The 60,948-nt window shown below is 40.5% G+C and overlaps 1 protein-coding gene and 1 long non-coding RNA gene across 2 annotated transcripts; both read left to right on the top strand.

Moving 5' to 3' along the window:
- Window positions 1-35,834: 35,834 nt before the first annotated feature.
- SALL4 (spalt like transcription factor 4) lies at window positions 35,835-55,502 on the top strand. Its single transcript, XM_067554222.1, is given in 5 exon segments — window positions 35,835-35,995; window positions 48,197-48,502; window positions 48,505-50,715; window positions 51,397-51,704; window positions 53,401-55,502. Coding segments are annotated over 5 exon segments (3,330 nt in total). The 5' UTR covers window positions 35,835-35,913; the 3' UTR covers window positions 53,824-55,502.
- A 2,591-nt stretch (window positions 55,503-58,093) lies between these two features.
- Window positions 58,094-60,197, top strand: LOC137157361 (uncharacterized). The gene is made up of 3 exons (XR_010921090.1): window positions 58,094-58,174; window positions 59,111-59,184; window positions 60,089-60,197. It is a non-coding gene; the product is annotated as an uncharacterized lncRNA (long non-coding RNA).
- The last annotated feature ends 751 nt before the right edge of the window (window positions 60,198-60,948 follow it).

A 60,948-nucleotide genomic window follows, 5' to 3' on the forward strand; every position in this document is an offset into this window, starting at 1 on the left:
GGGTTTCGGGAGTGTGGGTTAAGTGTATTACATTTCTAGCTAGCTAACTAGCTCATGCTCATTACCATGGTATTTGAGCATAACTTAGATATACTCCTTTCTCCTTGTATTTGGGAGCAAAGTGTGGAAGGGAACTCGGAGGCTGGAAAAAAAGATATTTAAATATTTAATAAGTTCTTCATGGCAAAACTTGATCTACTGACTAGCAATAAAACACAAGGTACTTCCATATAGGAATGAGGTATGATAATAAACATATCTCTGCTCTGATGGTGCAGCAATTCCGAGGTATTTCTATACCATCTTATAGACACGTCCTTTTTTTAAAAAAAATCAGCTTAAAGCTACTCACAGATGACTTGGGGCCTGATCCAAGGCCCAGAGAACTCAATGAAAAGACCCTCATTAACTCCAAAGCCCACTGACTCAGAACGTGATTGTGCTCTTGTGGGCACAATTGCATATTGGAAGTGATGGGAAGTTTCATCGCTCCAACAGGGTGCAGTATAGTACCCCCTGTATGGTTGTCCAGCTGTGCTAATTCATGCACGGATGGGTGAAGTCAAGGCCCCAGCTCCTCCCTGTTCCCTTTGAGGGGATGTAAACCCCCAAGGGAGTAAGGAAGCAGCTCACGAAAGGATAGTGACTGGAATACTGTCTGGCCTTCATGTGCACCGGCAAAAGGGCCAACCAGAGCTTTGCCCCCAGTCTTCACAGTCTATTATTATACGTTTTGCTTTTGATCTATCTTTACCAATCCATGGCATACCCTTCAATTTATTTTCATTTACATTACAAAATGTATTTTTGATAAAAGGATGCAGTTATTTTCAGTGTAACGTGATTCTATTTCTTTTACCAGCGCAAATAGAGTAGGACATAGGTTATTATTCACAGAATGAAGTACCACTTGACATTATAAAAGGTACAAGAATGAGCCACTACACTTTATTTGTGTCCTAACATGAAACATGATAACGGGCCAGGCCCTGCAGTGATTGGTCATACTAAATTCCCGTTGATTTTAACCCATGCTAGATCCTATTTTTTCAAGCACCATCATATTTTTCAAGGTTTTGATCATTTGCTTTGATATTCTGAAACCGCCTGAAATATCTGGGCCTGATTTTGATTGATTGGTGTAAATAGTTGAAGTCAGTGCAGGGACATTGGTGCAAAACTGGTCAGAGCAGGCTCTCTGCCTTGAATAACTGTAGAGCCCAAAGGGAATGTGAAGCAAAACGTGTGGCTTGTCAAAGTTAAGGTAACATTGCTTCTCTGAATTCAGTAGCACAGGTGAGGATCTAGAGTCAGGCCCATAAGCTGAATTAGTGTATTTGTTGTTTTTGTTTGAAAGTTTTTTTTAAAAATGGATGCAGAAAATGTCCTTCCCACACCCAGTTTAATGCATTCCACAGGCCAAACTCTGCTCAGGCCTTTCTTGGCTCTTAGTCAGGCAAAATTCCCATTGGAATCATGTTGTCTGTAGGTAAAGTCAAGGTAAATGTTCTTCATAAGCATTTAGGGGTGGAGAGGCAGGTGAGGAGAAGAAAGATTATCTCCATTCCAGGCCATGGAGGCTCAGTGGCCATAACTGAAGACCTAGTTCCTGTGCTCCCCCTCTCCCTCTGGCCATTTGGTTGCTAGATCTGTGAAGCTATTGAGCCACCCAGATCACCACTTTCCCTATACTGTGGGGCCTCCCCACCTCCCAGAGAGCACAATGGGTTGTGGACATCCCCTACATGGGCTCTCCACAACTTATCCTCCCTTCCTGCAACCATTTCTGCTGCGCTTCAGGACCTGTATGACTGAGCTGAGAAGCAGGATTGGATTTTTTGGCTGTGATGAAGTTTAGCCTGCATAAAAACAACAGGACCAAAGATCATATACTGATTATTTATTGTCTTGAGGGTGGTGGTGTGAAAATTGCACATATTTTTAAATGGTCCATATGGTTCCCATTTAAGGCAATGGTAAAACTCCCTCTGACTTGCACTGGGGTAAGATTGGGCCCCAAATCAGGCAAACATTGCTGTGTTGTTTTGTTAATACCTGGACTGATTGATTGAAGTGTATCTGTAACCTATTACTCATAATGTACAGCATTTTGTCTCAGCTACATACTTCTCACAACACAGCCCAACAGAGTAAATAGATCAGTGTCCCTGGGCCAGATCTTTGCTGTTGTAAACTGGTGTTACTGGGTCAGTGGAGCTATGTTGACTTACACTAGCTGAAGACCTGGCTCCTTGTTTTGATATTTTCTGACTACCAAAGGATAGTCCTGCTTTGACTGTATTTCTGTGAAGACAGAAGAAAAACTCTCTGAATACTCACCCATGTATTGTATATAGAAATGAAACATCTGATCGCTAGTTATCAAACAATTTGATATTTTCTCAAATCACATTTCTCATTTCCTTTCCTATTCTGAAATCTCCTAGAGCTGCCAAACATCAAAGGGCCATACAGTGCAGCTGGGATGTGAAGTAAAATGTTTAATTCGTAAAATGTTAAGGGAAAGGATTATTCTATTAACTTGTGAAACAAAGCTTTCCCAGTAAATGTTGTATTCTGCTATGCATTGAGTTCTTTTGTCGACTTTACAGCACAAATCACACTGTTCCTGAGTGCTCATCCACAGCAGTATTCTTTAATGCTTAACTCGGTGACCTCACAAAAATAATTGGTGTGAAGCAAATTTACTTAGCCTTCTGCCTTTATTTGCTGACTGAATGGCTGAGAGAATTGTGCATATTGTTTATGGAAATGAAGAGGGAGAAAAGAAAACAGAATGCTAGTCTATAGATAAAGATGGACCCATGTGTAGATGAAAGAAACTACTGTGGTGACTTAGGTTTGCATCTCTCCTTATGTTTCTGGAAAAATAGAGGAAATAACCTTATAAATATAGATATACTAGTACAGCTGCAAAACAACTTATTGATTGTGTCTTTCAAGATCTGGGAAATATGTTCTCATTGCAGTGGTTTAAAATAGTTAACTAGTTAATACTTAACTTTTTACGAGATCATTTTTAAGTTTAAAAAAAAAGGGGGGCTTAAAATGAGGGTTTTTTTCAAATACAGGGAGCCCTTTCCCTAACAGTTTCCCACATACACAAAGATTGTACTTTATTTATGAGGAGAATTCGTAAAATTACACCAAATTCTGATCTCATTTACAATAGTGTAAATCAGGAACAACTCCATTGTAGTCACATTTTAATACATTTAAATTTATACTAGTAAAACTGAACACAGAATCCAGACCATTGTTTCTGTGCCAACACTTTTCCCATGCTGATAAATTTAGTAACAATGCATTTGGCAAATATGGATTTGTCCATTTATTTTGAGATTCTTTAGATGAGACTAGCTTAAAGGAAAACCAAAGAAACCAAAACACCATAGTTATTAGCCTGATTTTTTTTAATCTTTAGATTAAAACCACAACTACGTCATACTGTGATGGATTCACTGAATCATTTTGCTTGGTGTGCATGTGATATGTTGTATAATACAACATAAGAGGACAAAACAGCTTCAAGAGATCAGCTAATGAGAACTAAACTATGCGTTTCAGAAGGTGTTGTTAGCATATTTTTCATCAATACTATACTTAACAGCGACTACCTAGCAGGAAGTGGTATTTAACCTCTTGTTTCAATGTAACGAGATTACTTTGTGTGCTTATGTTACATTCCATTCATAAAGGCCCACCTGTGTCCAGTTAATTAGATTCACTGTTTGGTTGCTTCATCTTAAAGGAAGTTTAGCAAAATGCATTTGTGACATTTGTATTCATTAAGGAATTTTTGTTTGGTTGGTTTGGGTTTTTTCTCAATTAAAGGCCATATTTACAGCACTGTAAAACTTTGATTTGAGGATTGTAGGGGGTTTTTATCTGACTTTGACCCATGTGGTTTTCCACCACTGAAATACCCTTGGAGATTCAAATAAACCTAACATTTCAACCTGAAGGTCAGCTGAAATAAATTAGCTTTACCTGATTTTGAGTCAAAGCCATGTAAAACTGTATTTTCACTTTATTTTGCTGCGAAGCCTTAGGTCACCCTGGATTCTTTTGCAATGTGGGTTATATTTTCTCAGAACTAATCCCAAATTGAATCAAAAAGGCCCAGGAATTTTGACAAATTACTTTTTGAAGAACCTGGTCTGAATTTTGAATAAAACCTGAAATCAGGTGAGGTCTGTGTGTGAGATATGTTTTGTGCCCAACATTTTGTATGGCCCAACTTAAGTGATGTTTCTATTGCACATAGAGCAGTATTTCCTCCTCCCCCACATATAAAAATAATCTTTTCTAAAATTACATTATAAGCACTAGGCCATGTCTTTAATTAGTTCTGTGAAGTGGCCATCATGCTTTTGGTCACTGGTATAAAGAAGAAACAATAGTTAGGAAAGTTAAAATAAAAGAAAGAAAAAGTAAACCTCATGAACAGCTGCACACTGATTGGCAGAAAATATTAAGGTGTGTGTTCCAAGAACAGTGTAACAGCATCTGATTCTACCTCCAACATGCTTCCACAAGAGCCTTAAAACATAGAGGTGTATATTTTTTTGTTATTTTATCAGTAAAAAAGTTGGTTTTGCTTTTCTAGAACAGCAAAACAACAAATAAAGTTGTGCACCACTCAGCTAAGAAGTGCCTGATTTAGTAATTCAGTTGTAACGACACAGTTCTGCTGCTTTGACAGTACAATGAGCACAGTATACCCATAGCAATATCAACACAGCAGCACAAAAGACATGCCAAATCTCTCTCTTTCACCACCCACCTTCCTTTAACCTCCTTCAGTATAATCCTTAACCTTTGTTTTCTGGTGTACAAAAAGTGCTAACTTGTAGTAAGAGTGAGCTTTGAAAACATGTTTTTCAAACCAAGATTGCAAACAGGAAATAAGGAAAACAAATAAGGAAAAAAAGTGTAATTAAAAACACTTGTTTTCTTTATACCAACTGGAGAACTGGCTCTAAAATGCATTGGACTGTCTGTTTCTTTAAGAAGAAGTATTGTCTCTATTCTGAAGGAATATTGGTTTCATGTAATACAGCTGATGCCATGTTAATTGTCCCTGCTTAGTGAATAAAGTGGCCTAAACTCCTATCAGAAGGCCATAGTATGAGTATGTGACTTAACTCGTAACATAGTATCTAGCAGTGATTTCAGTCCAACTATCAATTGCTATTCACAGGTAGCTCTCAGGTAATGAGGTATAAAACACATTGTGGGGTGTGATTTCAGTCAGGCTTCTACCAGGCATCTACTTGTGCTTGAACTTTGTGGGTGCAAACAGCCTTCAATTATTCTGAGTGTATGTCTACACTACAAAATTAAGTTGACATGACTTATGTTGGCATGCAGCCACCACAGTGACTATATCGCTTGTGCACGTCTACACTTTGCTCCCTGTGTCAGTGGTGCACATCCTCGCCAGGAGCACATGCACCAATTGAGCCGTCAGTGTGGGGCATTGTGGGATGTTCTTCCAAAAGCCAACAACAGTCTATGTAAGCAACGCAGCGTCTACACTGATATTGTCTCAACCTACCTCCATCAACATGGACTCTATGCCACTTGTGGAGGTGGAGTTATTAAGTCGGTGTAGCAGGCAAGTTACATTGGCGGGAGCAAAATTTTAGTGTAGACACTTACAGAGTTACAGACATAAACAATCTTGCGTCGACCTAGTGTAGACCAGAGCTAACACCCAAATGAATGTTATGTCAGGATTCAGATTTGGGTTTATATGGGCCAGAGCTATCGCTTGTGTGCGTGCAGCCATTAAGCGATTTAAAGGGTACATGGAAAAATGTGTAACAGAAGTTTGCACCAGCCTTAAATGCAGGTATACGTTTGTGCATGTGCAAAGCTGTATGCTCACAAGTGCAGGGTGAAGGCTGTACATCTCAGTCTCACTCCCTTATTTTATCTGCGTCTAGTGTTGTCTACAGTCCCTGGGTTCCTCCTTCTGTGCAGTGTAGGGAGAGGTAAAAGCATGACAAAGCCCCAAGGGATGTGTGTCAAGGAAGGAGATGAATAATGCATCTAATCCGCAGGTGCTCCCCACTTTGCAGTCTAAACAAGAAAAAGCAATGGATTCATTCAGGTTACTCAAACCAGCTCCATGAACTAATCCCTCTGCAGCCTCTGCCCTTGTCTTCACTGCTAAAAAAAAAAGCTGTATCTTTTGCCTAAGGATAACCAACATGTGCGAGCTAACCCAAGGTAAAAACAATGAAGACGAAGCAGTTTATTTTTACCGCAAGGTAAATTCACTGAGGTCAATCCCTGGAGGAGGTATATAACTCACAGTAAAACTAAAGTGTCTGGTCTTCACTGTGTTGTTTGGCCTGGGATAGTTCATGCACATTAGTTACCCCAAGATAAAAAATGCACATTTTTAGCAGTGAAGACATGCTAGCAGTGAAGACTGACTTCCATGGTAGAGATTACAGAGCACGGTGGAGGCCCAGAAGCCAGTAACTGAATGTTTGGTCTACTCTGCACCATGCTGTAATTAATAGAAAAGGGATCACGGGGCAGGCTGGATGGATTATGCGGGAAGGTGCCCTCCGTGTACCTGGCCAGGGCTTCATGGGGATGGAGGTGGTGGGGGTAGAGTTGTGGATCTTCTGCCTCTAATTAGGCTATGACTATTGCATCTAACACACTTCCACAATCCCTGAAGTGTAAGGAGAGCATGTAGCTCAATGGCCACACATTTAAACCCACATGAATTTCTCCCTGCTTTTTTCCCGTCCACATATACTTGTATTTGAGAGGGGAACAATGGGACCTAAGTTACTTAATGGTTATAAGGCTGGGTGCTCCACACTGAAAGTCGTTGACCAGGATTGTGACCCGTTTGTAGTAACAGCAGAACAACCCAGACAGGTAATTAACACCCAAGTAACAGGATTATTCACTTCACATTGATATTTGCATCTCAGATTTGCAACATTCATAGAGCAAAATGTTCCTGTTAGGAAACCTAAAATGGAATATCACTTTCTCCCTCTATCATAGTTGAGTTATATCAGCCTCGTAAGTTGAACAGTGAAAGAACCTGAAGCAATTATGTGACATCTTATTTGATACAGTTCTCTTTTCTCAACAACAAGAAAAAAGACCCTGGATCTCTTGGGAGAAGCTGCTAGCTGGATGTCACACAGAAAAAATAAACCCAAAAACAGTAAATTAGTAGTGACTTCCCTAAAGTGATCCAAACATCATGTTCTGAGCTGAGGTTAGTGTATTGGTTTTCCTGTCTGGCATAATCAACACAACATAATTGACCATTTCAAATGAGATTGAAATTCAGAAGAGCAAAGAAACAAATTCTCTAATCTGTGCTGGCAATGGGTGAGTTTAAAGAGATGTGTGAGGAAGATGAACATGTTGCAGATTATTTTTATCAACCATTGAAGGAGGAGACACAGCAAACACTTATGGACACAGATGTCACAGCTACAAATCTCTACAAGCAAACACTAACTATTTAGATCTCTACGGGTATGAAAGATTTCCCCCTCCGTAGAACCATGGCCCAAACTTATTCCTGTCTCTTGAGGACCAGGGGAATGATTTTGAAAAACTAATCATATATGTCCAAATATTCCTTAGGGAATGTCCTGGATGGCCATCCAACACAATGTGAGGAAATGTGACATGTAAGATCAAGAAAAGGTACCAGGTAAGTAGGTATATTTTCAGTGAAAGCTTCTCTGTACTCCACATGAAAAACAATCACAATGATCCTTTATGCCGCACCCAATGAAAGAAGACTGATACAAATAGCCCTAAGATTCTGCATTTGCAGTCAAATACTCCCAACTTTTTATGTTCTTGTCTAAGGCCCACAGCCAGCAGCCCAGTAAATGAAAGTTCTGTCTGATTTCTTTAAGAGATATATATAAATACATTTTTTAAAATGTTCTTTTTGGTTGTTCCTAACTACAAAGTTAATTTAAAAGGACACTGTCAAGATTATTAGGCCCAAAATTTGATTTGACCAATCATATGTGTTTTCTTATATTTGTTTACAAAGTCTGTGCGATTCTTTACATATTTTTTTCTTTGAAATAATACAAAGATATTTCTCTAGGAAAAAAAATCAATGCCATCAACAGCCTGAGAAGCCCTGCAAAAACTACCCCAGTGTTCATACACAAAGCAGGGGAAACAAATCAGGAAGAGAACAGATTTCTTTCTCAAGCTTCCAAAAGGGATGATCTTAATAAAACAACTGAATAAACAGGAAGATTTTTAAATGATGTAAAACACTTTGACTATAAGCCTTTGACATAAACATTAACAAAGCATTTGTCAGCAAATTATGGCACGGTGACTGATGTTTACAGAAGTTTCCACCCTTCTGATCTCCTGCTCACACATATACATACTACTTCCATATCTGCTCCACCCCTTCTGGATATAACAATCAAGCCCTGACATCCAGACATGTCCAGTATAATTAGCATGTGTTGAATCTATGAGTTATTCAGTCAATAACTTGTAAGATGTGTATATATGAAGACTGTGTCTGGATGAGCTTTTTGTTGGGTTGTGTTTTTTTTGTTTTTTGGGGGTTTTTTGTTTTTTTTGGCCATAAACAACTTCAGTCTTGGCTGTGTAGCTATGCAGAAATTAATTGCTATTGCATAATGAAAAGCAAACAGTGCAGTTTTCAAGTTCTTAATAGATATTGCCTTACAGAACCGAATCAGACAAACACTATTATGTATTTATCATTTCTGTTCTAGGAAATGACAAAGATTACTGCTGATGGACAGTAAAAGAAATATATATGGTCTAAATATTTGACTAAAAGAGAGGTTCTACTATCCTTACATTGCATATCAACTAAATAGCCCCACTGATATCATTAGGACTGATTGCTGAGTAGGGCAATAGTGAGTGTGAGCAATAGTACCTCTAAATAAGAAAAAAAACGATCTCTGCCTAGAGTGGGAAGTACTACAAACTCAACTGTGAATTTACTTATATGCTTGTAAATGCTAATTTTTTTTTAAAAATGCAAAAAGAAAAAAGATTTTAACAAGACAAAAACGGGATGCAACTAAAACAATTAGATTGTTTTACAGACAGATCAAAGAGAATCCTATAAAAGCATCTCATCACATCTCTAGTGCCTTCATCAAGGTGTGTCTCTGGGTGTAGTTTCACGGCACAGTTCAAGTGATGCAGGGTCTTATCTGGGTTTTAGCCCAACTCAGCCACACACCTTCATCCACACGGAAAACACTCTGACCTGGGTTCGGAGGTGCTTTAAATGCAGGCTAGTTTAGACAGCTGGGGGTAGAAGCTAGCACTCAGGCTCCAGTTTAACTTGGTCTGGAACACCCAAGCTTTGCACTGGAGATGCAGACAAAATCACTTGAGTGTGATAGTCCTATAGTGCTCTTCCCACAATTTCCCCCTAAGGACAGACAAATTCTCCCACAATAGACCAAGAAAGAATCCTAGAGCATCTCAGAACAAAGAACCATGGCATATGCCCCCAGACACACATGGGTGAGTACAGAAACACTGAGGAACAGTAACACAGGTAGGGTTTTGCTGTGGGGACATTTGCACTTGAGCTAAATTAACATGGGTGCTCACACCCAAGTGCCAATCACCTAGGTTAACTGTGCAGTGCATTTTAAATGTGCCTTTCAGTGCCAGGTACCACTGGAGCAGGTTGAAAGTTTTTATTTTGTTTTTTGTTTTTCTTTGTTTGCATTTTCATTTACATTTTGACAAACCTGTCCCCAAACATGGACTCTCCTTTTTTTTTTTTCTTTTTTCTTTTCCAGGTTTTGAACCAGCAGGAGCTGGTAGAATTTTTTCCATTTTTGAAAAATTTCATCAACAGTCTGAAATTTTGAACAAAACAGTAAAAATGTTGAAAATTTTTCATGATGATTTTACTGGGCTTTTTCGTTTTTGTTTGTTTTTTAGTTGTTTGTTTTCCAGCTATCTAGTATCTAGGTGTCAGCACAATATTAGGATTCATAAAGGGTTTGTGTGTCCATTTTGCATATGCAATTGTGCATCTTGCTTGTATACTCAGATACTTACATTATGTAGGTAAATCAGTTATTTCTGCATACAGAACTGGTGCTGCAAACACTTGCACATGGCTTCAGTGGAGCCATGACACTTTACATTGCTGAAGCTCTGCCCCTGTGAGTAGTCCCACTGAAATTAATGGAACTACTCACAGTATGTATGGATATTTGCTTAAGAATTTGCAGGATTGAAGCCATAGTGAACAATAAGATGTATATCTGCACATAACTCAGATGCATAAATTGAAAATCAGGACCTTAAAGTGTCACAGCAAAATCAAATGAATTAAAATTTGTCATTTAGCATTATATGGACAATGTTTTTATATCACTAAACATTTATGTAAGATGCTGTTATCTATAAAATCATTCATAAATATAAAAATATTAAATGCCGTGCAGTAGGTTACATAAGTAACACACTTCTCCTTAAACTAACATTCCAAAAGATCATTATATTTTCAGATATAAATGTACAAGAGGATTTTCCCTAAAATACACATAAGAACATACCATTGGATCTCCAAAGTGCCAGGGGCTAAACAGTTTGCACTCAACACCTGGGAAGCTTGAGCCCAGAGTCCTTATCCTCCTTAGAAGTAAACAATTGTATAATTTTGTTCTGGCTTTGAAAACCTCAGGTCTGGACAGTTGGGGCTGAGATGGGTTTAAAAAATTTGAACAAAACTTCAAATAAAAAAAAACCCAGTTTTTTTTTTTAAACTGTCAAAAGTGATTTTATTTTATTAAAATTTTCATTGTTTTTAAATGAAAACCAAAAAGATTTGTTTGGGGTTTTTTTTTAATCTCTTTTATCCCTCTTTTTTTCCCCTTTGTCAGTCTCAAAATAGAAAGAAAAAAAAGAAAAAGAAAAGGGGGAAAAAAACCAAAACCATTTTTAAACACCAACATTTTGGTTAAAAAAACCACTCACATGCACACAAATAACCCCCAAAATCTGTTATTTTAAAAAACTTCAACATGTGGAGGGGGGGGGGGGGCAGTTAGAAAATTTTGTGATGTTTTGTTTGTTAGTTTTATTTCGTTTTACAACCGGGCCATTCTGGAGTCTTTCTGCAAATTAAAGAAAGATGTTAGCCCAGCATACTCATTTAGCAATTCCTGTATAGCTCCCTATTTGTCTATGTATCTAAGCAATCATCATTGCAAAGTTCCCACTGACTTCAATGGAAGCAGGATCAAGCCCACAGCTGGAGCATGCCTGGATAGGGATTTAATTTCACCACAGCAAAACTTAAATATTCTTTTCATGCATTTAAATGTGTGTCATGCTTCCCAGCCCAAAGCTATAAGCTGGTCATCTGCAACAAATCTCAGGTCAATTTCATGCAGAATGAAAAAAGGAGAAACTGGGGAGCTGCTGCTGTTGCAATGTGGTTCAAAAGCTTGTCTCTTCCACCAACAGAAGTTGGTCCAGTAAAAAATATTGCCTCACCGCTGTTGTCTCTCTAAACTGGGGAGCTGTCCAGCAAGAAGATAAAACAAAATAAAATAAAAGGGCCAGATTTTCAGAAATTCCAGATTTTGGACACCTGGGACTAAATCCACAGCTGGTATAAATTGGCATAGTTCCAATGAAGTCAATCAAGGGGTACTGTACTCACTGACCCCAGCTGAGGAGCTAGACCTATTTGTATCCAGGACCAGTAAATATTACATTTTGCCAAGTTGTCAGCAATAAGAAGCTATTCAAGGGAAACCTCTACTTCTTTTTCTGGATGATGAGACTCTTTCCTGCTTTTATGTGTGTGTGTGTGTGTGTGTGTGTGTGTGTGTGTGTTTATATATACACATACACACACCCAATATTTGCTGTGAACAAATATATTATATAAATGACTGCATTCCATGATCGCTGAGACACTGGATATTATCATTAACTTCAGATGAGCGTATGGGCACTTTGCACCCTTGAAAATCAACATGGCTCAACTTGACAATCCAGGAAGGGCAGCATTCAGCCCAAATGTCTGCACCGCAGGTTTACAGCCAAGCAGCCCCAGCCAAAGTCAGCTGACGCTGGCCAGTGGTGGGTGTGTAATGGCAGAGTAGACACACTCAAAATTAGGAATTACTTTCAAAAATATAGTCCTTGACTTTTTGTGTCTCAGTTTCTCTGTTTGTAAAATAAGGATAACAGTACTTTAAAAGGGGCATGAGAGGATTCACTGAGGATATTGGCTATGTCATGCACTTAAAATGAGGGCACTGGAAACGATTAAATAACAGTGTCAACGGTGCCTTCACAAGCATCAAAGCTTTTTCCAAAATAACAAATCATTTGATTCACCCGACTAATACATAGTTAAGGGTCAGAGGGCAACATGGTAGCCACTATAGCTGTGCTGTAGAAGAAACAAACTAAGAGAGAGATAGAACTGACTGATCAGTATTTTTGGATGTAGACCGCTAGGTAGGTACTTGAGTAAATGCCTACCTTTAAACATGAGTTGTCCCAGTGAGTTGTCCTTACTCACCCATGCTTAAAGTTAGGTACATGCTCAAGTACGTTGCTGAATCAGGGCCTAAATCCCCATATTATTTCTCTCTATGTGTTCTACTTTATTTCTAGAGCATAGCTGTAAAATAAATCATAATCATATATACTTAACAACTAATTTAAAACAATATTATCAGTATTTTTCCTATAGCAGGGCACTTAAGGAGGTATGTTGTACAATTACAGAGAATGACTAACCATGCTCCTCACTCAACCTGATAATTAATAGGAATAGAAGAGAAAGCCCTGTATTCTGAGTGCTGATCAGGCAGCAATGGCACTCCAAACATCTGAAGGAAAAACAGTTTGTTAATTGCTGTCTAGACAGTTTATTGCTGCAATAAGATCAAAACACAGAATACTGAGGATTGTGGTATGAATCATGCAGACTAAACAATTGTTTTATTGCATTTACAGAGTACATGATTTATAACACAGTCAGATTGGTAATAAAATTCCTCCATCGTTTATACTGAATAATTTCACCTCTTTTTGCATTTCCCTGTTATAATCCCATCTCTCTGTCTTTTAAAATGTGTTTTCTCTGTCATGTATAAACAGTTTCTTATCTTACACCTCCTTTATGCCATCACTAAACATATAATGCTCAACCAAGCCTTAATCAGCTGTTGGTAGTGTATATTATGCACCAGAGAATAGGCTTATTGGAATCAACTCTGTAAGGAGTACATGTAGAGGAAAGGCAAGACAGTGCCCCATGGTAAATATCTTCCGGTGCATTCCACACTACAATTTAAAGGGATCATATATGCCATTGAGTTATTTTCTTACCTTATTGCTATGCAGATCTTTTATTGAGGAGTTTGACTCATCCTTCATCTTCTTTGGATGTCTCCAGAAAGCAAAGGTTAAGGGGAGTTTTTTTGTGGACTCATTGATTTCTAGAATATTTAAAATTTCTCCTGACTTTTCTGAACTCAGGCCAGTTGAACTCATTTGGATGAAATGGGAACTAACCTGAAATCTGCTCCAAAATACTAGCTTCTTTGAGGAGCAAGAAAATCTGGTTGACTTTTTATTTTTTAAATAAACTTCTTTGGATTTCTGTTCAATTCTTGGTTTCAGCCAGCACTCGAAACACCAAAACACATGGATTTAGAAAAAGGAATAATGGGCCAAAACAAAATGCTGGATTAGAACACCCTCCAGTTTTGGAGGATTTCTGATCAAGGGTCCAAACTTTATGGCTGACCATTCATTCTGTTATGGCCAAACCAAAACCCCAAAGCAGAAGAATTCCAGATCTGGAAGATTTTGGAACCAGATCCAACTTCTCAATGTGGAATATGAAATTCTGCCCCCATGGAAATCATTAGGAGTTTTTCTGTTGACTTCAATGAAGTCAGGATTTCACTCAGGAAATTTATTGAAAATATGTTCCCATAGTAAATCTGACCCAGGCAGAAAAAAAATAGTACTGGATTTGTCATTTTAAAAAAGCTTGTTCCATAAAACGTCCAGCCAGAACTCTAGCCCAAAAAAAAGTTTGGATAAGTTCACGTAAGCATCGAAACTGAATTGGTTAATCTTTTCCAGGTCAACCATTATCCCCTTAACATCAGGAAAATTAATCATTGCACATATTAAGGCCCTGATCCAGCAAAGCATTTAATCACATACATTATTTAAAATTCATGTATAATCCCATTGCAGTATTTGACTTCAGTGACACTATTCATGTATAAAGTTATTGTATACATGCTTCAGTGTCTGCATTGAGGCCTAACTTTCCTTCAGTATAACACAGTTGTGTGGCTCACTTCATTATGAAGTTAAGAAGAATCCATCTTGCATTCCTCCCAATGTTACTACACACATTTGTGCAATATTTGACTTATTTGTGCGAAATAATAGATTAAACACATCCCACTAGCACCAGTATCAATAGTGACCCTAAAGCAAATGGATACTTGATTTGATATGCAACCTTTGAAGCCTTAAAGGCTTTTAAAATGAGAAAATATTTACTTTTTTTAAGCCAAGCTTTGCTTGATAATAAATTGGTGGTGGTTGCAAACATGCCCATTTCCTTGGGAGCCAGACTTCAGCATTCATCCTTTAGGCAAAATAATAATAATGAATCATATGTCCATATCAACTTTCAGCCTTTAGGATCCCAAACCACTTTGCAAACTACTTCTATACATCACCACTAAAATGCAGGGCCCTCTGAGGCAGATAGCAGAACACAGCTACTATTCAGGGAACCCCTAATCTTACGCAGCCCTCAAACTCTTAAAAGTGCCATAAAATAGACAAACACTGCACAGGGCATCAAATCCAATGGCTAATAATCCCAGAGAGAGAGGGCATGAAGTTTCCCTCTTACTCAAATATGTAAGACCCTGTATTATTAGTATCTTTCATGTATTCATTGACCCATGATACTGTGAACATTTTAAAGATGTCGAGGCAGGTGCTTAGCAGTTTGCGCCAATAGAGCTACACCAATTCACACTAGTTGAGCATCTGGTCCTTCATTTCTGTCCTGATGTCTAACTTTGGGCTGTGTGATCCTCTCATGTTATTTTAAAACCATAGAATGTTGGGGGTTGTTTACGGACTTGCTCATCTCTTAGACTGTTCCATTGTATGTTAAATTATATTGGACTCACTCCTGATCCCTTTTACAAAAGGCCATTGTTTGAGTATTTATCTACATATAGCTAGCCTACACTACACTGAAATGGCATTGCCTTTCAGGAGGATGCCATGTGAAATTACACTTGTACTATGTAAAGGGTGGAGTGTTTAACAGTGAGAATTATTTTCCAGAGTTTCCATTTGGGATGAATTTTTAGTGACACTGATCCAGACACAAAGGTGGAACAGGAGTTGTTTCAGAATTCAGCTAGAACTGAAAGTTAGAATCTTAGGAGTGATTTCAGAATTGTTGCTGGATTCATTCACTGTTAATCATTATTGTTTATTAAGGGCCTGATCCAATGCTAATTGACATAAAAAAAAAGACTCTTGTTTACTTCAGTGATAACTGGACCAGGCCTTATGGGATACTCCTGCAAGGTGCTAAACATTCGGGCCATCCTACTTACGCATGCAATTAACTTGAAGTATGTGAGTAGTCCCATCATGACTTCATTGTGAATTCTCCATGTGCTTAAAGATAAAACATGGTTAAGTGCTAAGTCCTAAGTGCCCACAGTGTGCTGGTCACAGAACAAGATACAATACCTGCTCTTTGGAGTCTAAATCTAAAAGTTATACCGAGGCATCTAAGTGGATGAGGAGTTTCTCCATAACAGGACAGTGTCCAGCAACATTATGGAAGGAGCTGGTACAGTGTCTCCTTCAGTGCTAAGGAGCATTTTGTTTATGCCTAGAAATGAGACATTCTGGGACTGAGCCATACAAATTTGTACTTTCCTATTAGATCTCAAGGTTTATGGATATTTCATTCTTTCTTGATGTAAGGGGGGAAAAAAGCTGTAATTTTATCTGATTGGTATTGGTTATTAGCAAACTATTACATTTAAATTGAAATGCTAAAGGACACATATTGGATCTGATTCTGAACTAACTTGAATCCATGCAAATCAGAAGTGACTTGAAAAATACATGGCATTAAACCAGTGCAAGTGGGATAAGAATCAGGCTCCTTGTCGTAGTTTCGGTCACATAAACACCAAACTGTTATAAATAACTAATTTCCAAACTGTTTATTATCCAGGGGAAGTAGCAAATCAGTTATATCATCCAACACACCCTAAGAATGGCTTCTCATTTTAAGAGCAAATAAAACGAAATAGCACTGACTTGTTAGTGATGCAGTTTGTGGAACCGAGCAGAAACACAAAAAGAAGAACTTAATCAGTCTGGGGCCTCAGAACAAACAGGGGAAAGGGTGGAAAAAAGACTGGACAACAGTAAAGCTACCACATCTCACACAGATATTTCTGTTTACGATTAACATGGAAAGGGTCTCTGCTCATTAGGTGGCAAAGCATTACTTTGCTTTCACTGGAGATGCCACTGCAGTGTTATTAGATTGAGAATGGTTTCCACAGCTGTTGCTGTACCCGCCCTCCGTCAACATTCCCACAGGAATAATTTACCACCTATCCAAAGACAGAAAACACAGCACAGCACCAATTTAGAAAACAACATCTGAGTTAACTACTGTGAAACAAACTCTTTTAAAAATAAATAAATAAATAAAAAGAGCCATATTCCAATCAATATGTTTATGCCATTTGTTGCCCTGAAGACTTGACTGGTGTGGTAATGACATGAATTAAGATCTGAAGATGATGCTGAGTAGTATGGGGAAGGAATAAGGGCTGTATTTATCTGTGGTGTAACTTAATTGAAATGAATGGCCTACATTTTCAAAAGGGACTATGGTTTTGGATGCTCATCTCAAAATTTAGGACAGTGAAGTTACAAGTATGAGCATAATTCTGAGACTTTAAACCCATTTCACCTAAATGTATTTGATGGAATTCAAATGGAAGGTTTGGCTAGTTTGAATAATGAAGTAATCTACACTACAGACTTCTGCTGGAATAGCTATATTTGTCAGGGGTGTGAAGCAATATGATCCCTGACTGACATGGCTGTGCCATCAGAAATCCCTAGTGTAAATTAAGCTACACCAACAAAGCTGTGCTTTTACAGAGAGAGCTTATTTTACTATATCAATGCAAAGCATAGTTTTGCTGGTATAGCACATGCTTAACTTTAACCCCATGAGTAGACCGATTGTAATGGCCTACCTCCTCACTATTTTTAATTGTTCTTCCCAGGGACTCTGTATATATTTAGATATTTTAGGTGCTGGAAAATCTGCTTAGGAAGGGGTTGGGATAGTAGAAAACTTGTCCACTTTATATTTATTTGAAGCTAGTCCAGTCAAAGAGATTGATCTCTTGCATTATGTTGTGTTCTAATCAAAGACCAGTGTGCCAGTATGGCTGCATTTTCACAGGATGTACTATCTAAACGGCAGGCTATTTATTTTCCTATTATAGACCATTTCTGTGTTTATACTATCTTGTTTAGCTTACTCTTAATGCACATCCTAAGACATACCCATCCTCAGAAATGTTTATGAAAATTCTTTATAAGCAAAATATTTTACTTCCATTGAGTATGTTCAGATACAGAACAGTCTCTTTTCTGTAGGCTAGTTTAAATGCACTCTGGCTTTCCCCCATTATGCATTTTTTTTTTTAAATTCAGCCCACCCACATTCCCACAGTGTGACCAACAATTAAAAACCTATTGATTCTCCACCAATCTATTTTCTTATTGCTGACATAGTTGCAAGCAGTAATAATCCCCCAAAAAGTTAAATACTTGTTCGGACTCCAGGAGGTAAATTATTAGTCCCAAATTTTTGTTTGTGTTTTTTGTTTTTGATTTCCTGAATTCATTAGGGAGCGATCCTATAGCCCATACTCACACAATTGGTCCCATAGGCCTGATCCTCCACTGCCCTGCTCGTTGTGTAGTCATTTGTGTAAAGTGGATGCAAAGTGCTATCCAAGCAGAAGAATAGCATTTTACTCTCACTCTGTACTCAATTTGCAGAGGTATAAATGGCTGCACAGGATGCTGGACAGTGGGGAATCAGGCCCATTGACTTCAATGGACTGTTCAAGTGAGTAAGGGTTAGAAAATTAGTGTCTGAATCTTAAAAGGTGCTGAGCATTTACTGCTCTCATTGACTCAGCACTTCTGAAAATCAGGTTGCAGGTTCTTTATGCCGCAATCTGACTCTAGTGGGAAATAAAATAGTTTACATTTGAAGGGGGATGAATAAGGGCTTCTTTAATGAGGAAATAGCCCAGAATAGCTGTTGTGGAATAGCTATTCCATACTAGTTCTTTGTGTGGATGAACTTATTCTGCACTGAGTGCCTTTGTGTCGCTAGTTTAATTCACTTTGGAAAGCACTTTTAATGCAGATTGTGGCCTGGTCTACACCACAGGGTTAGGTAAATGTACACTGCCTTGCATCTATCTAGCAGTGGAATACTCTTCACTTAAATTTGAATCCTGCCAACATAAATGCCTCTCTATGCCGATTTAGTAATACCACCTCCCCAAGCAGCATAGAGTCATAGTTGATGTAATTAAGTCAACACAATGTCAGTGTAGACACGGTGTTGCTTATGTGGATCTTTACTTGCTTTCAGGAACCATCCCACAGTGCCCCATACTGACAATACAATCGACATAAGTGTTCCTGGTGAAACATTCAGCACCAACACAAGAAGCCAACTGTGCACATGCACAAGGGATTTAATAACCACAATGACTATAAGCCGATGTAAGTTAGGTCGACACATTTTGTAGTGTAGACATACCCTAAGAGTGTCCACAGTGGAAGCTATTGTGGAATAATTATAGCCCTTTACATTTATACCCTAGTTTATTTTGCAAAACGTTTTACTGTGTAGAAAACGCCTAGAATGGGACATGGTAAAAGTATGTAAAAGGGTGAATGATGCAAAAAAGGTAGTTCAGGTGCTTCAGTTTTTCCTGTCTTGTAATACTGAAATGACGGGACATTTTTCATATAGTGCATAACTAGACTGTGGAACTCATTGTTACATGAAGTTGTCACAGTCAAGAACTTTGCAAGTTTCAGAAAGGGATTGGATATTTATATGGATAACAAGAATATCTAGTTATAATTGTTATTGGTAACAAAAATGTTGGAAGGAATATTAAACCTAATGCTTGAGGGTTTTAAGCCAATTTCTAATTATTAGAGGTCAGGATCTGACTTAATGGGCTTGTTATCCCAGAGCTGCCTGTTTCAAGGTTCTCACACCTTCTTATACTTTCCACCCACCTTCTTATACCTTCTGCCCACCATCTAACAACATCAGAGACAGATTAGATTAGATGGACCTCTGGTATGATCCTGGATGACAATTTCTATGTTCCTAGAATCAGAGAAGATAGTAAGGTTGGGTGCTCAGATATCGCCGTGATTAATACAGTATATTTTTGTTCTGTGTTTGTAAAGCATCTCACAGGAATGGATCCTGGTCCATTCCCTAGAGCATGTGACTTTTCCCAACAGGGGTACCTCCATAATGTGCAAGGGAGCAGATCCTTAATGTTGTGTTAATCAGAATTCTAGTGGGTGTGGCGTGGGCCGTTGTGCAGCTGCTGCACTGGTGACTTCACGCTTCTCCTACGTTATTTATATTTACCGTGTTCTGCAAAATCTGTGTAAAAATATTTTACATTCTTTTTAAACTCATAAATATAATGAATCTAAGGCAATCTGGCAAATCAGTTTGATGGCAGGAGGCCCAACATGGATCTGCATACTTAGTTAAAATCAGCTTGGTTGAGGCATCTATCTACCAGCAAAGAATCTGTCACTTTGAGCCAATAGATCATGGTGACATGCCATTCTCTTAGGGGATTAGAATGTCTTTTTTAATTATTATTATTCAGTCATTATTTCACTTCCTGCCATCATGTCCCTTGAGATTTTCTTTCCCCCTTTTTAAAATTTCTCCTGCAAATTGTACCAATGAAAATTGATGTGCATCTGTGTGCTATGCGCTTTATTTACCAGCTGTGACTGTCAGATTTAACCAAAACTTGTGGAGACTTTGAAATTCAAATTATTAGTCAGGCTGAAGCTGAACTCTGATTTTTCTGTAGCCCTTTTTTACATACCCCATTGATTGTGCCTGTAAAACTGGATATGCACTTGGCTTGTGTATGCAAATCCCACGTTTAGGTGAGCAGTATTACCAACCCCAAATGTTCAAAAATTATGAGTCAGCTCCCCCCCTTACAATCACAAAATTGGCCTAAAATCATGCAATTTTACAATCAATCAATTTTGGATTCTTTTTATGTTTACTTGTGGGATTTTGAGTGTTTACTCACATCACATTTTCAAGCTTTTCTTTGCAACCAGAAGTGCTAGAAGTTTCCAAAAAAAAAAAAAAAATGAAAAAAAAAAGGCTGAGATTCTCATTTGTCTCCAGAGGCCGGGCCTTTAAATGAAATGTCAAATATCATGAGACTCGTAACAAAATAGCAGGTGTTGGCAACACTCACCATTCAGTGTAAAGAGCTGCTCAGTATGTAGTACATGCACGTGAAGTGGCTGTGTGCGCCAAATGGGTGCTCATCCACTCTGCAGATTCAATCAGCTGCCTGTGCAGAAGTGGGCTTCTAAAATCGGAACACGCTGTTGAATATTTGGCCCAAATTGCTAAGAAATTAAGATGATTTTTTTTCAGGCTCTTATATTCATTTGCTCATACTGTTTTGATTGTAAGTGCCTTGAGGCAGGGACCTTGTCTTTTTCTGTGGTGATACAGCACTGAGTGCACTGGCTGGCCAAATAAACAGCCAAAAAATAATGAGGATGACCATGTGAAAGCTGATTATTGTAGATGGCACCATGCCGCCTGCCATTCAAAATCCAAGTCATTCAATCCTGATTTCACCATTACTCAGATTCAGCCCAGACAAATGCTTACTTGTAAAGCATGTCTAGAAGAATGAGCATTAAGTATTTTGTATACATTTAGCAGGTGGATGTGCCATTTCTGCATTTGATTTTTTCTTTCATTATGTAATTTTGAGATAACATCCTGTAAAATGATGACACATGATTAAATCTTGCAGCCCTCAGGCAATAACCATACTTCCTCTGTGACATGGCTCAATATTTTTTTTTTAAAGTTAACTTTAGAAAGAAACTTTAGAAAGTCTCAAAAGCCAAGTTCTTTCTAATCTTTTACCCTGCTCAAAATCAAAGATGATTTCTCAGCTTTTAAAATCTGCACGAAGACCTGTGGCTCGGACTCAAATTACAGCTTGAAAAGGTTTGCTAGGAACAAAGTCCTCAAATATATTTAGTATATGAAAAATGATTTTCTAAAAAACATACAAGATGTTCCATTTCACCTAATTCTCTGTATTGATTCCTGTATCATCATCATCTTCTTCCTTTTTTTCTTCTTTTAATGCATTTCTATTTCTTACACACACACACAAAGCTGTTTCTTTTACAAAACAGACACAAAGAAGTTTTCCTTCCCAATCAGTAATTTCGTTTTCTTTTGTAATTGTAAAAAGAAACCTCTGAAAAATCAATATATCATTGCCAAGTCATACACAAACAGGGAATGGAGCAAGCTTAGTAAATAAAGGAAATTGCAATTTTTTCCCCCTCTTTGGTCAGTCTTTAGTATACGCAAGGTGACTACCAATCTCTTCCACTCTTCTGGTTTTTCAAGCTAAATAAATTTTTGAACTCAGACATGGGGAAAGAAAGTTAGAGAAGTAAATTTTAGAACTCAAAATCCCTGCTGTCCTAAATTACAACCTAAACAACCCCCACCTCCAAAGTGATTGGCTCCTCATAGTAATCTGATCTCTCTTAATTAACTACTCAAGAGATAAAGGTTGCTCATGCTAAAGTCATCACAGCAAACCAGGTTTGAGAAAAAGAAAGTTAACTTTTCAGCTACAGATTGATTGTTCCTTACATTTTGCTCTTATGATATGCAAATTTGAGAGATTTTGTGCTTCTAAACCTAACAAGTTGGAGCCTTTTGGTAGCATCTGGAGTCCATTGAATAATCACTTTAATTAAAATGAGTAAGAGGTCACTGAAGGGGTGAGCTTTCAGAAGGGCTGGGACCCATCTTCTCTTTTTACAGGCACAAGTGTCATCTGCAAAATTTGCATGGAGGTTTTTGAACCTGCAAAAATGAACTCTGGGTACAAAATGACATCTGGGGGTTTCTAACTACCTGATTTGCACTCACAGTTAGGAAAAGGTACAACTGCTGGCATTTGCACCAGCAAATGCATTGCAAGCACAACTGGCTGCAAATGGCATTTTTTTAAAAAGCCACCCTTTGATAATTGGGCCCTAAATATCTGGTATTTTCTTATATACAGTATTCAAGAGCTAATAAGTTCCCCATGTGGAGTGGAGTCTCTGCCTTATGTCTGTAGGTACATGCACAAGGAGGAGGGCTATCTCCAGTGCATGCTTTTCCTACCTAAGAGTACCTCTTTGTCGGCTCCCAACTCTATGGATTTAAATGGAATAGGAGAGATAAAGGAGGGGAAGTCGCTGGGGCCAGCCAACTTCCAGTCCCTGCAAACCCAAAGCCCAAACCAGAATAAGTTACTGCATATTGTAACTCTCCCTCATGTGAAGGCTTCTGTGTACAAATGGTATTTGAGAGATTTCTTGGTAATGCACCTCCTGCTAGTGCCATGCTATCTGGGGACCATTGGGGCAGCACAGAGGCAAAGGGTCTGCATGTGGATGGCTCTTTCCTCCAGAAAATCTTCTGAGAAGTACAGATTTTGGTAGAGCCCCTGTTTTCTTCCATGGCAGGGCAACTTCCTCCCCCTGGCTCCTCCTCACTGGGGAAATTAATCATTTTTCTTGTAATGATTTGTTGCATCCAATGATGCCCCATCTATCATGTTTGTTTTATTTAAACTATAAGTTCTTCGGGGCAGGCACCTTGGGCAGAATCTTTGCTCTACTGAAGACAAAGGTAAAAGTCCCATTCATTGAAATGGGACCAGAATTTCATCCCTTGTCTCCTTATTTGCATGCAAAGAATCTCATATACTTCAGGCAGAATATGTATATCAAAATAACAATGGGCCTAATCCAAATCCCTTACTCCAGTTGAATTCAGTGAGCATCTGTCTGGATAAAACAGAGTATATGCCAAGTAAGGAATTTAAGATTTGGTCCATGAATAATAATAGTCTTGGAACAAAATGACTATCTAACCTACTACTATTTTATTGTCACATACTATTATGGCAAACATATATTTGATTGTTTAATTTCATTTAATTAGATTTCTAATTGCTCCTATATCACAAGGACAACTTGATGCATTGGGTGATTTATTCATGTTGTCATTCCTGGAAACTACATAAACATTATGGTTTAGAAAAAATAAATAAATCAAGAGCCGGTTATTTCTTGAGGGTTTGATTTTCCTCCCATTGGTTCAGGCTCCTTTCCCCAGCAGACCTGAGAGGCTGCCTCAGCCCAGCAGAGATGGAAGGTCCTGCCAAGGCAATGAAAAAGTATATTATATATTTGTCCAGGGAAAGAAAAATAAAAGAATCTCCTCTTTTACATTCTGAATCACAGCAAGATCACAATTGGATACTTGCATCTACTTGGTGTATGCCTTTATTTCATCTTTCCACATTCCCATGTTCAGAAGCAGCTGCGTCCCAAGTTACCCGTCCATAGAGACTATGGCAAGTATTTCATATTTATTAGGAAAAAATTGAGAAATGTTTGGGTCTGGTTAGCTATGGGTTCAGGGCCATCGCTACTTTAGGCAGTGGCAGGTCTGGAGGATGTTCATGTGCTAGAGATCACAGATTGGAAGAGGGAACAATTTTTCTAGGTCTCTGGTAGAAAACCTTCTATGCCAAGGAGATATTTTATCGCCTGGTAACTAGTCAGCAAACCTACGCCTGGAGAGGGCTAGTAAGCTACAGGGACAGGCATCTGAAATTTGCCCTGTCTAGGAATCTCACTGACCCTGTTGAGTCTCTCCTGTATGAAAAATTCGCATAAATCAGAAAGTATGTTACTCAGCCCAATTCTCTCATTTTCTTCTTCCCGGAGAGCCTTTAACCCTTGCAGAACCGCTTCCCTTACATCAGCTTGTCTACACTAGGAAGCTTTTGAAGTTACACTAATTTATACTGGAGAGCCAAGAACACAGAAAGCACAAAAGTGACTTAAGCCCACTTTTGTATCCCCTTGTTTCCTCCACCTGACAGAATGGAGAATCTGAGCCATCATTTGGATAATACTGAGATATTTCTGTAAAATAGCATTAAAATAGGAATAAATATTTCTGAAGGCTTTTTGTTTGTGTGTGTGTGTGTGTGTGTGTGTGTGTGTGTGTGTTGGACAATTGGTCACTTAAGGGAACCATGGATTTGTTTTTCAGACCATTCTATATATTTTTCCTTCTCACATTACGCAACATGCTATTCTTCTGATAAGCCTGTTTATGGTGTGACCTACTTAGCAAGATCACTGGTGGCTCCAGCCTCACAGCATTCTAAAGACTAAAGGCCACAAACAGGAAAAGATATTATATGAAAAAATGTTTTTCAAGCTTTCGTCCTTTACATGCTGAAAGGTGTCAAGAACTGAACCGATTCTTTACGCCACCCAGTATTGAGAGTATTGTTCAACCAACTGCCCTTTTCAAATGTAAATGGATACAAAAGCTATGTCAGCAAAAGGAATTCTTGGCTTAAACAGCTCTCAGCTTATGTCACACAATAAAACATGAGACCTATTAGTCCATGCTAAAGACTTGTAACCACATTTAAAACTCTTTTTCAAACACAGTTACTGCCTAATATGGCTGTACTCTGGTTTCAGCTCACACCCAGCCTGGTTAAAACCATGTTACAATGGTATTAAGAAACCCTGCTATTCATTTGCGAAGGAGGGAATCTATAGTGTATATTCTGCTAGTGGAATGGTCTAAAATCATCCCTGTCTGCATGAGACTATAACCAAGGCTAGCTGCAACCATGTTGGGAAACAGGGTCAAGATTTTCAAAAAGGGCTAGTCCTCTGAAAATCTGTATCCTTCAAGGAGTCTGAAGTTGGGAACCCAAAAAGAACTAGGGCCTTTCTATAATGTGAATGTAAATTGGCCAGGGAGCCTGGTGACAACTCAGTTGTCCCTTAATCTAGTTATAAACATTGTTCCAATTTGTGGTGTGGGCTGGACCTTAACTGTACATAACCAAGCTAAAGTTCAAGGTGTTGAACTATGTTTGTAACCTGGGACAACTGAGGCACAACAAGATGCTTTGAAACTTTTTGACTAGCTCCCATTCCAATTAGGTTCCCTGACAGGGTTCTACTTATACTCTAAGTAAGGTCCTAATGTATTTCTGTCAGTACCATACTTAACAATTAATTTAGAACATGGTTGTAGCTCGCATGGCTCTGAATCCATTGGCTTTATATACACTAATCTTCTTTTTCCCTATTTCCCCTCCCCCCCTAAAATTTTCCACCAGTGTAAGCACTAGCATAGACCAGGTGCCATCAGCCAACAATACTTTTGCAAGTATGTCATCTAGATTTGCTTTGAGTGAGTGGCTAAAATAGCTGCAGCTGCCAGAATCAATATTTATTTGTATTGTGGTATCTCCCACAGGCTCCAATCAGGGATCAAATTCCCACTGTCCTGGACACTGTACATACATAGAGAGAAAACAAAATTTTCTGCCCCAAAGAGCTTACAATCTAAGTAGTTAATGAGACAATAAATGGATACAGCAGACAGACAAGGGAGCAGACGACAGTGAAACTATTACAGTCAGTGCAATAAGCAGCAGTCATAGCACACTGGCTGCCCAGCCATTGTTAAGTATTTTGTAAGCATAATGGCAGAAAGAGATTTGAAGAGAGAGTCAAAAAGAGGGTACTGTGGCAGCTTTTCAGATAGAGCTGGTACTAGCCCCTATGGAGCTGCACCAGTAGAAATGTAGAAAATAGACGACTGCAAACACAGTCATTGTTGGATGCTAAGAACCTTAACCCTTTTTGACACGAGCTAGCCAACCATCTTTTAAACGTGGCTGTGGCCCAGTGAGATTCTAACACAGTGTGGTTGGCCAATGTGGATTGTGCTAGGTTTGAAAAACCAAGTTTTAGGCATGGTAAAGCACAGGCTCTGAAATCTGTTCTAATGGTATTTGGCTCCATCAGCAATAGCTGGTCAAACAGCAGCAGGGCCCTGTTTGACCAAAACTGCATATAAACCATGTCTGAAAACCTGATTTTAATTTCAAGTGTTAGGTTCTTTTAGACCTGGCCTATAGTATCAACTTAGCTACAAATTCCACTACGTCCCAGTTCCAACACGTTTGTCCACCACCCCATGGTTCAGTTTTACAGTATAGATGGGCCATAGCCTTGCTTTTAAAATTGTGCAGAAGTCAGAGTTTAGCTAGCACTGAACTGTCTATGTATCACATTGGGAGACATCCATGTTTTAACCAGGCCCCCAAACATGAATTGAGACTTTAGATAGCTTAATGACAAGTAGTTTGAAATTTCTTTGTAGAGGAAAATTAACAGAATATTTTTACTGAAAATATATTAAACTCTGGAGAATGTACATTGATGTCAGCAGAAACATTTTCCAAAGCATCTTTTTGCTAGCCATCTGGAAAACACCAGTGTTCTAGGGATAAAAACACTCTGCTTCTTGCTAACCAGAAGCAATTCTTCTATTACTCATGTTAGACTCCTCTCTTTCCCATTACTTTTTACTCAGATAACTCACATGCCACATAATGTTACTATAAATCAGCAGAAATACTGATCAGTCACATAGAGCATTCATCCATCCCAGCAAGTAAGAATTAGCCAGACCTGAATCATACAGGCTTTTCAAGCTCTTCCAAGTCATATTACACCTTACAAGTAATTTTCATTCTTTAGGCTAAACTGCTGAGCCTTGTCTACACTGTCCAAAATGGGCTCATCATTCACTGCTATTGCAGCTCTTCCAGTGGTAGTAACAGGGCAAGCTGTACTGCAGACAATGCTCAGATGGGCTCAGGTTGAACCATCTTAGCACTAAAATATCTGACTTGGGACTTGTCTTTATGGAGAAATTTACTAAGAGAGCTATACTAGAATAATTATACTGCTCTAGTTATAAAAATAAGAGTGCCCACTTGGGGAGTTTTAGCAGAAAAGGGGACCAGCTTTGTCTTACTCTCCATTGACTGCTAATTTGGATTCAGCATCATGTTATCCAACACACAGTTCACAATCATGCTCAAACATGGCACGGCTTAGTAGTGTAGACAAGGTCTTTCCATCAAAGCCCCTTAGGATGTGTCTACACTGCAATTAAAAACTCGCACCTGGCCTGGGCCAGCTTATTTGGGCTAAGGGGCTGTTTAGCTGCAGTGTAGATGTTCAGGTTTGGGCTAGAAGCCGGACTCTAGGACCCTGTGAGGTGGGAGGGTCCCAGAGCAGGGCTGCAGGCTGAGTCCTAGTGTCTACACCTCAATTAAACAGCCCCTTAGCCTGAGCCCTACAACTCTGAGTCAGGCTGCAGGTGTCTAATTGCAGTACAGACATACCCCTAGTTTTATCCCTCCTTCTTTCACAGACTTACTCTAAGAATCTGGATGATTCCTATCACTTTTTGTCCCTGCATTTCCTCACCTATAAAATGGGGATAACAGTTACCTCACAGGGCATTGTGAGGCTTAGTTAATTACAGCCCAATCCTGTAAAGTGCAATGTACATCATCTCGTGGGAGCAGGCTTCCTCACAAAGTCCCCATAACTTCCGGCCAGGTTCCAGTTGGCCCTGAAATGCTTTAAAGCCAGCCTTACTCATGGCATGTTCACATTTTTCCTCCAATCTCACCAGTAACTTGGAAAATAAGAGGTGCTTGAGAATGAAAAATAATGGAGAGTGGGGGGAAAGATGTTAACCAGATTTTTTTTTTTAAACAAACTCACATAAAGGTTTGGTTGGAGTTGGGTCTTAACTCCCTCCAAATCACATCACCCATCTGATACAAGATACTTCACTAGGTGACTTTTCATGCTCTGAGAAATAGAGCTGATAATGTTTACTCTTGCCTAGATGAAACAGTTGGGCATTTTAACAAACATCCACAGATTTGTTTGTTTACCTGCCTAGCCCACATGCTTGTCATTCCTCTTGGCTGTGGAGCCAGTTGGAGTGTCTTTCAAAATATTACAATTCCTATGCTGCTCTTCGTTTACTTTAAATGGAAACTCTGGATCACCTAATTTACTCTTTCCCTGCCTTAGACGTCCTGGGTCAAATTCATCCTTGGCGTAACTGCACAGACATGACCCAGAATAAACATGGTCTGCTAGTGGCAGTCATAAAAATAATATTTTATTATCTGAGAAATTGTTTGCTTTGAATACAGGAAAGAGTGGTAAGAAAAAAAGCTAAGAAGATAACTAGGAATTTTAGCCAACGACATAACTTACATGTATATCATCCTTCTATAGTAGCTCTCCCCAGTTTCTCATGTTTGGCTCCAAGTCCCTAATGGAGTTCTGAAGATCACCCCATTTTATACCCCTTCCTTGCCTCTGAGGTGGAGGAGCCATGTCAACCCCCTCCTAAGTCATAATTGCAGAATGATGTGATCCTTCCGCAGACACCCCAGTTTATAGACCAGGAGTGGACGTGAAACCTAGGGCTCTTGCGTGACAGTGCGGAGTCCTGATTACTAAGCAACTGAGCCATCTCTTATCAAAAAAGCTTTAACAATGTAATCAGCTCCTCACATTTAACAACAACTAGTTATTAATTGATAGTGCTTACAGCAGCGGCAGTCAAAAAAGCTAACAGAATGTTAGAAACCATTAGGAAAAGGATAGATAATAAGACAGAAAATATAATGCCTCTATATAAATCCATGGTACACCCTCACCTAGAATACTGTGTGTAGTGCTGGTCATCCCATCCCAGAAAAGACATATTAGAAATAGAAAAGACACAGAGAAGTGCAACAAATATGATTAGGGCTATGGAATTGCTTCTGTCTGAGAAGAGATTAAAAAGATTGGGACTATTCTGCTTAGAAAAGAGACGACTAAAGGGGGTATGATAGAAGACTATAAAATCATGAATGGTGGGGAGAAAGTGTTATTTACCCCTTCACATAACACAGGGATCAGGGGTCACCCAATTAAATTAATAGACAGCAGGTTTATAAAAAACGTAAGGAAGTATTCTTCATGCAATGCACAGTCAACCTGTGGAACTCATTGCCTGGGGATGTTGTGAAGGCCAAAACTATAACTGGATTCAAATAAGAAATAGATAAATTCATGGACACTAAGTCCATCAACGGCTATTACCCAAGATGGTCAGGGACACAACCCCGTGCTCTTGGTGTCCCTAAACCTCTGACTGTCAAAAGCTGAGACTGGATAACGAGGGATGGATCACTCAATAAATTGTGCTGTTGTGTTCATTCCCTCTGAAGCATCTGGCACCAGTCACTGTCAGAGACAGGATACTGGGCTAGATGGACAATTGCTCTGACTCAGAGTCAGTATGGCCATTCTTACAATCTTATGTACTTGAGTGATTAGGTTACATCAGCTGTGTTACATTTATTAGGTGACATGGCAAGAATATGGAGGATAGTTACCAATAAATATTTAGCAGCTCTTTACTACTTCACTTGTTAAATATTTCACCTCTTAAATATTTGAGGCTGGGATTTTGAAAAGTGCCTAAGGGAGTTAGGTGCCCAGATACCATTGATTTAGGCTCCTTTTGAAGATCCCAGCCTGAACCTTTTAGAGACAGGGTGTAGAAACTTTAAGGGACAAATTCAGGGGGGAGTCTTAAGCCATATCTGCATTGAGTGTGCTTTACTAGAAAAACCAGAATACTATACCAGCAAAGTGCTATTGGTGTGGAGACAGCTATACTTTGTGCTGGTTAATAAAACACACCTCCCCCAGGAATGACACAAGCTATATTGGTAAAAACGCAATTTTCCCAGGATAGCTGCATCTGCCACTTTGCCAACACAACTTTGCTGGTTTAACTGAGGCCTTATTTAGCCACAACAGTTGCACCATTTTAACTACCTTGGTCTAGTTCTGGGGTTCTCAAACGATGGGTTGGGACCCCTCAAAGGGTCGTGAAGTTATTATGGGGGGGTTGCGAGTTGTCAGCCCCCACACATGCCATGGCTGCGACTGTCAGCCCTGTGCATGGCTGACAGCCCGAGCCCTTCAGAGCTGGGTGGCCGGAGAGCCGTAGTTGCTTGCTGGATGCTCTGAAGGCAACGCCGCCCCCAGCAGTAGCACAGCAGTAAGGGTGGTATGGCATGGGGGAAGGAGGAGTCATCACAGCCTGAAATATTTTCAAAGGGGGTCCCAGGAAAAAAAGTTTGAGAACCCCTGGTCTAGTTGAAGCAGTACCAACCTCTTAGTGTGAACACAGTTACATTGTATAAAGATACAGTTAGTTCCATAGGGAAGGGGAATAAGCTACACTGTTATAAGCACCTTTATACCAATATAACTGCATCTACACTAGGGATTAAACTGGAATCAGAGAAAAAATCACACCCCCTAATCTACACAGTTTTACTGGTACAAAACCGGATGTATATGCCTTCTTCGAATGTCCTCCTTATGTAAATTACATCAAGCTGGACTTTCATACATTCCTTAGGGCTTGTTTACATGGAAAAGTTGTACAGGTATAAGCTCAGGAATGAATTTAAACTGGTATGGTTATAACCCCCTTGTGAAGACTCTTATTCTGGCCTTTTTTGGTTTAGTTTATGTCACTAAAGAAGAGGTTTGATCTAAACCAAAAAAAAAAAAAAAAGCCATTCCAAAATAAGAGTGTTCACATGGAGGTTTATACCGGTATAACTATGTTGGGTTAACTACGCTGGTACAATTATACCTGTATAACTGGTAAAACATTCCTGTGTAGACAAGCCATTGGACTCAGGTAGATTTCGATTCCTTTAGCACTACATGCATTACCCATATGCAATTTACTCTACTCACTAACCGCTTCTGAATTTGAACTTTCTGATGGTATGCCTACACTGTACAGTTATCCTGGACTAATGCCAGGGTTTTAGCCTTAACCACCCTATTGTCCACACAGAAAAACCTCTGACCAGATGTTGGAGGTGCATTAAGTCCAGGCTAGTTTACTCAGCTGGGATTGGGGGTTAGAACCTACATTCCACTTTAACTCGGACTGGATCCCACCCATTTTTCAGTGAGGGGCAGGGTAAATCTCGGTGCAACTCGCTCAGTGCTGAACACAACTTATCCTTGTTTACACTGACTACAAAGTCACGGGTAGCATCATGTCAGCTATGTTGAGTCTTCCCAGCCATGTTCAAAAAAGGGTAAAATTGTGTAGTGGAGATAAGCCCAGAGAGTCTGGACTGGGGTAATTTATCTAACAAGTAAGTTGAAGTAATGTATAAGTTGTGGTTCTAGGGAGAGGCATATAGCAGGAAAAGTAATGGGGAGATGTAAGTAAGTGTGAACAATTTTACTCCCCAGGGCCCTCAATATGCAGATTGTAGATTACTCCTTTATGCAGTGCTTAATTTGTAATGAAAGAGGTGCCTGGGCTCAAGCAATCTTTTTACATTCATAACTGATGCAGTAAGACCAGCGGTGCCGGGGCTCTGCCCTGGCAAGTCCTGGCACAAATTAAGCACTGCCTTTATGGAATGTCAACATCAGGAAAAATGTGCATTAACACAGTGAAACTCATATGGCTCCATTGGTGCAAACCCCTAATGTGTCTTGCTGCACTGACATATAATGGAGCTAACACTAGTGTAATTTACTCCAATATATTTTTTCATGAAAATGTTTCCTTTCTATTATTTGTATTTGTATTTGTAATTTGTATTAATTGTTATTATTGGCATTAAAGATTTCAACAAAAATGATTTTTAAACCATTTTCTACTGAGCAATGAGCAGAGCTTTTCATAGTAGAACAGCACAGAATACAGGAAAATATTTGTTTATAGTGGTGGAAATATGTTTTTTCCCATGAGAGTCATCATCCCACCCACTTATCAAGTTTGCCAGTGTCCTGATCAATTTCATTTTTGGTGGCCTTTTAGGACTGTAATAATTTCCTGCTGAGACCAGACCTGTGAATCATCTAGTTCAGTATCCTATCTCTGACAATGTTAACTTGTGGCAATGAGTTCCACATGCTCATAATGCATTGTGTAAAAAAGTGTTCCTTTTATCAGTTCTCAATGATTAGGCTGGCATCTTGCAAGTGCACCAATCAGGAATAGCTCTTCAGCATTGCTGGTGATAGAGCACTGATTACCTCTGACATTTTCTGAAAAATAAATGTCCAGTCAAAAAAAGAAGTCTGTTAGTTTTCAAATGCAGAAACTATAACTGTGCTAATCCAGATAATAGTGCAAATTCCAAAAAATATGCCTTTTACATCTGATGGAATCACTCCATTTATCCTGTTTAAAATTATAACTAACTGGGAGCCCATTGAAGGAAAGGCATAATCAGAGCAGCTTTCACTAATAACACCTCCTGTCCTGTAGTCCTACTTTCCCTCAGCCTGTTGTGGTCCTGCTCCCAATCTTGCTCTTTTCCCCTGAATTTAAATTTCCAATAGACCATGGAGCCAGGCCTCTCATTTTCTTTTTTTTCTTCTTTTTTTCTTTTTCAATATAAATTGATATTTCATCACATGCTTGCCTTCCTTTCAGCAAAGTTCGGTTATATTGCGTGTAATTCTGCCCTCACTGAAATCAGTGGCAAAAACACCTAATTGACTTCAATGGTCTAAGGATTTCACCCATTATTTTTTTAAAAGCTCATAACAAATCCTTTCATATAAATTGCCTATCTTAAAGATGTAGATTGACTGCAAAGGGCTGCCTCTCCTTCCCAGTTTGGGGACATAAAACAGTGTATTTAATAGATTGTCACTTAGCTCAGTACAGTTATATGTAATGTCACCTCCTATGTGCTGAACAAAAAAAGTCAGTTAGACTGAAAATATATCAAATATATAGGGAGAAGAAAATTCACCAGTATCTATCTATGTCATTTAACAATCTATTTTCTCTGTACACACTTTGCAAACTAAAAGCATTTCAAACTGTTAGTTAAACAAATACATAGTATTAGCTGAAACTAAAGCTTCTGTTTATACAACTACACAGAGCTGGAATAAATGTTCCACAAAGATGCTTTCTGATCAGAATAACTTTAACTCTCAATTAATCGCTTTTGTTATATATTAGTATATATGGTGTTTCTGATATGTGATTTTATACGTAAGTTATACAGAGAACCTGAGAGAAAGTGTTTGTTGTGTCGGGATCAGAATGAAGTACAGCAATTATTTATTTGTCAGGGAGACATGTCACAAAATACTCCTGCTCATCCTACAAAAACAAAATCTGTCCCCTGACTATATGTTCAATAACTCCCCACAGGGAAAGAGAATGGTGGAATGGAGTGATGCAAAACTCTTTGTAGTGTGTAGTAAGTTCAGCCTTCAGAAGTTACCATGTGTGCAATACCCCAGTTCTCTTGTTTGCATTATCATTTGTTAAATGCTAAACAAGACCCCAGTAAGAGACATTGTAAGAAAAACCTAAGATAATAAATAGATAATTAGATCGTGATGCACTGTGTACTTTGGTCTGCTGACTCAAGATCTTTGTATGATTGTCCCATAAACACTCTACTTTCTAGAAATGTTGCAAAGAGTTCACTGATGTACAATAGGTCAGATTCTTGGTGACTAAATTCTGAATAATAAACCTTTGAATATAATAAATGCTATATTGTATAACCAAAAGAGGTTTTGAAATAAACAATTTGCTGGTGTTATGATAAAGAAACTATTAAAATGAGATGTTGTGCAATGGTCTATAATAATTTTCTCATATCTTTATATACCATTGTTTCTTATATATAGCGCCTCTCCTATCTGTTAATTGTATGACATTCATCACCATAGTATCTGAGACCCAGATTCTCAAAGGTATTTAGGTACCTTAATTCCTATGAGAATGTGGGCCTAAGCCCCCCACAGTCATTAATGGATTTTTTTATCCTCACAACATTCCTGCAAGGTTTTACATTTAGGAAACCAAGGCACAGAATAGATTAAGGTCACTCTCACCCAGAGAGTCTATAGCAAAGCCAGAAACTGAAATCAGATCGTGTGGGTACTAGTCCAGGGCCCTCCCTACCCACTAGGTCATCCTTCATCCCTCCTTATTTCTTCTCCTCACCTCTCATTTTATCAAATAAAATACTTTGAGCAATCACAATATTGATATTCATCATGTCTATGGGACTCAAAGGGTGCTTAATGCTCTGCAGCACAAACGAAAAGACAGGGCCCCTGCCCCAAAGAGTTTGCAATCTAAGCTTTTAGTCATGCAAGGAGTTCTACATCAGAAGTCCCTGTGCAGTGCCCTGCTGCCAAAGTGGGGTTCTGGGTAGGCACAGCCAACCTCCACTCACGAGAACACTTTGCAGGATCAGTACCTAAGGTTCCAATTTACTTCTATGGGGATCCATCTTGGGGTCCAATCCCCTGATCAGATCTACACACATGAACACTGGCCCCAATGGGACTCTGGTTCCAGCAGATCTGCTGGTCTGGATCTGTTTGCCAGACCAATGCCTCTCTTTAGATGTGATGTAGTAAGTGGTAGAAACAAACAGCAGAGAGATTATGTATGGGTAAGCAAATGTCCTTCGAAAAAGGGTTTTGTTGGTTGTTTGTAGTTTTTCAAATTCCAGATTTTTGGTTTTGTTACCTGCTCTACTTTTTGCCATCTTTTATTTATTTCATCATTATTATAACTGACCCATTTTTGATGAGCCTCCGGAAAGAAGTGAGTCTTGAAGAAGGTAGTTGAAAGAAAATAAAACAATGGGCCAGTAATTTATAGACACGGCATTGTTCTGTACCCCAGGTTGTGCTTTTTTGATTCCTCCCCATCCCTGCCTCTGCCCCATACCATCCCTCCCATAATATCCTCATCCAATATAGCCATTTGGGCAATCACATGATCATGCTCCTTGCCTGTCCCATCATATCGAATGACAAACCGAGGAATCAGCCCTGCACACGGCATTGTTTCAAGCTTCTGCTCACTTAAAAAACAAAACAAAACAAAAAAAACCCTTTAAACCGGGCATAGACAATAAAAAAGGGCAGGTGAGATAACAAAGGTTCTGTCCCCCGGACAGCACAGAAAATCGCACTGCCACATTGTTTGTTTACTCTCAAAGATGGATCCATGCGCCTCTTTCGGCCCCCTTCCCAGGAAATATGACCCAATCAGGTAGTAGGAGATGATGAGATTGGCTCGGACCCCCCCGATCTGCGTGAGGAGCACACGCTTTTGTCACATGCACGGGACGGAGGAGCAGCAATGGGAAAACTACAATGCCCAGCGTTCCCCTCTGCTCCCTGATCAATGGACCTTATTTGAATAATCTGTGAGCCCTTGGACTCAGGCCAATCAGCTGTCAGGGACCCATGATAAATCGCAATGCATTATTGATAATCATAATTACTCTGACATGCGCATTCCGCTCAAGGGGGGGGGGGTAATTTCCCAACTCTAGGAATTTGTTGTGAAGAAGAAAATAATTGCTACTATTTTGCTCCCGATGCTTGGGCACCATGTCGAGGCGCAAGCAGGCGAAACCCCAGCACATCAACTCCGAGGAGGAGCCCCCAGATGCTGCAAGTGGTAAGGCGCAAAGTAAGAGAGGGAGGCTCGCCAATTACCAACTTTAATTGATGTGCGAAGAAATCAGCCAGGGAATCGGGGCTCTGGGGTGGGTGCCTTCCCCTCCCCCCAACCCCCCAACTCGGCTCGAGATCATGACCCCACACTGACCACTCGTTATTTGTACCATTTATTCCCATAATCTGCCCCCTCCCCCCCCCAACCCTTCACTTATCTTCAATCATTGTTCGATTGATACCGGGCCTGATCCTCCTCTTTCTTCTGAAATTGCAACGGGATTTCTAGCCCCTCTCCCCCCCCCCCCGCCCCCAAAACTGTCCAGGGGCTCTGCCCAGAGCTCCAGCCCCATGGCTGCTCCTTGCTGACCGATCGCAGGAGAGATGTCTCTCTCTCTCTTGCTCCGCCGTTCCCTTTGGGTGTCTGTCTACGAGCCTGAGTTTCCTCCCCATCCCCCTTAAACTTTAATGTGTGCTGCCGGCTGTGGAGGGGGATCCGGGCTGTACCTTGTGCCACGCCAGGGGAGCAGGATGCGATCCGCTCCCTGCCTTGGTACAGCCCCTTTTGTTGTAGCCTAATGCAAGGTGAACCCCCAAACTGCCCAGCCGGAAAGGATTTTTTTTTGGGGGGGGGGGCACAAGGAGCGGAACAGAGGAAGGAATTGCACCCCTTCTCTTTAGCGCAGGAAGGGGGGGGGGCTTTCGTTTTGTTTCCCTAGATCGATGTATCTTTTTTTTTTCTGGAGATTTCTTTAAAAAAAAAAAAAAAAAAGCGCATTGGCTATTTTGGTTGGAGATCACAATCGCCCTGGACCTTTTGTAGCCTGACCTCCAGCCATCTTTGATTTCCGACTTCCTAAAATAACTCCGGTGAGCTAACGTGGTGTGTGTGTGTTGTATTTGGGTGCTGGGCGGTTTTTAATGTCGGGAACCATTCCTTCCGCGGATGCTGCTGCTCTTTGTATTTTAAAGGGAGAAGGAAAATTCGATGTGCAAATTCAGTTCTCCCTGATCTTTGGGAGCAGGGTGCGAAGGGGGGAAATCCGGAGGGGCATTGACCATCGAACCGATGGCAAACTAATGGCCCCGAGAACCCACTAGAAACGAATTGGGAAGAGTTGAAATTCCTGGATCCTGTGGGAAAGTTTCATCGATACTGGGTAGCATCTTCTCGAGTGTTCCCAGGGTTTGTCTGTTTGTGCAGCGCTCGGCCGGGGAGAATTTGTAGCACTTGTAGGCTATTGCATGGGCCGTTTCCTTCCATTAATTCTCCGTTTAAATTTCAACCCACACTTTAAAAACCGGTGTGGAATAGTGCCACTTAACCCATAACATTCCTGTTGACAGACCGAATATAAACCTTTCAGCTTCTTGGGGTTAGTATCATCAGCGCTGAATTGCCTTGCTGGTTTAGATAAATGAGAGAGGCTTCGGAAATTAATCTTATCTCGATTTAGGAATCAGTCCCTTCCCCGAGAGAGCGGGGTGGGTTCTGTAAATGGGTCCGATTATTATCATTAAACCCAAACGACTCGAGATATTTGGAGTGGGAGGATCCGCAGGAGTTTACTAACCCTGAACAACCTGGGCAGCCTGCCTCTGTAATTCTGTGGGTTGGCTTTTATGCCTCTAAAGGTCAAATATCTCCCACAATCAAATGCTTGATAACTGGGGGTTTTTTTCCCCATCGGTAGAAATGGTCAATAACAATCCATATTACAGGAGCCACCTATTCCCAAACCGCAGGAGGGTCGGACTCTCATTTCCCCCCCCCCCCCCTTTCTTTGAGCCGAACTGTCCAATTGTTGGGTCCGGTTAATGGTGACTTAAGAAACAGCAAGCTGGCCAGAAGGCAATAAATCCCATGTTTAATGCATGACTGTTTTCCTTTGTGCATATGGTGGGGCTGGGGGATGGAGGTGATGTTTCCACATGTAAATCTCTGCCCACGGCTGGAGAGCCACCACCTCCGGGGGTTGTGCTGAAACAAAAGGGTTAATAACTGTCCGGGAGCTGCTGCAGAGTTACTCGGAGGGGGTGGGGGAGGGAGAAGAGCAGGACTTGCTCGCCCTTCGGAGGAACAGGGCTCAGGTTTTTCGACTATTACAATGATTTGGCAAGCTCTCGAAGGACAGCAGTTTAAAGCACTGCCTGGGAGGGGGGGGGGTGCTGATCTGTCTAATACATAGATGTGTGGCGGAGTTTAGCTTTGTTTTCAATCCTTGTAGACGCCTAACTTTTTGTGCTTTGGCTACATCCGTGCCCGGGGTTCGGTGGGAGGAAGGGGTGCTCCTCAAACTGCAACTGACGAAATTAGCCCGCTATCCCCAATCTAGCGAATTGCTCGCCTGTAATTGATTGCGGAACTTGGATTGCTTTCTTGCGCCACCCAGGGGTCACCGGCAGTACTGGAATGTATCTCTCAAGAAAACTTGATCCGTTCCCCAAAGGTCTTTCTAAATTGGATGGGAGCTTCCTTCGTCCCTATACGCCCAACTTCATCGCTGGGAGGGAAAGGAATTACTTGCTCCTCCTGCCTGCTCTTGGAGGAGTCGTGGACAGTGCCCCGCCCAAATTGAGTATTAGTCAGGAGCCTTGCTGGTGAATCTCTGAGAATTCCCTCTGTTTTTAACCCTCCTCCCATCCCTGCAGAATGGGTCTAGTGTGCTGCCGCTCAGTGTCCTGAGCCATAGCTACCTTACTGTTCCCAGCTGGTATTGCAGGAGGGTAGAAAGATCAACAACTAAGTTATAGTAACTGTTGCAGAAATCTCTCCGCTACTGTTCGTGATAGCGATCAGAAGAAGTGGGAGGGAGTTAAACCATTTGTATGAACCCCTTAACTAAAAACACTCTTGACATGATCAAAAAAATAATCTGGGTGCAATATTGACCATATTTGATCTTCTCTTCAAAATAATCTAGCTATTCTCTGACACAGGTGTGTCCATAAATACCAAGCGATGAAGCGCCATAACAGTTAAAATTCCAGCAAGATTGTCTGTCTGAGAAATGATCAAATCTATGCATAATTGCAATAATAAAATCAAGCCCTTATCTCGCTCTTTTGCAAGAGAACATTTGCAAAGCAATTCGAGACCCGCCTCTGAGAACAATGCAGTGGGCTAGAAAATGGTTTTGCTAACCTGGTGATCGATTAACAGGCCAAAAAAATCAGCAGGTGGTCACTTGAGAATACTACATACTGAAAATTAGCATTTTCACAGAAGGGTTTAAGATGCCCATTGTACTGAATTACAGCCGTTAAAGTGTAGGATTCTTAAAATGCAGTCTACATCTCTTTAAAATAAAATAAAACAAAACAAAAACCCTTTCCGGGCTAAGAATTGTAGTACACTGTATACTCAGGGGCATCCATTCAAGCTGTGATGTCAACAATTGGGTTAATCTTTAAGAATCATCCGAATATATTCTCTCAAGTCATGCTGCTGTAAAAGAGATTTTTGTCCCAGCTTCTCAAAACCATGAGTTTCATACAGTAAACAGGCGGTTAATCAGAAATGTGAGCCACTGATTCCAGAGCGGCTCGTGTAAACACGATTTGGGCAACAACAGTTGTCCATTGAGCAGAGGTGCTGGAACTCTGGAAGTGATTCCCAGTCTATCCAGGGCTTGCAGTTTGGTTCAATGACACGTAGCACCCCGCCCCTATAAAAATGGTCCCAGCGGACAGCCCTGGATCGGGGTGAGCTGAAGCCAGCTCACGCTCCGAGATGGGGCAGGAGATCAACAACGTAGCCCCACTTGAGAACTGAACCCGCCTTCGGTGGCCCCGGGCTGCGGTTTAAATGAACGGCTGCTTGGGGCTGTTTGTAACACGGATCGAGTTCGGCTCCTGCGACTTTTGCAGCACCGAGGGGTGACTCTTCTCGCTGGGGAGGGGGAGGATTGTTCTAGTGCTGGGGGGCAAATGTCTGCTTCACCCACTGGTTACAATGTGCAGCTCTCAAAGCCAGGCTGACTGACTGGAAGGGGAAATAAATGCCTTGCTGGGGGTTTTTTTTTTCCTTTCCCCTTTTACGTAAGTGAAACATTATATTGGTTGTAGTGCTCCAGTCCTCTTGCTAAACTCCGCAGCATGTGACATTTTGACAGAGCTGCTGCTCTAACCTTTGCCTCCTCCTGCCTGCTGTGGGTGGTAAGTTGATGTCAAGCTTACAATTAGGACTCTCATGCAATTGACCTTGGCAGCGGGGTTTGCGCCGTTTAGCTGGGTCTTAAACACTGCGCTAGTGTTAAGTGTGGTCCAGGGCCGCCTGGTTTGCAGGCGAAGGACTTGCTGGTGGTGCGAGTAATTGAGCGCTGCGGAGGAAACAGTGGCACTGGTGGATCAGGTAGAGCAAAAAGGCTTTTCTCCACTCTCAGGTGCTGCCAGCAGGCAGGTCTCATTGGCTTTTGGAGTCTCCTAGTCTGCTCTTTCTCCCCAGGGAAATGAAATAACTAGGCAGGGCAGTGACTCCCCCTCCCTTCCTTTCTTCAATCTCTGCCTTGAATTTAGGTTCAGAAATGTTCTTGGCTCTGAAAACCCAAGAACTGGGGTTTACCTGCAACTTGTGATAACAAAGGTTGGTAGCTTCTGTAGCCGAACTAGATTTTAACCACTCCGATTTTCGACCTCCGGTTTTAGATTAACCTAGTTTTGGGGCAGATGGCAACCGATTTATTTACATGTCCGTAGGGAACGATTCATTCGCTAGTCCCGCCACCACTACTAACTAATGACTTTTAGTAGCAGGTTGGTTTGTCGCTGCCGCTGTAAACCGCAGTCTTTTGTTTTGGGGGAAAGTAGAAGTTTACTAACGCCAGAAGAAGGGGGTTGTAATTTTCTGATTGCGCTGAAAAGCGCCGTCCTTCACGGCTCCCGAAGTGGATATTGTTTTCAGAGCAATACATGAGTGCCCTCCACTGTTCGGCCCTTTAAGCTCAGTTGTTAATAGCAGCATCAGGACATGTGTTTGCTAAAGCTTTCAGTTTTGAGCCTCAGCAGGTAACTGCAGACATTTTAAAGGGGTTTTGTCGGGGCATTCAGTAACTTTGTTTTTTAAAGCCCTTTGAAACTACATCAGAGGGGTAATCATGCAAGGACATGGAATTTAGAGGTCTATTTTTTTCAGACTCCACACAGAACTGCTCTCTCATACATTTGTGAGGATAGCTGAAGTCTTTAAATTTGCCAAAGTGATTTGGCATCTTCAGATTTCCAAAGCAATTTTATCCAACTTTAATATATATTGGGTTAACCTAATTAGCACTTTTACAGGTTTGTTGTTAATGAGGTTAATAAAATCTCGGAAGATAATTCACAACCTATGCATCGAAATTCTTGTGAGACACAAGAAGTCTCTTGTCTGGTTATTCTTGGGTAGGAAACTGGTATTGATTGAACTCTGTTGGGAGAGATTTAATTACATTGTCTGCAATCCTTATTGGAAACTTCAAATGCTTTAAAATAAAACATCTGAATTTCTTAATAAAGTGAAGGGAGTGGGACAAAGTTATTTACTACCGCAAATGGATTTTAGGATTGAATAAACGTGTCAAAAGCTACTATCTTTCTTTACAGTGCTTGTGAGGTGGTGGGGTTTTTTTTGTTTTTGTCTGAAATGTTAAAATAGCAGTTGTTCTCAAGTCTAGTAACCACTGCAGCAAACAAGGTATATGTCTAATCTTCTTTTTTTAATGCCAGCTGAGACCTTCAAAACTAGATCCTACTAACCTCATTTTAAAATTAATTATTTTTGATAGCATAATTGTACATCCCTTTCTTGCTTGCTAACTGAATATTAGAAAAGTGACTAAGAGATCAAATTTCTGTAAAAATGAAGAAATGGAGGTATTAACTTCAGTTACTGTGAAGTAGACACTTTAAAAGTTGTGTGTGGTGGGTTTTTTTTGTTTTGTTTTTGTTTTTTGTTTTAGCTTCATGATCTCTGACCAACAGGCCCCCCCCCCCCCCCATTCTTATTTCTAATGTGACAACTTTGAATTAATCTGCTATGTGCAACTCCAATAGCTCCTCACTCGATCAAATTAAATCAGGTAAAAGGTGGCTTTTTTTTTAAATTGTCATTAGCAATCTTTTTAAAAAAAACTTTAAATTTGAGGTCTGAAGATTTCATCAGACTTTATTGTAGATTACTGCCTTATCCTTCACAATAGTGGATCCCCCCCCCTCCCCTCCATTTGGCAGTGATTGAATCTAAAACCCCTGCTGGGTTTACTGCATTCTTCTAACTTATTGGATAACTAGATGCTGAGAGATAACATTCCTGAAATTCGAAGGTGTGGGGGGAGCGGATAGAAAACAGTAGAAGTTCAATCCCTGTGAAGCATATTTGAGGGGGTTAATTTAAGTGCACAAGCAATTGTTCTAACAAGGCTCCCTTGCTACTTGGTAAATACTATTACAGTATTTGGACAGAGTTGTCCACAGTTGTAGACATGCATGATGGACTTTCTTTGCACAGAAGTAAACTTACATTTTAAGACTGTTAAGTATGTGTCACTGATAACTGTTTCTAGGGTGGGTCGCTAGAGCAAGTATGTTGTATTGGTAAATGAGGTGGCCTGATTGCAATCACTTGGGTGTTCCTGGAAGACTCAGGAGGAAGGAAGAGGAGATGGCAGCTAGAAATCAAAACCAGGATCCCCAGTGAATCTTTTGCTTTAAAATAAACACACACAATTCAGGCTTTTTTTATCTCTCTAAGGTCTCAAATGTTGTTTGCAGTAATGTTACCCCTGTCAATCCCAGGCTATTAGAGAGACAAGGTGGGTGAGGTAATGAGCTTCTCTCTCACCAATAGAAGTTGGTCCAATAAAAGATATTCCACTTTGTCTCTCTGTCTGTGGTCTCAATAGCTCTAGTACTCGGCTGTCTTGCCATATTGAATGCAGCATTGCAGATGTCTCGGTCCCAGGATACACAACACTTTCAGAAGACAAGCCTGGGAGTTTAAATTCATAATTTTGCTAGACACTAAAAATCATGGGCCTGAATGTAACCCACTACCTTCGCTCCCTTCCGCCTTTCCTCCCTTATGACTGGGAGGGTGTTTAACAGGCCACTTCACCTTTAAATGGTCCCTTGAAATTGTTCAGCATAAGTAGTTAACACATCAGTTCTAGGTACTTAGCCAGTGACACTCCCATTTCTGAGTAAAGGCTGGACTTCATGTGTTACTGCAGTACTTGAGGCTTTGGCCTTGTCTACGCTAGCACTTATGCTGGCAAAACTTGTGTCATTCAGGGTGTGAAGGAAAAAACACCCTGAATGACACAAGTTTTGCCAACATAGCGCCTGTCCACACAAGCGCTTATGTTGGCAGGATACACTTTCCTTTACATAGCTACCACTGCTCGTTGAGGTGGTTTTATGATGTCAGTGGGAGAGCTCTCCCCCCCACCCCCGACATAACATGGCTACACAAGCGCTTTTGCAGTGGCATGGTAAAGACCGTACAGTGGCACAGCTGTAGTTTATAGACCAGGCCTTAGTGAAGACACTGCTATTCCTGTGCAATTAACCCACCTCTCTGAGAGGCAGTAGCTATGTTGACTGGTGTCCTGTCAATATAGCGCTGTGTACACCAGGAGTTGTGTGGGTATAACAGCGTTGCTCAGGTGTGTGGATTTTCCACACCCTGTGCGATGTCAGGATGCTGACATACATCTGTAGGGCAGACCTGGCCTAAGTTTACCAGAGCTGAAGAAGAGTTCTGTGTAAGCTCAAAAGCTGGTTTCTCTCACCAACAAAAGTTTTTTTTTTTTTTTGTTTGTTTTTTTAAATAAAATATTTACCTCACCCAATTTGCCAATATTCATTCATTTATACACCACCCTCTGCCCCTGGGAGGCCAAGTATTATCTCAGTTTTACAGCTGGTAGGAGATTGGAGGGAGGGGGAGGGAGTGAGGCACAGCCTTCCCTGTCTTTCCTAGGGTTACCCAGGGAGTCTGTATTGGGAATTGAATTATGACAACATGAGTACCAGATGGCTACAGAGGGATGCTAACTAGGGCTGACCAGAAAACAAGAATTCCATCTCCTGAAAAATTTTGTGATTTCAACATTATTTTTGTTCCACATTGGCATATGTATGAGGGGGTTTACAGATTAGGTGTGTCCATAGCTTCTCCCTTATTGTTTACCAGCTTAATTTCAATTAATATAAGGCACTCATCTGCCAAAATAAGAGTCTACTATCCTCACAAGGCGGTTACACCCATTTAAATACATCTTTCTAAATCAATCTAGTTAAATCAGTATAACTTTGAGGCCTTGTTTTTGTGGGTTTTTTTTTTTTCCCCCTCCAGTCAAAGCAAAAAACCCCACTACCTTAATCCCAAATTTGCAAGCGTATGAAACCAAGTCTGCGGTATTCTAACCTGCATCTTTGTGGGCTACATATTGGATGGGAATGAGTTGGGGTGTGTTTTGGTTTTGTTTTGTTGTGTTTTTCCCCGCATGAAACTCTGAGGCTAAAAAGCCTTTTGAGTCCATGTGCATTTTAGCACCAAAAAGTAAAGTGGTTTTCCCCCTGCTTTTAATTTAAAAAAACAAACAAAAAATCAAACCCTTAACTTTACTCTATCTCAACAAATATTTCTGATAAAGGTAGAACTAAACTCCCACTTTATGGGGTTCTAAAAGTTCCATGTTTGACCTCATTTGGTCCCTTTCTATTGACCAAGTCCTGCTGAATCAGGTTGGGCCTCGTATACTATTTTAGGAGACTTGCATTTCCTAATGAAACTTTTTCATTGAAAAATGGACTTTTAGCTACACTGGTCTTTAATTCTTTTGGGGTGGAGATTGTATGTATTGGGTGGAGGACTGAGAGTTGATCACTGTGATCAAAAGATCCTATAGCATTTTACCTTCTACTTATGGGGCTGTCTGGCTATATGTGATTTGGTTTTAAAAAACTGATTTAAGAGGGTTGTTGTGGGGGGAGGGGGGAATATGTTTGTGTGGTGGCTTGTATTTTTTTCTCCTTTTTGGGGGGGAGGGAGGCTCTGTTTTTGTGTATTTCAGGGCAGGTCTACACTTAACTCTGCATCAATGTAGTTGCACTGTTGTAGTGCTTAAGTGAAGACACTCCAACATCAATGGGAGCTGTCCCATCAGTGTAGTTAATCCACCTCCAAGGGGACCTGTCGTGGTGGTTTTTTTTTGTGCTGTGTAGATGGAGGGTTAGATTGGTATAACTGTGTGTTCACAGGGTGTGGATTTTTCATACCAGTAAGCAACATAGTTATACTGATATAGGTCTGTAGTGTAGACCTGGCCTCAGTGTTTGATGTGCAGTTTTGCTAATCAAAAATGTAGGACTGGAAGGCACCTCAAGATGCCACCTAGTCCATGCTCCCGTTCACCCCCTTTGCACAGAAGCATGTTTTATTTCAGTTGCTCTTAAACAGGCTTTGTTTTGGTAGCTATTGTAAGGCAAAGAGAGATTGTATATATCTCCACTAAAACGTTGCTGTGAAATTTTTTTAACCTGATCTATCTTAAGGAAACTCCTTCAAAGCTTTTTCCCATCACTCCGTGGGCAACTGCAAATTTCAACACTTTTTTTTTTGCATTTTCATTGCTGAGAAAAGCATGTGAGAGAGAAACTGTTACTCTAGCAAATGTCAAGGTTTGCCATATCCTCCCCCATGAAGTTACTCTGGCCCAAACTAAGTACACTCACCTGAGTCATAGATATAAAAATGTCTGTCCATGCAAATCTTCTACTTTCATGCACAAGGTACACGACATGCAGCCTTGTAACTGGTAACATATATCTCTAATATAGGGGCTGTAATTATTTTGTAATTAAACCATTTTTACAATAAAGATAAGATTAATTTTCTATCCACAATCTCTCTAATCATAACCATTTACTATGTAGGCAAGTTGCTAAAAAGCTGTGTCAATACTAATAAAATAACTCTGCTCCCTGGGTTATTGGCAATATTGGACATGATCTTGGGAGGTGCTGAACACCCTGAATTCTCACTGAAGCCATACATACAGTGCCAGGCCTCTACACCATTGGACTATAAAGATGCAACTCAAAGTGCCTCCGTGATCAAAGGGTCTCACCTAGTGTTCCTTAATCTCCTGTGGCTAAAGGGCACATTATAGTTCCCTGGTAGAAAATAGAATGTCTCATGCTGTGTGTGTTGGGGGTGGCAGGAAAGGAGAACTTGTTAATGCATAAAATAGGACGGTAGCCTTCTGAGATGAAATCACAACTGATAGAAGTATACGATTCCTGTGGGGTTTCTTGTTAAAGTTGGGGATAATAAATGTGACATAACTCATCAATGGTGAGTTGAGTGGCTCCTGGATATCCACTGACCTAAGGAGTCTAAAGCTCCAAATCAAGGTAACTTGAATGAGTGTTGACACCTTTTTCAGACTAGCTCTAATCAAGGTTAAAAATTTCCACACAATCTTTCTGCAGAATTTTTTTTAAGAGCTTGGTGTAATTTTTGAGGGGAGGGGAACCTGAAAAGTCTGGAAAAACAGGAAAATCCTCTTTCAAATTTTGGCATATTTAAGTGTGTGTGTTTGTGGGGGGTGAGTGGTTACATTTGGATTCTTGTCTAACTTACAAAATATAATCTTTCTGCTTCCTGCTCCCCACAGACTCTCTCTCTCTAACGGGCGAGTGCCGTTGCATAAATCCCAAAGTCAGTGTAGTTCACAGTAACATGCTTATCTTGGAACCCACGTTTGTTGTACAGAGACATGGCGGGGAAAGAGCTCTGTGTAGCTCAAAAGTTTGTCTTTCACAAACAGAAGCCGGTCTAATAAAAGATATTAACTCACCCACCTTGTTCCTAATATCCTGGGATTGACATGGCTACAACTACACTACATATATCAAATACCATGAAAGTTGTGATAAAGTCAAAAGAATTGGTGACACTGAATACCACCTTTGTCTCTAATGTTGTAGCCATATTGGTCTCAGGACTACACTACAAACCCATCTTGTAGAGAGAGTAGCTAGAGGGGGCAACTACATTTTAAAGTATGTTTTGAATACAGGCAATAATTTATTCAGATGCTGCACAGGTTAATCTGTTTGTGGACTGATGAGGAAAGAAACTGCTTTACACTTCTTCCCTTTTCTATTAAGGTAAAGTGTACTATTATAGAAATCAGCCCTTAGCATTTTTAAAGAACGTCATTATGATCTTTCTTGGGACAAGACGAAGCTTTAAAACTGTTCCACATGAATATTAAAAAGTAGGCTTTAATTAGCACTCTTCCTTAAAAGTAGCATAAAATTAAACTAATGTTAAACAAAGGTTTTGCCTTGGGTTAGAGTCTTCCTTTGCTTGAAAGGAAGTGGTTCCTTTCAAAAAGTCTTATAATAAGAGCTTTAATCTACTTAACATTGTTAGTTCTGCATTGATTTTTAGTATATGGACTCTTAACACCAGGTTTATTCATTCTCTCAACCGTTTTCATAAGATACCTAGTATACTGTGATATGGAAGAGTAATTGCAGCTTCCTGGCTTTTTCCTGCTGTGTTAGTGTGTTTTTTATGGAATCTTTATAAACTGGAAGGCAGTGATGGGTGGTTGTATTAACTCTAGTGATTCACAGTTTCATGTGACTGCTAGAATTTGGCTGCTGACCATCTAAATAGATCTTTAAAATTAGGAATTTTAAATACAAAATAAACAATCCATGTATGCACTACATCACCTTTTTGCCTTTTAAGTAGTGTGGGTTTTTTGTTCTTGTTTGGTGGGGGGGGAGGGGTGTTTATAAACCCCTCTAAGCACTGGCTAAGTTAGAATACCCATTTCTATTTTTACATGTATAAAGAGACTGTTAGTGAATTAGTTTCCTCCATTTGAATTAGGAGGTAACACAGTTCCTCTTTTCCCTCACAAGGCTGATGGTGGGAGATCATGCCACTTTGCCACTTTCACAGACAAATGAATAGAGATCCACAGATGTGGTAACTTTGATAAAGCTACCAAGTGAATCTGTAGCAGAGCTAGGAATAGGACTTGGGAATCCAGTCTCCAAGGTTTGCATATGGTCCATGTATCTAAACTCTTATTATCTTGCATTTATGTCTTTCAAATTCTTGGCTCACTTACAGCCTTAAATTGGAAAAAACGTAAGCATCCTAGATGTGTGTATACTTCGGAAATATTTGATTTTGATTTTTTTTTTTAAGGGAGTCCACAAAACGCCCCAGGTGATGAAGATGGTGAAATGAGTTCCAAAAGATGCCGAACAGAGGAAACCAACATCTGTGAGAAATGTTGTGCAGAGTTCTTTGATCTCTCTGAATTTCTTGAGCATAAGAAAAATTGCACTAAAAATCCACCTGTCCTAATCATGAATGATAGTGAAGGAACAATACCCACTGAAGACTTCCCTGGACCCTCTACAGAAAGCTTTCCAAATGATCAACAGGATAGCCGGCCAGCCAAGGACAGTCAAACCAAGAGTTGCACTGGTTCTGTGGAAAAAGAGAGGGAAAAGTTAATACTGAATCAGTGGCAGGAATATATCTAAAAACAGAACCCCCTGTTACTCCTGCAACTCATGGGCTAAGCTATTTACCGAAATCCAAAGTACCAAACACTAACGTGACTTTGCAGACAATACATGGAACTAAAGTGGCTGTGAATCAACGTACCTCTGATGCCATCTCTTCCTCAGCAGCCACTTTTAATGCTGTTCCAATGATCCTTGAGCAGCTCGTGTGCTTGCAGCAGCAGCAACTCCAGCAAATTCAGCTCACAGAGCAAATTCGCATCCAAATTGCCATGATGGCTCCTCATGCCCTACATCCTTCAATAGCAGCTGCTACTGATCCACTAAAAGCTTTGGGTGCTCAGATGTCTCAGCAGCTGTCTGCTGCTGTTGCTTTAATTGGACAAAAAGCTGGAAGCCAAAGCCTATCACTGGAATCCTTGAAGCAGGGAAAACTACCTCATTCTAACATGGGCATTCCTACTGCTGGCACTGTAGTCAGCGGGCTTTCTTCTTCCTTCTCTTTGAGGCCTGAAGCAAACAGAAGCCTCCCAAATTCTATGTCTCGTTTCCCAAACCCTTTGCTACCTCAATCATCCAGCTCTGTCATCTTCCAAAACCCATTTTCTGCAGTTTCTTCTGTGATTGATCCCTCAAAGAAAGGGAAAGGGAAACCCCCCAACATTAGTGTGTCTGAAAGCAAACCAAATACAGAAGAACCTTTTTTTAAACACAAGTGCAAGTTCTGCGGCAAGGTCTTCGGCAATGATAGTGCCTTGCAGATACACCTCCGCTCCCACACTGGTGAAAGACCCTACAAGTGTAACATCTGCGGTAACAGATTTACAACCAAAGGAAACCTTAAAGTGCATTTTCAGCGTCATAAAGACAAGTACCCTCATATTAAAATGAATCACTATCCAGTACCTGAGCATCTGGACAATGTGCCCACCAGCAGTGGAATCCCATATGGAATGTCTGTACCATTGGATGAGTCTAACCTAATTGTGGACAGCAAGCCTATTCTGACATCGCTGCCTACCTCAATGGGCACTGGCTTGCCCCAGAGTATCTCCAGTCTAACATGCATCAAAGAGTCTCTTGCCAGCACCTTTTCAAGTGACATGCAGCCAAGGCCTTCTCCAGAAAGCGAAGGTGGCTCTTCCTCATCAGGAGCAGTGAGTCACGAGTCAGGAACTGAGCAGAGCCTGAGCTCACCGCAAGCTAGCTGCAGTGTGAGTGTCTTCCATGTCAGCGGAGCAAGTGAGCAAGGTTCAGAAACATCTAAGCTACAGCAGTTGGTTGAGAACATTGACAAGTCCACCACAGACCCCAATGAGTGCCTCATCTGTCACAGAGTGCTGAGCTGCCAGAGTTCACTCAAAATGCATTACCGTACTCACACTGGAGAAAGGCCATTCAAGTGTAAAATTTGTGGCCGTGCCTTCTCAACAAAAGGTAACCTTAAGACTCATTATGGTGTCCACCGGGCAAACACCCCCCTAAAGATGCAACATTCCTGTCCTATTTGCCAGAAGAAGTTTACAAATGCAGTTGTGTTACAGCAGCATATTCGCATGCATATGGGGGGACAAATTCCCAATACACCTATGCCGGAAAACACTTGTGATAATACTGATGTGGATGTGACTGAGAAGAATGGAGACGTGACTCACCCAGGTGAAAACATGGAAAGCATAGAGATGGAAGAAGACCTAGACTCCCAGGATGGCCCTAGCAGTTCTTTGAAACCACCTACTCCGTATGATGCCCAGTCAGAATCTCCAGCCACAGTATTTTCTGGGATTGCAGCTTTAGAGAACCAAATGAAAATAGTAAATTCTGCTTTGAACTTGCAACGGCAAAGCAGCCTGAAGTCTAGTGACAATGGCTCAGCAGAAAGCGATGGCATGACGAATGATTCTTCCTCTGTGGCAGGTGATCCAGATTATCAAAATGGCAGGAGTCCTGCTGCCTCTGAATCTACTTCATTCCAGGCATTGTCCCCAACCAATAGCCAAGCGGAAAGCATTAGGTCAAAATCACCAGGTTTTAACCATCAGGAAGATGGTGGCATGGGAAATAAAGCCGAGGGCCCTGAAAACAGTCTTGCAGAGATGGAAGGGGCTGGCGCTTTGGATCTAACTTACGGCAATATTGGTCGAAAGGTCATCAAAGAAGAACCTGGGTTACACTTTCCAAATGGAGAGTATGGTGAGTTTTATGACCAGTAGCTGCACTCCCCATAACTAACCCATCCCTCTATGGGGAGCGCCTCAGAGAACCAGTGGGAGGAAGGCACCCATCCTGCTGGTTTGGTTCCTTTTCAAAAGGAACATGGTGCTTGTTGCTCTTTAAGCCACTGAAAATCTCCTCCTTCCTAATTTCAGGTTCACGTTTGAAAGTAAAGTAACACGCACAGAAGGGGCAAGTTTTCAAGTTGTTGCCTCCTGCTGCCTAGTGAGCACATACTCACCCCATTTACTTCAATGGGAGTTGTGCTCGGTATCTTGCATTTTCTCCTAAAACTATTAAATAACTCTTTAAACCAGCTACTTAAATGCTGATAAGACATGGAATAAAGACTGTTCAGCACTAGTTTATGAAGTATAAAGCTAGCATAGCGAATGCTGTGAGTGAGGTCTTTGGATCAGTGAGAAACTTCTTAAATCCTGAACATATGTTGGTTATAAATGGATATGTGGGGGGAGGTTCTTCAAATACATATACAACCCAGTAGCACCTATGTGCCTCCAAATTACAGCTTTCATGTGCATTGGGTGTTGTGCTCATGCACCTTCAAAAATCTGGGCCTAATGTCTTGCTTCCAAAGCTTAAACAGAGCTGAAATGTTTAGCGGTGATAGCCTATACTGTGTGTGTTCTTTCTCTTCAGGTCGCAGCAGCATTCATGCTGCTTTTGTCAGGGCACCACCAGCCCTCATAAAAGTGGAAATGCCTAGTGAGCGTCCTATTAGCACTAGCCATTTTATTGGCCCGCCAGTTTTATCACCTGGTGTTCCCCCTCTCCTGGTGCCACGACCTAAGCTTTGCCGTCCAGCTAAACAGCACATCTGCACTACGTGTGGGAAGAACTTCTCCTCTGCAAGCGCTCTTCAGATTCATGAACGGACCCATACTGGTGAAAAGCCATTTGCATGCACCATCTGTGGGAGAGCCTTTACCACGAAAGGAAACCTGAAGGTAAGCAATTCTTAAGGGGACTGAGGTATGGTGATGCCTGCATTTGGAATTACCTTCACTAGGAAAGTCTCTTAGCCCCTCTAAAAACTTTCTACTCTTCCTTCTAATATAATTGTCCAGCCTTTTAAGATGTCTACTAATTTTTCTGGCCCTCTGGGTGGTCACTTAAGACAGAGTTTGCTATAGTCTCTTAATATGCAAGTATCATACATGCAAAACTCTCTAGTGGGCCTGAAATCTGTCTAAATCCACTTTTTAAAAAAAAACTGCAGGGAAAGAACTGTGTTTTGTTCAGCAACTCTGTCTCCAAACGCTCCTGAACCATGGTGTGGGTTTGATATCTGGATTCAGTAGCCAAAGCCCATCTCTGGATGATGATGATACATCCAGTATGCAGGAAACCCTGTTTTACAAAAATCTGTATTTGATCTGATTTTTTTCAAGCCCAACACTCTTAAGCAATGATCATTATTCACCTTAATGCAGTGGTGCCCAAACTTCTCCTGTCATGCTCTTCCCCTGCCCCCCACTTACCAATAATTATTGTATAGTTGGCTCAGCAGAGAAACTTGGGCTGAAGGAGGAGCTGGGGACAGAACTTGGTATGGGGGAGGAGCTGGGGCTAAAGGTGGAGCAGGAATGAAGGGAGAGCTGGGGGTAGTGCAGTGCTGGATGGTGCTCCCTCCTTACCCCCTATGGGGGCTGGCCCAGGCCCTGCTGTACATGACCCCCTCTCTCCTCCCCCCCACTGGGGTACATCCAACAGTTTGGGGACCCCACTGCCTTAATGGAACATGTTATATTCTCCACTGTTGCTTGGAGCACTTAGTCCCATGTTGGAATGGCTATTACTGGAGCCAAGTTCTACAACAATGTTCAGGGATTTCAGTTAAATACAAAAATTTATTCTAGTGTAATCAGTTTATTATCAGATTAATCCATTTGTCTTTTAAGGGACACTTAACTTCCCCACCCACATTATGGTTTAACACGTCAGAGCTTCAAGACTCTTCCTCTTAACAGTCTCTGCATAAACACTCTGTAAGGAGGGGTCAGAGTGGAAGAGGCAAGAGAGAGTGAGAAAAGAGATGCTCAAACTTAGAAAATAAAATGCAGACTGACTGGGGCAGGTAGCTGCTTGCCTGTAGGTGGGTGGTCTTTCCGGAGGGTCTGTGCTGTGCACTAATATGCTATTTGTGGTTTTCCATTACACAAGGGACTGTCCTTTTTAGCTGCCAAAATTCTAGTCATGTTAGACTTTTTGTAAAACCATCCCTTGTAAAAAGTCCCTGTGTTGCCTTAATTCAGCATCACTTGCCAATATTCCCTGTAGCCTTTTCTTAAGAACCAATGTATCTTAAATTGTGTAGAGGAAAAAATAAACTTTTCCCATGCACTAAGTAACTGACTACTTCTGTTCTTGCTTTCCCTTTTTTTTGTTCTACTTCAGGTGAAAGTAAACAAGAACATGTAGGGCATATAAGACATTCTACAGTAACAAAGATCTAAACAAAGATTTTGCTGTAGTTTGAGTACAAAACTACATAATCATTCCTCTGAGTGTTTGGCTTTACTTTATCTTGAGGCTCAGATACCATAGTGCTGATGAGATATAAGAACTTGGATAGAATAGAACAGGAGCTCAGACTTATAATAGCGCTCATCTTCTAACTTCTCCTACCCCCTCTTCTGCAAGGTCCATGTTGGAACTCACATGTGGAATAACTCTGCCAGGCGTGGAAGAAGATTATCCATTGATAATCCTATGGCTCTGTTGGGGAATGATCCAAAGAAGGTATCTGAAATGTTTCCAAAGGATATAGTGCCTCCTTCAGTGAACATTGATCCCACAGTATGGAACCAGTATGCAGCGGTACTCAGCAATGGCTTGGCAATGAAGACTAATGAGATTTCAGTGATCCAGAGTGGTGGCATACCTGTTCTTCCAGTCACCATGGGGGGTGGTTCCTCAATAAATACTGCGACAGTCTCCAAGATAGATGGGTCCCAGTCTGGAATTAGCTCTGATATGGAAAAGGCTGGTGGTGCTGCTGCAGACAATGTGCCAAAACACCAGTTCTCTCACTTCATGGAGGAGAACAAAATTGCTGTTAGTTAGACAAACTCCTTGTGAAGGTGAAATGCAGAAAGAGCAAATATATATACAAACATATATATTTTTAAGAGATTCCATCTCAACCTCCTATTTTCCTATTAACATGCAAATGATTTTAAGAGTTGTCTTTGTAAGAGTTGCCCACAGTACAATCATGTTGCTTTGCAAAAGTAATAATAAAAAAAAAAAAAAATCCTCTTATTTGGAAAGATGCGGGTCTTGCAAAGTATTTCTTATGTGTGACTTTAATGTGTACAGCCTTACAGAAGTTTCACAACTTGAAATTCCAAAGGTTATAACATTTGCCTCTGTTTAAACTGAAATCTTTGGGGGTTTTGAACAGAGTGGAAAAAACATTCTGTTCATGGAAAAACTTGTATTTACAGATGACATGAAAATTGATTATGCGGGTAAATATTCTAGAATGTCTGCCACCCTTTTAGAAGTAGTCTGTCGTTTTTTAATGTAGCCATATAGTAAAAAATACAGATTTTTTTTTTTTATTTTTTTTATTTTGCCTAACAAGCTGTAAAGAGATCTCTTACAGGCTTTTTTTCCTTTGATCACTGCTCCTAATAATTGAATACTCCTGTATTGTTGACTGCTGCTTATTTAATACTACTACTTGGACAGTCCCTTTTTAAGAACAGTGCCAAAACTACTCCTTCCAAAGATGTGCAGTTTCTCCTAAGATATTATTTCAATACCAAGAGCCCTGAACAAGCAGGGGTAGGTATGTATATATATATTTTTTTAATCTTCTCATCTAGAAAGAGAAGGTCAGGTCTGAAATCTCTGCAAGGAATCTCAGGTGACTGTTGCATCTAGGCATTGGAACTGGTTTCCTTAGCAAGAGGAACTTTTTTATTTTATTTTTATTTTGGGTTATTTAGGAGATCTGTTTGTGTAAACCTGTATTTAAATACAAAAGTACTCACACCTAAGTTTAATGTTTTGTGGGCTTTTTGGATGGCATTCCCACTTTGGTCATTAAGTTTCTTGGTGATTTTGTGCACTTGCATTACGCCACAAAACCATGGTGACCCATGTTTATTGTATGAAGGTTATTGGGATAGCCCTCTGAATTCTAAGTTATCTACCTCATTTTTCTTTGTAGATGTAGTGTCTATTTTTCTATAAATGACCACTGTAATGAACTGAGATTCAAGCAGATGCTTCCATGCACTATATGAAACCAAAACCTGATGTATTAGTGGGAGCATCTGAAGACTTCATGGATTTATTTTTCACTCTTCTTACATTTGCTGGATGTGTATATGTAACGAAATCTAAAGTTAGATTGGAAACCAACTAAGCATTTGGTATTAAAGGACTAATGATGGAAAGAAGTCTGATTGCTGACTACAGGAAATCTTTGAGTCCAGTCTCAGGTGTGGAAGGCCCCAGAAACTATGTAATATTGTTGCACCTGAACCTTGTTTATGATCTGTTTTTTGCCACGTTGTGCCTTTCCTGCTGGACTTGTAAGTAAGAACACAACAGTACCTGTTTACACTGTAAAAATGGATATTGTTACATAGAACATGCCAAAGGTATCGCAAGTGTCAAGTTTCTGCATTGTGAATGTATGACTTAAGAATTCTGTAGTTTTGAGTATCTGATGCATTTCTGTTGATGTTTTGAGAATAAATTTGGGATGGCTTTTTCATGCTCCATGCTTACATTTTTCTGGTAAAGCACTTTTTTGTCCCCTTTAAATGGAAATTCCAGTAGGCCTAGTAATAGCTCTGCTTCCACTGACTCCTCCTCTTTTTAATGTGTGCGCTACATGTTGGAGTTTCGTTTTCCTAATGGAGAAACATTAGTACATGACATGAATATTTGATTGCGACTCCGTAACATATAGTGTGATTGTGCTAAAAAGGGAAAGGAGTACTAGGCCACAAACACTGCCCTAGACACCCATAAAGTTGTTGATAGGTGGGGCCAAAGAGGGAACACCCCAGGTTTGGGGGGGGAGGTTTTTTTTTGGGGGGGGAGGGGATGTACAGTCGCATCTTTCCCTGCCAAGCCGAGCTCTGGCTCAGGGAGTGGACTGGTTCAGTTCTGACTCCTGGCTTCTGAGGGTCAGATATGATGCTACATGGCTGCCCAGTAGCCAGCCTGGGTGAGTACGTTGCCCCCTTGGAACCTGTAGGGAGTGCTCTGCTGCTTGATTCTTGTTTAGGTTTGTCTCTCTCGCACCCTCTTCCTCTCCGCCCCCCCCCCCCCTTCATTGCTTCGGTGGGTGTTCTTTGTGTTATGTGTACATGTGCCCATTTTCTATTCTCGCCAGCAAAGTGACTAGGGCTGCTCCAGTCACTAGGTGTGTGTTGTCACTGATGAATGGTCTTTAATGGACCCTATGCTAACAGAAAATAGTTGGCTCTTGGTCACATTCCTCACCTGCCCTGACATGCCAACCAACTCAAACAGGAATTATTTTGGGGAGTCGTGGGTGTGTTTATACAGGAGGTCAGGTTAGATGATCCCCATGATCCTGTCTAGCCTTGGAATCTATACCCTTCACAACAGGGTGTGACAGCAGAGATTAAATCCTGGATCTGATTTACTGTTGCCAGCAGGCAGGTCCTGTCTGAGAATGGAACAGTGCTGGGCAGCTGCAGCCAGATTATGGTCCCTCTTGCACCATCTGGATGATGCAAGAGGACCATGACATAGGTTGAGGAACTTGTTCCATAGACCTTGGCTTTGAAGGAGCACAGCAGCCGTCTCTTATGCTCAGTTCCAATGAAAGAACTCCTCTTTCTAAATTCCAAACTTTAAATGACTTTTTACAGTAAGCTGCCACTTTTTACATCCCATACACTTCTGTAATGTAAGTTTAACATCACTATTTAGCATAACAGATTTCATAAAAACTATCTAGTTTCTTCACCTTTGCATTGTAATGGTTGAATTTCATGATCTTTCCCTACGAATAGAGTAATTGCTTTCTTTTCCTCTAACTAGTACACTTCTTTCTCAGTGCTTCGCTTATAGATTCTAAGGCTAAAAGGGACCGTTGTGATCGTCTAGTCTGATCCATACCATACAAGCCCTGGAACTCCCCTCCCTCCCATCCCAAAATAAGTCCTAGAGCATATTTTTTAGAAAAATATCCAATCTTTAGTTTAAAGTTGTCAGTGATGGAGAATCTGCTATGGCCTCTAGTAAATTGTTCCAATGGCTAATTATTCTCACCATTAAATATTTATGCCTTCTATTCTGCATTTGTTTAGCTTCACCTTCCAGCTCTTTCTCTGCCCAGGATTAAATATTTGTTCCCCATTTAGCTACTTAGATTGTAATCGTTACCCCTTAACCTTCTCTTTAACCTAAATTGGTCAAGCTACTTGAGTTTGTCACTACAAGACTTTTATTTTTGATCCTTTTAATTATTCTCGTGGCTCTTCTATGAACATCTCCAGTTCACTAACATCCTTGAATTGTGAGCGGCAGAGCTGGGCACAGTACAATAAAACCCCAGAATTACGAACTGACCAGTCAACCACACACCTCATTTGTAACCAGAAGTACACAATCAGGAAGTGGCAGAGAGAGAGAGAAATAAAAAGCAAGTACAGTACTGTGTTAAATGTAAACTACTAAAAAAAGGGAAAGCAACATTTTTCTTCTGCATAATAGTGTTTCAACACTGTATTAAGTTAATGTTCAGTTGTAAACTTTGGAAAGACCAACCATAATGTTTTGTTCAGAGATTTGAACACTTCAGATACAAACAACCTCCACTCCTGAGCCGTTCGTAACTCTGAGGTTTTGCTGTATTCTAGTAGTGGTTGCACTAGTGCCAAATACAGAGGTAAAATAACCTCTCTACTTCTACTCAAGATTTCCCTGTTAATGCAATCCTGGGATGCATAAACTCTTTTGACCACAGCATCAGCCTGAGAGCTCATGTTTAGTTGATGATCCACCACAACCCCCAAATCTTTTTCAGAGTCACTGCTTCCCAGAATCATCTCCCATCCTGGAAGTATGGCCTACATTCTTTGTTCCTAAATGCATGCATTTATATTTACCCACTAAAACAGTGTTTGCTTGCACCCAATTTACCAAGCAAGCTCGATGACTCTGAACTTGTGACTTGTGCTCTTAATTATTTGCCACTCCCCAATTTGTGTCATCTGGAAACTTCAGCAGTGGTGATTGTTTTCTTCCAGGTCATTCCATGAGGGGGGTGTGGTATAGCAGCTGCTCTAGTTAGAGGCAAACAAAGCAGATGCTGGGGGCAGCTGGACCAAACCTCTGAGTGCTGTGCTGGGCATTATAGCAAAACCACTGACATTTGCTGCACCCCACCCAGTTGAGTGTTGTCTGCAGAAGCCTCAAGGTATGAGGAGGGCAGTAGAAAACAAGGGGGATCAAGGTGGGTGGTGGATGTGTTAAGGAGGAAGAATCAATTGGTATTCAAAAAGCAATTTTAAAAATTAAAGGACTACAGCTCCTTTTAAAGTGCTTAATCTGCATAAATTGAAGTGACAAAACAGTGTACTGAGCTCACTGAAACAAGTATAAAATACTAAGGCCATCTCCATGGATGTAACTGTTATGATGCAGTCAGAATGGGGGTCACAAACTGCTTGAGGTTTTTGAAGACAGTTATTGGAACAGTTCAAGCAGACATCTGTCTTCATCAATGATGCTGCAGTCCGCAAAGCACAAGCAGTGTTGTGTGGAGAAGAGCATGTGCTTAATCCCCTTAGCACAGGTCAGAACTTTTTCAGTTAAATGGAATATCCCATTTTTTCCCAAAGCCGAAACAACTTGCAGAGATGTATCTGTATCAACATTGATTTTGTTGGAAAGGAGTGGGGAGAGAGACTCACAGCATAACATAGGGTGGTTAAAGCACCTGGCGTGTGGAAACCTACTTCAAGTTCCTGCCCTCCCTGATTCAAAGTGATCTGGGATGAAAAACTGCTCTGAATTAGGAAAGGTGGGGACTTGCACCTGTATCTGCCACAGCTTAGGTCAGGGCCTTGACCACTGGGACAAGAACACACTCAGGTTTTGATCTGTTGATGGACATTTCAACACCTCTTAGTTTTTACAAAAATTTAGTTTTCTGCTATGGCATGAAAACGAAAGTTGCTGCAAAACTGTAATTGTCCTCCAGCCAGCTCTCCTGGTGGCTGCTCTTGTAATAGCACAACTATAAAACCTCACAATATTTTTTGAGAGGGTAAACTTGGTTTAGGTATTGTGTGTGTCAGTTTGGTGGCAGAGCATCTCATTCAGATTTCATGTAATACAACACACCTTTTAGGACTAGAACTGGAGCTGGATTCCAAGATCAAGGCTGTTCCTGTTATGACAATGAGGTGCTTGGTACCCCTGCTGGTAAAATGTCAGTGACATTTGGGTCAAATCAAGCTGCTCTCCCTGCTTAAAAACTGCTTAGATCAGCCACTGCTGGAAGAAAGGACGCAATAGTCAGATGGCAGAAGCAAATTAGGACTTACTTCCTACACTGTACATCCATGCACACTTCCATGGATAGTATGAAAGTGGCAGCCTAAATTCAAAGGAATAGTTGTTCACAGTTAAAGGGTGTGCGTTCCACAATTAGTTATGTGGCACCAGAAGTCCCTGCCCAAAGATGTTACAATCTAATGAAAACAGATACCAGCAAGGAGAGATGCCAAAATAAAAGCAAGGGAAAGCAGTCTTGTTTTAATTCTTTTAAATGCTGTCTCTTTTGCTTGCAAAAAATGGTCTTGTTCGAATGGAATGAACTCAGTTAAAGCAAGTGATTCATGAAATGTTTCAGAAGAGAAGGTTGTGTTGTAGTCTACAGATGGACTAGAGCTGTTTTATTCTGGCTACTGTTGTTGCAAGGGTCCCGACTACTAAATTACAAGTTTCAGTGACCCACTTTATATTACTCTCCCATGGCTCAGTTACAATGTAATTTCAATTTGTGCATAGATGGGGCCTTAACTATGCTCTGCAGTGGGGTGAAAGCAGCAGACACATCAGACCTCTTATGATTCTTAAATGACAATTCGGTCCTATCAACATTGCAAGACACAGTTAGGCTGTAAGAGGGGAGAGCTATGTTGTAACTGGGTGCTAAGTTGGCAACATTTACAGAACAGGTAGGACCAGAAATTAACAGCTATTTGCAGAGCAGAAAAATAGGTGCTCTGAGCAATTTTAAAAACCTCACTGTAGTGGAAGTTACCGAAGAGGAAACTTCATTTTAAAGTAACATTTCCTTTTTATTATTTGTATGCTTATGCAGATTGGGAGGAATTTTACTGATGCCAACAGATTTACGTCTGTGTGTGGAGAAGAACTGGGCTCATTGAGCACACTGTCTCTGTTGATTAAACTCTCTTTTTGCCTCAGGCACCATTCTGTACTTCTTGTCACTGCTCACCTTTCCACCGTAGCTGCTTAGTGGATTTGTCCCAGCTGTTACTAATGTGGAAGTAGCATATTTACTAGTAGGAGTCAAGTCAAGGGTTGAGTCATTCCCCTAGAAGCTAGTAAAAGTTTTGCCCTCCCACACAGAAGTTACTATAAGCCAGCTTTTCAAGATGCAGATTTTCAACAGTGCCTAGCTTTCTTAGCCACCTTAAATCTCCCTAATATCTATCTGCATTCAGGCACCTAAATGCCTCTGAAAAACAAAAAACCAAGCCCCAGGTACAAATTAAGAAATGTTATTGCTTAAGAAAAGTGTATCACCAAACTCAGAGGTTGGCAAACCATGGTCCATAAAGCACTGACACATGCTTGATCGATTAAAAAGGAGAGGGAAAAAACCCTTTGTTTTAAAGGGTTTTCATTGTTTAAAGTTTTCTGTTAAATTATGGGTGTGTGTATAGAAATTTTGGTAACCATTTTGATGGTTTCACTAAAAGCTTCAATAAGTCACAACATTTTGCACACAAAAAATTAAAGTCAGAGTTTTTTGTAACTAACACTTGTTATTGAAAGGAGGCCATTTTTTAAAATAAAAATAAGCTTTTTGTCAGAAAGCATCAACTAGTTTTATCCAGCACAGCTGGAAACATACCTAGGGTCTGCTTTTCAGTGGTACAGAGTAGTACCCCCAACTCTTGTTTAATTCTAGCAGGTTCTGTAAGGAGTCACGCT

This window comes from Emydura macquarii, unplaced genomic scaffold (assembly GCF_026122565.2).
Source record: "Emydura macquarii macquarii isolate MOO-44397 ecotype Brisbane River unplaced genomic scaffold, CSIRO-AGI_Emac_v2 contig_1483, whole genome shotgun sequence".
Classification (NCBI taxonomy): domain Eukaryota; kingdom Metazoa; phylum Chordata; order Testudines; family Chelidae; genus Emydura; species Emydura macquarii.